The following is a 72,089-nucleotide window of genomic DNA, read 5'->3' as shown; positions in this document are numbered from 1 at the left end:
ATTGGTGAGAAGTGTATGAGGATGGGCGCGCACATTTACTATTCAGTTGCATTATTGAATCGTTGTTGAGTGCGGTGCGTGAAAATTGTTTCAATAAAAGATTCAAGCATAGAAACACCATATGATGTGTCTATGGATTAAAACTGCAACGTCACTCATTCTGATCTTTTCTCTTTGAGATCTATTTCATATCTATTGTATGTACGATTTGGTGCGTCATGCTTATCGGAATTCCACACCGAGTGTCAGTAAATTGCCGGTGTGCAAACAAGTGTGGTGTCTATGGGTCGCTTTATGAATTAGAATTTGCTAAATTACTTCCAGAAAGAAAACGGTTTGTGTAATTTCTTTTGTGCAATTGGACACATGCTGAGCCACTCCATAATAATAAACTATACGTAAGCGGCAAAACAAATGTATGCTTTGAAGCTACAAACTGTTCGTCAATTGAACCGCTTATGCCATAAGGTCAGTTTGTAGTATTATTATAGGCAATACCTTTTTGAAACATACAAAATTCAACATTATCTATAGAGGATTTTTATTTCTTGAACATGTAATTATGTTTATTAAATTGTGGTAAGAGAATCGATGTTATTATTATATGGACCAAAAATATTCCGTTATTAAAAATTCAGATTTTGACTAAGCCCGCATTGTCCACAAATGTCCTTATCTACGATTTTATTCAACCAAGTGCTCTCTTGAAAGGTGTGTCAGCACTTTAACTCAACACATAGATGACACACAAGACACAACCCACACAATTCATCAAAACAATTTAATCTCCTTGGTCAAGTATCTTATAAGAAAGATTAGATTAAAGAATTAAAATCAAATTCAACACGAATTGCTTCTTATGTTCAAAGTACAAAGTGTTTGTACAGTGTGTTTGTAACACATCAAAAACTCAAGTAAGTGATCAGATTAATAAGCAGAGTTGTTATCGTCGCCGCCACTGCCCCGGTTGTTTGACCTCGAAGAGAAGGGAAACTTTGAACGTTATCATTTATATAAATTTAGTATTATCAAATCAAGTATGTTTTGTCTGGTGATACTAGCTCATTAATATTATTCTAAAAATACTTAATCATATTCAATATCTTTATGTGATTTTTTAATAAAAAGACAAACGCGTAATTTTTGTTCATTTAACAGATATGGACAATTTAAAATTCGACAATCTCGACAGCGAACAAATCAAAAAGTTGAAACCACAACGACCTATGGGAGGGTTCGTGGTGTAAAATGGAAATCAGTTTATGGCGCGGAGTATTACAGTTTTGAAGGTATTCCATATGCAAAACCACCACTTGGAGATCTTCGTTTTCGTGCTCCTAGAGAGCCAGATCCATGGACAGATGTAAGGAAGTGCACGAGAGTACGTGCAAAACCGACTCAAATGAATTTTGTAATAGGAATGGTTCAAGGCAGTGAAGACTGTCTTTATTTAAATGTGTTTACAAAAAATGTGAGTTCGTTATTTTTGATATCTGAATTGGTGTATTGATATTATGAATCCTTAGCTTAATCCCTTAAATCCATTGCCAGTCCTTGTGTGGATTTTTGGTGGAGCTTTTCAAATAGGAGAGGCTTCACGAGATATCTACAGTCCAGATTATATTATGCAGGAAGATGTAATGCTTGTGACAATAAGCTATCGTTTAGGACCAATGGGTTGGCGCACTTATTAAGGTAATATTATCAAAATATCGTTAAACACTGTGAATTGTTCTAGGTTTTATGTCATTTTCGGATCCAGACGTTGGAATTCCTGGCAATGCAGCCTTAAAAGATCAAATCATGGCTCTGAAATGGGTTAAGAATAATTGTTGCTTCTTCGGAGGTGATCCATCAAACATAACTGTTTTTGGTGAAAGCGCTGGTGGATGTTCCACCCACTATATGATGCTCACAGAACAGACTAAAGGCCTATTCCACAAAGGAATTGTTATGTCTGGAAGTGCTGTTGCACCCTGGGCTATTATTCCACCTAATAATTGGAGCTACAGACTTGCTAAATCTGCAGGATACACAGGTGAAAATAAAGATAAAGACGTATATGAGTTTTTGACCAAACTTAAACCGAGCGTTATGTACAAACATTCTGAGAATTTGCTTACCAAAGAAGAACGACACAATAGAATATCATATTGTTTTGGGCCAGTAATTGAACCCTATGTGAGTGAAGAATCTGTCATTATCAAAAACCCTGTGGAAATGATGCGTGAATCATGGAGCAATGCAATTCCTTTGATTATTGGAGGAAATTCTTTTGAAGGACTGCTCATGTTTGCGGGTATAAACTTTAGAAAAATTCCACTTACGTTTTAATTTTCATTTATCTTTTCTTTTGAGCAGAAGCCCGCAAGTTTCCAGATTTGGTGGAAGAACTAGGTGATTGTGAAAAAGTTGTTCCTTTCGATCTCCCTCTTTCACCAGAAGAACGAAAACAGTTTGGACTGAAAATTAAGGAAACATATTTTGGCGATGCAGAATCCTGCTTAAAGAATCTTCTTCAATATAGTGATGTAAGCTTGTTTGATGTTTTCAATATAGTAGCATAGGCATGAAATTTTGATAATGTTGAGTTCATCGGTACCAAAAATTTTACACTGTTGTGTAATTTATCAAAACTTATGAAATGCAAAGAATTTTTCACTTAAAAAATGATAAAAACTATTCTCTTGCCATTTTTTAAATAAAGTCCATATGGACTATTCTATTCTAATTTCAGATATTTTCGTACAAATATTTTTGGCATGGAATTCATAGAACAATCCTTTCGCGGTCTGAATATGCTACTGCACCAACCTACGTCTACCGATTTGATTTTGACTCCAAACATTTCAATCATGTGCGGAATTTCAGTTGTGGTCGAAAAATTCGAGGTACTTGTCATGGTGATGATTTGTCTTACCTCTTTTATAATGGCATAGCAAAGAAACTTAGTCATCAAAGTAGAGAATATAAGACGATACGAACAATGGTATCCTTGTGGACACAATTTGCTGCGACTGGGGATCCCAATGTTTCAGACAAAAGTGATGTTAAATGGAAGCAGATTGAGAGAAATGGAAAACTCTTCCAATGCTTGAACATATCTGATAACTTGGAGATGATTGACTTTCCTGAAAGCAAAAAACTTGAGCTGTGGGACAGCATGTATCCTAGAGAATTATTGTATTGATTTTTTTTAATTTTTACAAAAACAAAAAGATGATCCGTCCGAAATACCTCAAATTTTCATTCATATTTTCGTGCACAGAACGAAAAAAGTCATCCTATTGACTATTTTGGTAGTCAATATGACAATTTGGTAGTCAATTTTCAGCCGATAACCGCGATAGTCAATAGAACAATTTTCGGTTGTCAATTTTGAGATCTGAAATTTTTGTACAATTTGGTAGTCAATATGACAACTACGGTAGTCAATATGACAACTTTGGTTGAAAGAAATTGAAACTACGGTTGTCGTATTGACTAACACGGTAGTCAATATGACAACTATGGTAGTCAATATGAAAACTGCGGTAGTCAATATAACAACTGCGATAGTCAATACGACAACTGCGGTAGTCAATATGACAATTGCGGTAGTCAATATGACAACTGCGATAGTCAATATGACAACTGCGGTAGTCAATACGACAACTGCGGTAGTCAATACTACAACTGCGATAGTCAATATGACAACTGCGGTAGTCAATACGACAACTGCGATAGTCAATATGACAACTGCGGTAGTCAATATGACAACTGCGGTAGTCAATACGACAACTGCGATTGTCAATATGACAACTGCGGTAGTCAATAGGACAACTGCGGTAGTCAGTATGACAACTGCGATAGTCAATATGACAACTGCGGTAGTCAATATGACAACTGCGGTAGTCAATACGACAACTGCGATAGTCAATATAACAACTGCGGTAGTCAATACGACAACTGCGGTAGTCAATATGACAACTGCGACAGTCAATATGACAACTGCGGTAGTCAATATGACAACTGCGGTAGTCAATATGACAACTGCGGTAGTCAATACGACAACTGCGGTAGTCAATACTACAACTGCGATAGTCAATATGACAACTGCGGTAGTCAATACGACAACTGCGGTAGTCAATACTACAACTGCGATAGTCAATATGACAACTGCGGTAGTCAATACTACAACTGCGATAGTCAATATGACAACTGCGGTAGTCAATACGACAACTGCGATAGTCAATATGACAACTGCGGTAGTCAATATGACAACTGCGGTAGTCAATACGACAACTGCGATTGTCAATATGACAACTGCGGTAGTCAATAGGACAACTGCGGTAGTCAGTATGACAACTGCGATAGTCAATATGACAACTGCGGTAGTCAATACGACAACTGCGGTAGTCAATACTACAACTGCGATAGTCAATATGACAACTGCGGTAGTCAATACTACAACTGCGATAGTCAATATGACAACTGCGGTAGTCAATACGACAACTGCGATAGTCAATATGACAACTGCGGTAGTCAATATGACAACTGCGGTAGTCAATACGACAACTGCGATTGTCAATATGACAACTGCGGTAGTCAATAGGACAACTGCGGTAGTCAGTATGACAACTGCGATAGTCAATATGACAACTGCGGTAGTCAATATGACAACTGCGGTAGTCAATACGACAACTGCGATAGTCAATATAACAACTGCGGTAGTCAATACGACAACTGCGGTAGTCAATATGACAACTGCGACAGTCAATATGACAACTGCGGTAGTCAATATGACAACTGCGATAGTCAATATGACAACTGCGGTAGTCAATATGACAACTGCGGTAGTCAATACGACAACTGCGATTGTCAATATGACAACTGCGGTAGTCAATATGACAACTGCGGTAGTCAATACGACAACTGCGATTGTCAATATGACAACTGCGGTAGTCAATAGGACAACTGCGGTAGTCAGTATGACAACTGCGATAGTCAATATGACAACTGCGGTAGTCAATATGACAACTGCGGTAGTCAATACGACAACTGCGATAGTCAATATAACAACTGCGGTAGTCAATACGACAACTGCGATAGTCAATATGACAACTGCGATAGTCAATATGGCAACTGGGGTAGTCAATATGACAACTGCGGTAGTCAATATGACAACTCCGGTAGTCAGTATGTCAACCATAGTTGTCATATTGACTACCGCAGTTGTCATAATGACTACCGTAGTTTTCATATTGACTACCGCAGTTGTGGCCTCAATCCGTTTGCTTACAATCTGTAAAATCTTGAAAATTTAAATTTCATTAAAAACAAAATTTGATTTTTTGTGTAAATACATTTATTTTAATAGATTATTTGGTATATTTTTATTATATTAATACTTATATACTAAATACAACTTATACAGTGATGGACAAAACTAAAACAGCTTAATTTGTTATTTTTATTTTGTGTGTGTTATTTCTTGTGTTGCAATTATGATTCTTGTTTACTTGTTTTTCTAACTTAATGTGCTAAGTTTACATATTTTGTTTAAATCATTTTATTTTGAATGTAGTTAAGAAATAAAAAATTTTCAAAAAAGTAAACCCAAGAAATAATACACCACAAATAAAAACAACAGAGTAACTTACTTCTGTTTATAATTAAATAAAATTATATACTTAACGTAGGTTGCATTGTTGACAGTTCTGGATTCATGTTTCTATAAAGTTTAAGTTGAACAAAAAAAATATTTGAAACAGACGTCCACAGCTTTTATGACATTGGTTGTCTTGATTTGGGGCCATATAACGAAATGAAGTATTAATTTGTTCCCTTAATGTAAAATGTAAGTATTAGAGGTTGAATAGTTTCACCTCTGGATTTCCGGAATGCTATGTTGTCCTCTAATACTTTGCATCGTCTCTGCTTCAAAGATGAATGCCATCAGTCACTCCTCCGGTGTCAGATTTTCTTGAAACTGCTGCTATTGAAAATAATTAGAAGTGAATACTTTTAATTATCTTTAGCACGAAATCACCTAAAAGGAATAAAAATAAAAAAGGATACCGTTAGAAATGCACAGTTTGACATTTATGTATTTATTAATTTTCATATAGAGAATTTATAAATTAAGTTGACACATCAATTTCTACTATTGTTTATACAATACAAATACAATACAAAAATACATAATTAAGATATAGGTTAAGATTTAGTTTAATTTGTATTTCAATCATTATAAAAAAAAGGAACATAATTATAAATGTACGTACCTTCTACAAAATTAGTATCTCCCAAGTCTTCAATGTTTCTGTAATCTTTTAGTCCTTAATGTTTTCCTTCATGAAGTTTTTTGATGTATTCCAATGATTTCGCCACAAGGAAGGTATTGAAATGCTGGTTGCATAGAACGTTATAAAGTCTTTATCAATCTAATAACGAAATAAGAAAAAACATACATATAAATGTGGTTATAAGATTGTAATCAATTTGTGCTCAGTTAAGAACTGTTTTAGACAAACTTCATATTATCTTCGAAATAAAAAAAACTGACCTGTTAACAATTTTAGTTAGTTTTTAGCTTCATTTTAGTAGTCAAAAAGCTTCTCATAATGTGTAGAAAAAACAAACTGAAAAAATATGAAAGTTTTTTTATATTTTTGATTTTCAAAAACTATTCATTTGAAACTAAAATCAAATGAAAATAAAGACGCAAGATTTTTTTTTTTTTAAATTTTGGACTCGTTTAGTAAATTTTTAAATATTTAACGAATTACTAACTAGTATATTGTTAAACCCTTAAAATAAGATTGTTTAAAATGTTGCGCCAATCTTTTCAACATAAATTGTATGTTATTTGATTGAAAACAGAAACTTGTAACAACTTAAACGTCTATTTTTATGTAACGTACCAGTCTGTATCTTGGGTTTTTTATAATAGGGCTCTTTTTCAAATATTTCGCTTTGTTCGATGAAGTTAATTGGCTACATGCCTCCCACAAGCTGTTGAATTATTCGACCGATAAATTGTCATACTTCAAGCTATTGAATCAAGTTTCGGTATCTGTATCTGCATCTAAAATTGTAAGTTTAATTTGTTAATAAAATGTGTTTTTAGTACTGAATCATTAAATCATAAGTATTTTGTATTATAACAGTTTTTAATCAAAAATGAAACCTATTTTTAATTTTCAAGCATTTGTTTGTACTTACGTAATTATTTCTTAGTTTTCTGTTTAATAACCTTGTTGTTGTTGAAAGCAATCATTTCCTTTGTAAAACTCCATTAAATGCTTTCCTTTGTTTTTTCCTTGAGAATTGATGTGGAAATGCTAAGAGTTGACGACATTGAGGAAGAATGTGTTTGGTCTAAGTGCATAATATGAACCTGAAAATGAAACAAATAATGGAGCACCAAAATCTTTGCGCCATTGTTAAATATAACGTTCAACATCGATTTGGTCGCTTATCATGGCATTCTTTAATACTGCTTGGATATCATACCACTTTTTAATTTTCTGAACTTCTACGTCGATGCCTGCATCTCAAAATAAATAAAATAAATTACATTTATATAAAAAACGAAGATGTTTTTAAATTAAAAATAGTCAACAGGATGATCGCGGTAGTCAATATGACAACCGGGGTTTTCAATTTAATGCACATACATTTCAATATCTATTTAAAGATCCAGTAACGACACAAGTTAAAACAAATATTTTTCGTAAAATTTAGAAGTTACGAAATTTGAAAATATTTAATATTAGCAGAGACATTTTTTTACTACTTGATGCCAAAGCTCAAGAAAAAATAATGATATTTTAAAAAAAAAAGTGAAAACTCAATAGAAAATTTTAAAGTTGTCATATTGACTACCGAGTTATCACATTAACTATCGCAATAGTCAATAGGATGACATCCAGTAGTCAATATGAAAACCGCGATGGAAAATGTGATGCACGTTGTCTTTAATTTTTTTTTGGCAAATTAGCATTTCTTTAAAGTATTGATACCTCATATAATGTTTTAATTATATGATTTGATTTATCATACAATTCTCTCAATAGATTTCTTACGTATGTATTTCAAAATGCACCAATGATACTATTGAACAATATTAGTCGGTTTAATATTTTGAATTTAATGACTTTGAAAAATATTGAAAGAGGACGCCGTAACTTTATATATCAAAATATTTTTCTTATTAATAAAATGTTTTACCTTGTAATTTTTTTCAATTGAAGTTTTTGGGTGTTTTTAATAATGCACTAACGAAACTAGATAAAACTTATAATTTCCAGTTATTTGGAATTCAAGAACTTTAAAAATTATTTTATTTTAGGAAAGAAATTCTTTTGCGACCAGACGCCAAAGCAAAAGAAAGAATAATGATTTTGGGAAAAAACTGAATAGAAAATTCAGTATAAAGTTGTCACATTAACTACCGAGTTGTCACATTGACTACCGAGTTGTCACATTGACTACCAAGTTGTCATATTGACTATCGCAATAGTCAATAGGATGACATTCAGTAGTCAATATGACAACTTTAGTTTTAACATAACTGTAAATGTTGATTTACCGTTTTAGTCTGGAAATTAAGGGAGTTTGAATTTTGCACACTGAAAAAAATTAATTTTAAATATAGCTTTATTCTGAAAAAAAAGTTATGTGTTTAATAAATATAATGCTTTTTACATACATACCTTGTTATAACTTTCTAAACATTACGCTGATATATGTACATACACTCAAAACACTTTAAATTCGAGGTTGATTACAAAAAAAACTTTCGCGACCGTACAGAAAAATTATTGAAAAACTTACTTCCATTACGAGTACACTGAACGCAATCTAAATATTTTCAGATTTGTATTTGATTTTGCCATAAAGGTGTCTGGCACAGAACACCTTGAGGGGTTTGGATTTTGTCAACAGGGAAAACGGACACAATAATACTATAATTTACCATTTTAAATTATTTTATTATTTTTGGCATATACATTTGAAAAAGTTATAAATATTAATTCTCGAATATTTTATTCAAGTTTTTAAGCTTTTTTCTCTGGACTTGTATTAAAAAAGTGCAAAAGTCAACTATGACAAATTTGCAAAAATTATACAGAAAGCTCAGAAAATACAATACAAACAGGCAGCAGAAACTAAAACCTGTTAAAACCTGTACGTTTACAGCACCATACAAATATTATTATTAAAGAAAAAGTTATTACATTCTATAAAGGTATTCGTATTTCAAACTGTTGATTTCTAAAACCGATAAAATTGAAGCGCCGTCAATATGTTTAAAAATTATTTGAAAAAGTCAAGTATATGCACTTTTTAAACACTGGAGAATCTCAGCACAGGAAAACCATGAGAATTTAAATACCATTGCTACACTTTCACTAAACGTTATTATTTGTCAAAATCTAGCGTTTATTGATAAGACAACCATTAAGTATTTACTTTGGTTGCCTAATTATTTGTTATTAACTTAGCATAGGAAGTTATTGTAATTGGTCAGTTTTTTGATAAAAATAAAAAACATGAAACAAATATTTTACGAAAAAAATGTATTTATTTTAAAAACTATGTTTTTCAACATTCAATCAAACTTTAGAAAAACTTTAATAGACGGTTTTAAGAAAAAATTAAAACATAAAATAATTACTAAAAGTTGATTTTCAACTCAAATATCTTTCCAAAAATTTAAGATATTGGCTTGAAACAATTCATTCATCTTATAGAAGATATTATTTTCGACATTTAGTTAAATTCATAAAAATTAAAATTGGTAAGCAGATATATTCGATTCACGATATCTTGTAAATATATTGATTTTATTTTGTGCTAAAATTTTGAATTTGGAAATGAAACTATTTCATCGTATTCAAAATATTGTTCCTGGTTTTAAGTAATTTTTTTCGAAAAGCTAAACTGAGAACTTTTTTAACAAAACACGAAAACATGCTAAAAACAAAAAAAATGTTTTCGACTCAAGTGTTAGGAGAACAAATAAAGATATAGACTTCAAATTATTTGTCTCACTTAAAATAAAATAAATTGACAATTAGATTTAAGGATTTCAATTAGACAACCATGGTAGTGAATATGACAACTGCGGTAGTCAATAGGACAATTGCGGTAGTCAATGTAACAATTCTCGATAGTCAATTTTGGTAGTCAATATGACAACCACGGTAGTCAATATGACAACTGCGGTAGTCAATAGGACAATTGCGGTAGTCAATGTGACAACTGTGGTAGTCAATAAGACAACTGCGGTAGTCAATATAACAATTCTCGGTAGTCAATTTTCAGCCTATAACCGCGATAGTCAACAGAACAATTTTCGGTTGTCAATTTTGAGATCTGAAGTTTTTGTACAATTTGGTAGTCAATATGACAACTGCGGTAGTCAATATGACAACTGCGGTAGTCAATGTGACAACTGCGGTAGTCAATATGAAAACTGCGGTAGTCAATAGGACAACTGCGGTAGTCAATATAACAATTCTCGATAGTCAATTTTGGTAGTCAATATGACAACCTCGCTAGTAAATATGACAACTGCGGTAGTCAATAGGACAATTGCGGTACTCAATATGACAACTGCAGGAGTCAATAAGACAACTGCGGTAGTCAATATAACAATTCTCAATAGTCAATTTTGGTAGTCAATATGACAACTACGGTAGTCAATATGACAACTGCGGTAGTCAATGTGACAACTGCAGTAGTCAATATGACAAATGCGGTAGTCAATAGGACAACTGCGGTAGTCAATATAACAATTCTCGATAGTCAATTTTGGTAGTCAATATGACAACTACGGTAGTCAATATGACAACTGCGGTAGTCAATGTGACAACTGCAGTAGTCAATATGACAATTGCGGTAGTCAATAGGACAACTGCGGTAGTCAATATAACAATTCTCGATAGTCAATTTTGGTAGTCAATATAACAACCTCGGTAGTCAATATGACAACTGCGGTAGTCAATAGGACAATTGCGGTAGTCAATATGACAACTGCGGGAGTCAATAAGACAACTGCGGTAGTCAATATAACAATTCTCGATAGTCAATTTTGGTAGTCAATATGACAACTACGGTAGTCAATATGACAACTGCGGTAGTCAATGTGACAACTGCAGTAGTCAATATGACAATTGCGGTAGTCAATAGGACAACTGCGGTAGTCAATAGGACAATTGCGGTAGTCAATATAACAATTCTCGATAGTCAATTTTGGTAGTCAATATGAAAACCTCGGTAGTCAATATGACAACTGCGGTAGTCAATAGGACAATTGCGGTAGTCAATATGACAACTGTGGGAGTCAATAAGACAACTGCGGTAGTCAATATAACAATTCTCTATAGTCAATTTTGATAGTCAATATGACAACTACGGTAGTCAATATGACAACTGCGGTAGTCAATGTGACAACTGCAGTAGTCAATATGACAAATGCGGTAGTCAATAGGACAACTGCGGTAGTCAATATAACAATTCTCGATAGTCAATTTTGGTAGTCAATATGACAACTACGGTAGTCAATATGACAACTGCTGTAGTCAATATGACAACTGCGGTAGTCAATGTGACAACTGCGGTAGTCAATATGAAAACTGCGGTAGTCAATATGACAACTGCGGTAGTCAATGTGACAACTGCGGTAGTCAATATGAAAACTGCGGTAGTCAATAGGACAACTGCGGTAGTCAATATAACAATTCTCGATAGTCAATTTTGGTAGTCAATATGACAACCTCGCTAGTAAATATGACAACTGCGGTAGTCAATAGGACAATTGCGGTACTCAATATGACAACTGCGGGAGTCAATAAGACAACTGCGGTAGTCAATATAACAATTCTCAATAGTCAATTTTGGTAGTCAATATGACAACTACGGTAGTCAATATGACAACTGCGGTAGTCAATGTGACAACTGCAGTAGTCAATATGACAAATGCGGTAGTCAATAGGACAACTGCGGTAGTCAATATAACAATTCTCGATAGTCAATTTTGGTAGTCAATATGACAACTACGGTAGTCAATATGACAACTGCGGTAGTCAATGTGACAACTGCAGTAGTCAATATGACAATTGCGGTAGTCAATAGGACAACTGCGGTAGTCAATATAACAATTCTCGATAGTCAATTTTGGTAGTCAATATAACAACCTCGGTAGTCAATATGACAACTGCGGTAGTCAATAGGACAATTGCGGTAGTCAATATGACAACTGCGGGAGTCAATAAGACAACTGCGGTAGTCAATATAACAATTCTCGATAGTCAATTTTGGTAGTCAATATGACAACTACGGTAGTCAATATGACAACTGCGGTAGTCAATGTGACAACTGCAGTAGTCAATATGACAATTGCGGTAGTCAATAGGACAACTGCGGTAGTCAATATAACAATTCTCGATAGTCAATTTTGGTAGTCAATATGACAACTACGGTAGTCAATATGACAACTGCGGTAGTCAATGTGACAACTGCAGTAGTCAATATGACAATTGCGGTAGTCAATAGGACAACTGCGGTAGTCAATATAACAATTCTCGATAGTCAATTTTGGTAGTCAATATAACAACCTCGGTAGTCAATATGACAACTGCGGTAGTCAATAGGACAATTGCGGTAGTCAATATGACAACTGCGGGAGTCAATAAGACAACTGCGGTAGTCAATATAACAATTCTCGATAGTCAATTTTGGTAGACAACTACGGTAGTCAATATGACAACTGCGGTAGTCAATGTGACAACTGCAGTAGTCAATATGACAATTGCGGTAGTCAATAGGACAACTGCGGTAGTCAATATAACAATTCTCGATGGTCAATTTTGGTAGTCAATATGAAAACCTCGGTAGTCAATATGACAACTGCGGTAGTCAATAGGACAATTGCGGTAGTCAATATGACAACTGTGGGAGTCAATAAGACAACTGCGGTAGTCAATATAACAATTCTCTATAGTCAATTTTGATAGTCAATATGACAACTACGGTAGTCAATATGACAACTGCGGTAGTCAATGTGACAACTGCAGTAGTCAATATGACAAATGCGGTAGTCAATAGGACAACTGCGGTAGTCAATATAACAATTCTCGATAGTCAATTTTGGTAGTCAATATGACAACTACGGTAGTCAATATGACAACTGCTGTAGTCAATGTGACAACTGCAGTAGTCAATATGACAATTGCGGTAATCAATAGGACAACTGCGGTAGTCAATATAACAATTCTCGATAGTCAATTTTGGTAGTCAATATAACAACCTCGGTAGTCAATATGACAACTGCGGTAGTCAATAGGACAATTGCGGTAGTCAATATGACAACTGCGGGAGTCAATAAGACAACTGCGGTAGTCAATATAACAATTCTCGATAGTCAATTTTGGTAGACAACTACGGTAGTCAATATGACAACTGCGGTAGTCAATGTGACAACTGCAGTAGTCAATATGACAATTGCGGTAGTCAATAGGACAACTGCGGTAGTCAATATAACAATTCTCGATAGTCAATTTTGGTAGTCAATATGACAACTACGGTAGTCAATATGACAACTGCGGTAGTCAATGTGACAACTGCAGTAGTCAATATGACAATTGCGGTAGTCAATAGGACAACTGCGGTAGTCAATATAACAATTCTCGATAGTCAATTTTGGTAGTCAATATAACAACCTCGGTAGTCAATATGACAACTGCGGTAGTCAATAGGACAATTGCGGTAGTCAATATGACAACTGCGGGAGTCAATAAGACAACTGCGGTAGTCAATATAACAATTCTCGATAGTCAATTTTGGTAGACAACTACGGTAGTCAATATGACAACTGCGGTAGTCAATGTGACAACTGCAGTAGTCAATATGACAATTGCGGTAGTCAATAGGACAACTGCGGTAGTCAATATAACAATTCTCGATAGTCAATTTTGGTAGTCAATATGACAACCTCGGTAGTCAATATGACAACTGCGGTAGTCAATAGGAAAATTGCGGTAGTCAATATGACAACTGCGGGAGTCAATAAGACAACTGCGGTAGTCAATATAACAATTCTCGATAGTCAATTTTGGGTAGTCAATATGACAACCAAATTGTCGTATTGACTACTGAAGTTGTTCTATTGACTGCCGCAGTTGTCATATTGACTACCCAAAATTGACAATCGAAAATTGTTCTATTGACTATCCAGTAGTCAATTTTTAAAAATAAGGTTGTCATATTGACTATTTTGGTAGTCAATGCGACAATTTGGCCAAATTTCAGGTTGACTATCGACGATTGTTAATATGACAACTTTTTTTTTTTCTGTGTGTTAACAAACATAACAATCAAATTTCAAATCAGTGTTTAGAGATTACAAAATGGATCATTTTGTACAATCACAGTCAGTGGTTACTTAAGTATTTGAAAAGTGCGTTATGAAATGAAAAAAATATTCATAAAACAAAATAACACCAATTTTAAAAGACAAATCTACTTAAAACAGCCTTAACCCAGCCTTTTTGAGTTCCCTTAAAGAAAAATCAAATATACAATCTGTCCAGAAATTACACCAGCCTTTTGATTACAAATTTTAAACAACAGAAAACTAAAACATCATTTCACGTAGAAAAATAATTTTTATTTTCATCGACAAAAAATAATTTATTATATAAAAACTTCTTTCTTGAAAAATTTGTAAAAATTTTGTAGCCGATGTTAGAAAAAGTTTTCGAAATGCTCATTAAATCTTTACTATTATCATAAAGAATCGTGTTTAAAAAAAATAAGAAAAAATACCAATACAAACCAATACAATAACATTACCTATGGTATAAATGTCTGGAATGTTAGTTTTTTTTTTCATCAAATAAATTTTAAACTTTTACTGATTTTTTCTTTATTAAAAAAAGGTTCTTCGAAAACTATCAACGACATTGGAAAATTTCAACACCAAAATGATGAGTAAAATTTTTTCCAGTGGGAATAACCGTTACTTTTTTGCAATGTTATCGCGATATATTTTTATTTTAAAAGAGCTCTTGGAATTTAAAATTTACTTTTTTTAGGAATGAAGACCGCCGAAAACAACGTTCGTTTAACGTGACACTTTAAAAGAAAGAATTCTCTAGCTTTATCAATTTAGAGAATATCTTACTACAAATCGGTATTTATTAAGGACTGAAATCGGCCTTAAAATTCATTATTTTAAATTACTTGGCTAATCCCAATCACATGATGCAAATTTTCTAATTTGTGTTTTTTTTATCGCCAAATCAATACTATTTTCGAAATGGGCACATTTTCATTTTTTTCCGAATGGCGTACGTTATTCAGTGTGCAGATAGATGTTATTTGAAGAATAAAGGTCAATATAAAGCCTTAAGCCAACACAATATATTACCATAAAAAAAACTTATACCCGTTTTCGAGGTGAGCTTAACTTTATCCACCTTTGTAATTTCTGTTAAGGTATCTTTTCTTATTCTTATGTAGATGCGTCTCTGAGAGGGGACAATTTCTGGCAACCTACGTTTCATGGAGAATAGAACAGGAACTGAATCAGTATTTAACTGAATCGGTTTCCTCGATTTCAATAGCAAACAATTACCTGAGTGTATGAAATTGTCTTTAAATAAGTTTCGATAGTATGCAGTAAATAATGAAAGAGGTTTATCTGCATAAGCAAGGTCTTTCGGGTAGCACCACACAAAAAGTCCAGCAGTGTCAAATCGCATGATCTTGGTGGCAAGTTGATATCGCCCCTACGAAAAATTACGCGGCCAGAAAATGTTTCATGCAATAAAACCATATTCTCTCGAGTTGTGTGGCATGTGGAATCATGTTCTTGAAACAGCATTTTCTCCCAGTCCAAGTATTAATTAATAGCAGGCAAAAAAAATGCTGTTATTATATGACTATAACGCTCCGAAATTGACGATGACAGACGTTACATCGTCGTTTTCGAAGAAGTAAGGTCCAATCACCCCTACGGACCAAAAAGCGCACCAAACAGTGGCATTTTGAGGATGTAATGGCCTCTCTTCAATTACTTGAGGATTCTCAGAACCAAGCACCCATAAGAACTGCAGTCAGTAAGACAGTCCTTATTCCTGAGAGGGACGAGAATTCGATACATTTGGGTCTTTATCAACGCTTTCACTTACAGCACCGATATTTTCAGTGGTACGATCGAAATGATGAGGTACAGGCCTTACAATATCTGTAACCCATGCAGCAGAACTACCATTTTTGTAATAGGATTAAACAATTTTTATGTGTTGTGCGATAGTTAAGCGATCCATTTTCAAATTCAAGCCTTACACTTTTGAAATCGCCAAATAGATAACCCGTTACTTATGTAGATATGCCTCTCAAAGGTGGAAATTTTGCCAATCATTCAGTCTCGATATCAGATCTCACGTTCTACGTTTTCGTGGAGAACAGAATCTGAATTGAATTACAATATTCCTCAATCAGATCGAAATCGGATTTCTCGAAAGTAAACAATTTAGCTGAGAGTGTAAAATTGTGTTTTAATTAGTTTTGAAAGTATGCAGTACAAAATGAAATGAAATGGGTTTGTATTTTTTTTTTTTTGATTTTTCTAAAATTTTTACCAATTATTACCAATAATGGCGCAACATTTTTAAAAATTCTCGTTTAAACAATTTAACCAACTAGTTAAAGCAGTTTTTTATTTAGAAACTAGCGAACCCGACAGACTTCGTCCTGTCATAAAGATTTGTAAAGTAGCAGTTTTGGTTCCTACGTATTTTATAGTCATGGCTTAACATTCTCCTGAACAGAACCGTCACTCTGGTGATAGGGCGTTGTGAATAAAAAATAATTAAATGAAACATATATAATGATTTAAAAGTAAGTAATCGCTTTATTATTCATCAAGTGAATCATAATTATTAACAGAAATCAGTTTTATTATCATTATAGTACTTTGTGATATACGATGTCTTTTAGTTGATTACTTGGCGCATAGACAAACAAATCTGATGGTTTTCCAACACGTGCAACAGGCAGCATACAATTGACCATGTGAGAAACATGGGTTTTCTAGGTCAATACCACAAACACTTAATGATTGTCCCTGGGACTTGTTTATGGTCATAGCAAAAGCAAGCTGCACTGGAAACTGTAGTCGTTTAAACTCAAATGGCACATCACTCGGAATCATTGGGATGCGCGGTATAAGAGCATCTTCTCCTTTATACTTTCCTTTGAAACCAACCGTGTACCGTTGCAAAGACGCTTTTGGTTGATAACTCGCAACTATTGATCCAGCCTTTAATTGAAGATTGTGAGGTGGCAATCCTAGCAAATCCAGCGAGTTTAAAAATTCCGGTGGATAATTGACTACATAATTTCGGTTAGTAGGCGAATCAACTGATTTATGTATTCGGTTCGCCTGTAATTTGTTCTTGAATTTTGAAATTCAATTTATTTAGATCAATGTTTTTTGCAGCCAATATAGCTCGTTCGTGCAACCAATCATGGTTTCTGTACATTTAAGAAACATCAAAAAAACACCTTCTGAATAAGTCCATCTTTTGATTGCGTTAACTGACAAAAACTTTTAGGAAAGTTAATACAGCCAGTCAACATGTATATAAGAAATTTGACATTACCAATGTCAATGAGTTTTTTAGAGAATATGTTCCAGGCACGCAAACATTTTTTTTTTTCACCAAACACTATAAAATAAAATAAATAAGCAATGGGGTACAAATTTATGGATTGTCAGTGTTCAAACAATATTTTATCTTAAAAATTATATATTTAGTTGTAACTAATATATATCAATAAATATATTAACTTAGGTGATAGATTACCAACAATATTTTTCATATGATGAAATAGGTTGAGTACAAAATTTTTTTTTGTTAACAAGATTTTTAGTTGAAAACCAATTTTCACCGATTTAAGTATCATTTGCGTGCTATTTTTTGTAAATTTTAATTTTTTATGAAAAAACAGTACGCTGGATTCTTATGAAAAATGAACTGAATGTCGAAATCAATATTTTCTGTGAGATAAAATAAAGTTGAAGCCAATATTTTTAAGTGTTAAAAAGGTATTTGAGTCGAAAATTAATGTTTTACAACATTTAGTAATGGAATTTTTAAGTTTTTATTTTTTGTTAAAAAAATATCAATTCAATTTTTATCAAAATTTTTGCAGAATATTCAAAACAATATTTCTTTTAAGATAAAACTAGTTTGAGCCTAATATTTTAAATTTTCGAAAAAATATTTGAGTCGAAAATCTATTTATACCAACTTTTATTAATTTGTTTAGAATTTTATTTTTTGTAAGAAAAACTGTCGGTTAAATTTTTCTTCCAATTTTACTGATTCTTAGCAACAATATATTTAAAAGACAAAATCGGTATAAGGCCAATGTCTCAAAGTTTTGAAAAGATATTTTAACCGAAAATCAATTTTTACATACATTTAAAATTTTTTTAATAAAGTGTTATGGAGATAAAAATCAAATGGGGTGGCGCGACAGTCCGTTGTGAACCATGGCCTAGTGACTTACAACTCTCAACCATTCCTGTGTGCGAGTACTGTTGTCAGGAATGGAAGGGACCTACAATTTAAGGCCGAATCCGAACTGCTAGTTTTAAGAAAGCACTTTTTCATGACAAGAATTACTCTTGAAGAATTTGTCAATTCCTCGCAAGAGGCAGTACCCGCGAAAATTAATTTTTTTTTAAATTAAGGTGGCACAGGCAGGGATTGAACCCTAGACCCCTTGCATGACAGTCCAACGCACTAACCATCATGCCACGGGTACTACGTTATGGAGATAAAATCATTTTTTATTCGTAAAATTTTCGAGGTGACAAATATTTGTCAATTTTTTTTATTTATTTATAAAAAAAACCGTTAATTGGATTTTATATTTGTTAAGTATCGAATTACAATACATCAATACATAATATAAAATTTAATTCAATTCTGTAGCATTATTGGTTAGGGTTAACATAAATGTTCACCCTTTTTTTAAATTGTTATGGTAAAAACAAAAAAACAAAAAATAAGAGTTATTTCTGCGTCTTTTTGTATTATTATCTGTATAACAAAATTTATTTGAAGTCGATATCCATACTGGTTACTGAGCTATCGACGACGAAAAAACTTAGCGAACGTACGCACGCACGCACAGGGACAGACATATCTCTAAAAAGCTTTTATTTCGACTCTAGAGACTTTGAAACGTCGAGAAATGTCAAAATTTTCAATTTGACAAATCGGACCCATTACAGTAACTTCCTATGGAACGTTAATAAACTAGTCAAAATCCTATGAATGTTCAAAAAATATATCTATCTCGTATCTTTGAGGAAAGTACGAAAGTTGTAAATAAAATACCTATCAGTTTATGTCAGAAATCTTTGTTAAGTATATTCTTATCTCATTTGCAATCATGTTCGATTACATCGGGACTATGTGCCAAGCCTACTTGTTCTTGTATATGTTATTAAAATAAAATAAACAACTATCGACAAATCAGACCCGTTACAATAACTTACTATTGGAAGTTAAAAATCCTCCTCCTAACATATTTTTTAATCTTAAGCTCTAATATTATTTTAACAATATTTGATGATACAATGGCATTATCTCATTTTTGGTTGACAAAAAACTTAAATTCAAAATTCGATATCTCAAAACCATCATTTTTTAACGAAAATTTATTGCTTAACGTACACTAATACCCACTAGAAACTGCATACCAAAAATATTTTTAAGAAGAACTGACAAATTTTATACATATACAGAAAAATTAATTTAAAAAAAGCTTTAAAGATTTTCGAAAAAAAATATTACCTAATAAATATTAAAATTGAAACAAAGATCAATATAATTTGGTACTTTTTCGTAGGAAAAAAGACCGAATTTTTTTTTAAGATTCTCTGTTTTGTCAAACAAAATTCTAGCATAACATAGGTATTAATGGAATTTTTTATGTGAAATAAAATTGTTTTTACTTCATTAATCTAATCGGCAAATTTAAAGACTAAAAAACAATAGAAGAAATCAAGTTTCAATAATTTCGTTAACAACTGTTAAATCTATTCTGATAAAAATCTCATATTTAAGTTTATTAATTCAAACACTTTGTTTGGCCAGAATCAACACAAAGTACCTAAATCTTTGTGCTTTCTCGTTTCCATATCATTGTCTTTTCAAAATAAGCTTTAAATGTCTAACCAAAACGACCGACGACCGCGACGGCGACCCTCCCTAACAAATAATTCAGAAATAAAAAATCAAAACAAAAACAACAATTATTAAATGCACACTATTCGGTGGTCTACGTCAAGGTCACATTAGTCAGTGTATGGGTTTATAATTTTTTCGCTGAACTCTTGAATCTTCTAAAGAGGGGTTTCAATACCGCTTCCATCATCACAATGATGTTGCTCTGCTTAGTGCTTGGCTTTTGGCTTCTTCCCGATATGTAGAACTTATTCATCACAATATTTCGTGAATCATGAACATGTAGAACACAAAAGCTTTCACATCTAGTAGGTATAACGAAAATAAAAAAAAAACTGGGATCGGATCGAAATTTTGTTTATTGTAATTTAAAGAAACGTTTTATTTTTTCTTTATTTCTTAAATATCATTGATCTCCTAACGCACACACCTATTGAAAATAAATTTAAGTTTTCGTTATTTTAAGTAATAAATGAAAAATTGAGTAACATGCGATGTGGGTAATTTTAAATTTTACTTATCTTAAAGTGTTGTACCTTTTGTACCTCAGAAAATGTCTGTAATTCAAAATTGTGTATTTAAATTCTATTCTCTTTCTCTTGATACTTTTAGGCCACTAGACAGGTTTACAAATGTCAACAGTTTTAGTGCATAGTTTTACACACACCAAAAGCATGGTGGTACAAAATTGTATACATAGTTTTGACTTTTTTTTAATGGTAGCTTTAATTCTTTTACAAAATCTTACACAGAAATTGAGATTAATAATCTGAGAATTTATTTGATAAATATTTAACAATTTACTTAGGAGCTTAACAATTTTAAACCATTCTTTTCGTTCTGCTAACTAGTAAATTTAATTGTATTAGAAATCGAACATCCAAACATGTCCAAAAAGTAATAGTTCGTGAAAATAAACAAAGCAAATAAACTTAAACAGACCTATTAATGGGAGTTCCAAACTGTTGACTGGAACATTCTTTCAATGCTCTTATAAGAATAACTATGCAGATGTCATATGAATTTAGCAAATAGCTAAAAGTTAACATAGCCGTTCCATGATTTTAGCTTAGCAAATTGTTAAGTAAGATGTTAAAATCGTTTAAAATTAGGTGAATCACGTTTAAGGCCCTCATAATAAGAGCGAAGTGAGCTTATAAATTTCTGAATTGGACAACTTTGTATTTTGAGTATAGCTTAAATTGAATTCGCAAAAAATGTCAAAACATTATCGATCTTGGATATCGATTAATTATCATTTGTATATTATTATAACTAAAAAAGAAAATACAAAATCATGTTTTCAAGGACAAATACAAATCAATTTGCTAGGCTGCTGCAATTGATGGAAACGAACTACGATATGGCATAGGAGTATTCGGTTCATCCAAAAGGAACCAAAAAGGTTATTGGCAGAGTTTTGCAGAAGATATGAACACTCTTGAACCGTTGCGTAAAGGAAAAAAATAGCATAAGGTTTGTTGATAAATTTTTGTAGTTTCCATTAAAGAAGATTTTATTAGCCAATAGGTTTGGTTGGACTACAAGCTAAAACTTAAACAAAAAATTGCTTAACATTGAAAAAATACCACAGGTGTCTTTGTCTCCTTTGGAGTAGTCTGAGCCAGGCAATTAATCCACAAGACAATGCTTAATATATTTGTTGAGACGAAAATAGAAAATAAACCTGGGTATATAAAATATTAATGTTATTCTAAAAATTTATAAATATTGATCACCAACAAATGTTCTGGGAGTTCTAAGGGATTAGAAATATCCCGAATACCCCTTCTTAGTCTGCCATCATTATCAATTCTACCCTGTTTCTGTTATAATTGTTATCTTCAAAAAGAAAACAAAAAATGTATGTTGTTTAACATTATTACTGTTTTTTTAATAAATAAATCAGAGGATAAAAACACAATCTAAAAAATATAATACGATTGGAGTTATTATTCAGTTTAATCTAAAAGAGCTCCCGATTACCATACACATTTTGGATAACATTTTTTAACATCTACTCCTATAAATTTAATATTAAAGTCCGAACCCTACCAAGCAAAAGCATTTCTATTCTACCAAAGCACACAGGTTTAATGAGGGTAGGTATAGGTACATAGATACAATCAAGGCAAAGCAAGGCAAGGCAAAGCAAAGGCATGTACACAATTTTCCTCGAATTCTGGCGGTAGCCGGATAATTTTATTTTATTAGAACATCGGAAGAAAAAAGCTCATTTTGCAACAGTAGGTATGCGAACATTTGGTATTCATCAGTTGTGTTGTCGTCTGTCGAGTTAAGCGCGCGTGTAAATAAGAACTCTCATATAATAAAAGCAGATAGATAAAAATTCATCTGGGTGTCTATTTTTTTTTTATTTAATTTAAATTAAAAAATTGTGCAGAATTGAACGATTGTGTGAGTGCGTGTTAAACAAGATTTTAAAAAGAAAATATTTTGTGCATTCGACACACATATTACATACCTGACAAAAAATAAAATTGTGATTGAAAAACAAAAGTGAAAAAACCTAAACCAATATTGTTGAAGATTTTCGGAATATCCTTTCATCAGAACATAACATCTTCATACAAAATCAACACCTGGCCCACCGAAAAACATGACTTCAAATCTTCCGGCATTTGATCAGCTTAAGCTAGGTCTTAAGTAAGTATACCTATATTAACTGAACTCTATAATCTTTTGTTATTAATAAAAACAAATCAAGAAAACACTGTTAAAAGAATTCTTAAATATTTTGTACCCATATTTTGCAATTCATTCAGATTTCTGCGCATTAGTTACCTAGGTACCTATGAACTATACGACAAACAGATGAAAAAGGAGCTCTCTACAATAACAGAGAAGATTCCTAGCTCCTCTTACTTTCTCACTCTACCTACCTACTTACACTTCTCGCTCACTTTGTTTATTTGAAAACGGATGTGTTAAAATAAAATTCGATTTTAATACCTAGAACCTAGGTACACAAAATTTTATAGTGAGTGGGTTTTATTTTATTCGTATTTTATTTTCCTTTTTGGATGACTTCCAATTTTGTATCTTTTGAAAATCTATAAAAAGTCCCCGCAATTGATGAGAAACATATTTTTGCATGTAGCTCTAGGTATGTATTTTGGGTAAATATGTAACGAAATTTTAAGTTTTTGGAGCTCAAAGTCCAATAAATAGTGGATGGCACATCCCTATCTTTGCTATTATTCTTTCATATTTGTAGTTTAAATATTTATAATTATAATCAATTTGATTTGTGTAATAAGATTCTATAATAAGGGCTCTTCACAAAAACTGTATGATGATCAGCTGTGGATTTCGATTTTTGCATCCTTCTCCTTGGAGACTCAATGTTTTGGTATGCATTTTAATAGGTACATAGAATGTTGATGATGTTGTGCTGCAGCTATTTCTGTCAGCTGTTTTCACATAAGATATACGAGCTTTTTTGCAATCTGTGTATCTATTGCATAGAAGACCATGAATGAATGATGTAGACAAGTACCTATTGCGCTTTAGGTATGTACCTGCTTGGTAATGCTTAAAGCTTTTCTGGTTTTCAAAAGGTAGAAAAAACATGGGGCTTTAAGATGCATTTATAATGTATTGCACGGAAACATAAATACTTATAATTTCTAAACTAAATTATGAATTTCCTCCTACAAATATCTGCGTATCGAATTAACTTTTATAAATCCGTTTTTTGAAAAGGTTAACAGGTATTGGTTTGTGATTTAGATAAGCCTCCTTATCTATCCATTTAGGGCACAACTATAATAATTAGGAACCTACCTGCTACATATTAATTACCTCAACATTATCAAAGGAAATTTCTGACGAGGCATTGCTTTAAAAAGAAAACAGAACATTTATTGAAACTATTTGAAGGTGATGTCATCTGAATCTAGTAAATGATCTGTCGTGTTAATCCGATAAATTGTTATCGTTTTAATCATGGTTATCTCATTTATAAATGTATCTCTTATTGAGGGTATAAAATTTTATGTCAATCGAAATGCATAAGCTGGTATGACAGCGAAGCATGTGATGTCTACACAAATACAATCATGGTGATGACAAAACAAACTTTATTACAAGGTACTTAGGCCAAGTTTTTCAATGCTAAATTAACTCCGAGTTAAGCCCAGAGCTAGTTAATCCTGAATTCAGATTTAACTCATGAACATGTTTTTCAGAGGGGGATAAATGTCAACCTCATAAGCGGTATTATAAACTTCCCATAGGAAATTATTGTAATGAGCCTATTTGTCAATTTGTCAATTTCAAAATTTGACTTTTTTCGACGTTTCAAGGTTATGGTTAACAGTAAATATTTTACGAACCAATGACGCTAGAGACTTGAATTAAATTTTATTTAATATACTGTAACGTGATACCAGACGAATTTATTTTTTGAAAAAAATCCAATTAACTGTTGCTTTTATAAATCCAAAAAACTGAAAAAAAAATTGTCACCTCGAAAATTTTACGAATACAAAATGATTTTATTTCCAAAACAATTTTTTGCAACGAAATATAAAGTTTTTAACATCTGGTAAAATTTTGAGAAAATTCGAATTGATAGTTTTTTTTATAAAAAATAAAAACCTAAAAAACACATTACTCAAAGTTGGTAAAAATTGAATTTCGACTCAAATATTTTTTTCAAAAATTTGAGATTATGGCTTCCAATTAAATTAAACTTATAAGAAATTTCATTTCCAACATTCGGAACAATTTTGAGAAAATTGGAATTGACACTTTTTTTACCAAAAATATAAACCTAAACAAAAAAATGAATAAAAGTTGGTAAAAATTGATTTTCGACTCACATATCTCTTCAAAACTTTGAGATATTGGCTTTAATCTACTTTCATCAATAAATTAAAAAAGATTGTTGTCAACATTCAGTTAAATTTTGAGAACAATCGAACTGACAATTTTCTTCCCAAAATAAAACCTAACAAAAAAAACAATACTGAAACTTGGTAAACATTTACTTTCGATTCAAATAGCTTTTCAAAATTAAAAATGTTGTCTTCAAACTTTTTTATTTCACAGAAAATATTGTTTTCGATATTCAGTAGTTTTTTTTTTAATCCAATAGTTAGACCGTTTTTTTCATACAAAAATAAAATCTATAAAAAATAGAACGCAGATTTCCTAAAAATTGATGATCGGTTCTTGATATCTGTTAAATTAATTTCATTCATCCAATTTGTAAAAATTTAAGAAATGCTACTTAAATTGGTAAAAATTACTAAAAATCTATTTGACAATATTAGATTTTCAAACAAAATTTTTCGTTTTTTTGAAAAATATTGTTGGTAATTTTAAATTTAATTCAATTGACAATTTTTTAACCCAACACGAAAACATACAAACTTTTAAGAAAGACAAATGGACAGATGGTATGGGAAGTTATCAAAGTTAATGTTATCACAAGCATCGAGTATTGAAGAATCGGATGGTCTTGATTGACTATAAATTTAAATTGATTTCATTTGATTCAAACTTAATTAATACACTGCGCTTCAATTGAAAACGCACAAAACATTTTTGAAAACACTTGTTACATTTTTTTCCAAATATTGATGGGTGTTGTGCCTTATCCCTTATGATGTTGAAAAAAGAATCAGGAAAGTATTATCCAAAAAAACTACTAGATTTTCTTTTGCCCAATTGCAAAGCTTTTATTTATGCCCAGAATCACAAAAATCAAACGCACACCTTAAAATTGTTTGTCTTCTAGTTGCTGTTTTTACAATTCTATTTAATCTATCCCTTACGTTTTAACAGAACTAATCTTTAGTTTTAAAGTAAGAAAAAAGTCATCAAGACTTCAGCCAATTTTATCATCTGCTGCACATCCAGCTAGGTAGGTAATGGTGTCTAATCAAGTCGATTTTAGTTTTTGAAACACTGCTAAGGTAAGTTGTCCTACCCATTGGTCTAAAACCTTTTATCAGAAGTTGAATTTAACTTAAAACACTAAAATAAACTATCCAGCACTTCAAAACGCTTATAAACAACGATTAAATTGTCCTAAAGGTGTAACATAAACCCTCAATATTTGGGAAAAATGTAAAAAGCATTTTCGAAAATGTTTGTGCGTATTCAGTTGAAGCGGAGTGTACACAAAAATGTGTATTGAACTCGTCATGCTTTCTAATGACAGATATGAAAAAGCTTTTAGAAATATAAAAAGAACTTTCATACTTCAAGATCAGTTTTTTGATTCCATCTAGTTGAACCATAAGAACAAATTTGTGGTACATATGCATTCATTTTATATTTTCTTAAACTTATTTAAACAGCTGAAGTCTTAGCTAAACAACATGTCAACATTTTTTATCGCAAAATAAACTTCATTATCTTTAAACCAATTTTATTTTCTTCCTTGATTGTGTAAAATTACTTTGAAAAAAACCGAAGTTAAAAAAAAAATTTCACATTTGTCATCAAATTACTCACTTAAATTAATATCTACCCTCGTATTACCTACATACCTAACTTCAATTATTGCTATTTAATTTTTTTTAGTAATTAGTCATACATTAAAACTTAACTTCACCTTTCGGGTACAATTATAACCCGTGAAGATAACTTTTTTCTGATTAATTTGATAATTGCATTTAGAGGTAGTAGAAATTAAAATTCCCACATTTTTTCATGGTTGCTTGCTTCAAATCAAAACAATTTATCAATTCTATTATATCAGCTAACAAAAGTGTAGCCTATACCATAAGCATTTCATTATTCACTTAATTTTAAAGTAGGTGTAAACAAATTCATCAATTAAGCATACTTAGAAATATGAATTTGTTATAAAACGTGGTATCTTCTTGTATATACCATCTTATCATTAGAACCAATCATTTAATGGGAAAGCCTTTGAAGTACAAGTAAGACAATTATTATTTTTAAAAGATAAGAGTGAAAAGCATTCATGGTAATATTTGAAATTTTGAATGCAAAAATAACAATCGAGCCGGCTTCACACACTCAATCACTCATATCAATGCTATGTATAAAATATGTGTTAAATTTGAAGAAAACAAGAATCGAAAGAATCTAAAATTACACTTTTCCAACGGGTTTTGAGGGCCTTAACTCAAATCCGACTCCAAAATTATTGTGTCACGCCAGATCTTTTAAATTTTAAAAATTTGAAAAAAAATATATAAATTGTTTCAACAGACAAAGGCAAAGCGATTTGAAAGTAAGTTTTGTTCTCGTAAACAATATGTTGTCTAAACAATTCTATTATGAAAAGTTTTTTAAATATATTAAGAAATACCTATAATTATGATTTTAAAAACAAATAGTTAATAACAGAACTAAAAATTAAGTCAAAAACGTACTTTCAAACTCAACTTTTTCTCTAAATTTTACATAGATAATAAGTACTTATAACCAATGATATTTTCAGAAACTAAATTATATACTAAAAGGCTTTAAATAATAACTGAAAAAGAAAATTTGTACTTTTCAAAATCATCATTTAAATTTTAGCTTAGGTTGTTTTTTGCATTTCTAAATTGGCATAATTTAACAACATTAAGTGATAGAAAAACAAAATTTAAAGGCGAGATTCGAATCGAGTACATCTTAATCTTTTGAAAAAGTTTGTGCAACAAAAAAAACGTAATTTTGTGGACCAGTAAAGTTGGTAGAACTGTTAAATTACTTAGAACAATAAGAATCAAAAGAATTTAAAAGAATATTGCGTTTTCTCAGGATATTTTATTTTAGTTTTTGTTGGCTCTTTTGCTAGTTTGCATTATTGCGATTTTAAGAAAACGTCTTTAACTGAACGATAACTTTTGATTTTTGGTTGTCATAAGTAAACAAAGCTCCGAGCACATTCCAAGTTTCATTGACTTAACTGTTATAAATAAAAAAACATTAGGCATTCTATAAAAAGGAGCCATTTTCATTTAAAAGAAGTAAAATTTAAAATAAATTTCAGAGTCATAATATGTTTATATTCCAATATAAGTTTTCTGGTAAAACCATACTTCAACCTACCGTTATTCGCTTTCTGTTTAAATGCATGGGCACAAAAAGCAAAAAGGGGGAGATTTTGGCGAACTGGATACTCAGGGTCAGGGTTAATGGCTACGATCCAAATCATTAGGCCCAATGTATTCGATTATTTAAATTGACACTGAATAAAAAGTTTTCTTCTTCAATGAAGCATAGATCTAGCCATCTAGCCATTTGAATTATTAACAAAGGTAGGAAACTCACATTTAGTCTCGTTTAGATATATCATATATTTTTTTGAAAATTAGTTACATGCAATTTCAATAGTATTCGAATGTAAAGTTAACTCCATTGAAGGTTCTGCAATTCTTACAGTATGATTCTGATCTGATTCTAATAGAAGTTTAAATAAATTCCGTACCGTAAAATGCAATTTTGTGTGACCGATACTATCTTTGGAAAATTCGTTGAGCTTACATTAAATTTTAATTGGATTTGTCCTGTAGTTTCACCAATGGGCTTTTCGAGTATTTTTAATTCTGAACCAATTTTTCTCTGCCATAACTAATAACATTTACGTTAATCATCAAATATCAGCTGACGATTTCAAAATAACATGAATAATTAATATTTATTTCTTTATATTATTACATTTCTGATATATTTATTTATATTTGTTTAAACAACAATACAAAAACGACGAGACATGCAAATCGCTTTCATTTTTTTTTCAAACAAGTTTTGTATAATTTTGTTTTTGTTTCTTCCTAAAATTCTTAATGTTTTATACATAAATTTGTGACAAACCCATCTAGTCTTTGTTTTTTTTTTGACTAAGCTTGAGACCAGCATAATGTATTTTGTTCATAGAGCATAATTTACATAATTTGAAAACAGTCATGAATACAAATCTACAAAGTGTATTGTACGGGTGACAAATAGATTATCACTAATAAAGCTCTATAGACTTAATAAAAACTATTGTATTAGTGTAAACGAAAAAGTCTATACATGTAGAGTATATTTAAGTCTAGTTTATTTTAAATTTGAAAACACTGTTGTTTTCAAAAAGAGTAAGCAGTTAATATCTTATCCAGAGAGTATTTCCATAGGTACAGATACCTAATATTAAGTATCTACATATATTTAGATGGTCTAGTTACCAACCATGTTCTATGGGGACATTGGCATCCCCTCTTTTTAGTCGACATTTAGGGTGTGCGATCACAATCGGGTAAGCGATCTGCTTGTAAATTGTTTTCGGTGAAATCTTCTATTTTTTCTAAGACTTTTTTTTGTACTTTTATCATTATGACTATTAGGGTTTACTTACAAAGTTATTGGCATATGCTTGCTCCTGCGTTTCATTAGAATCCTTCATGATTTTGAAGATATGTCATACAAATTAATATTAAACACTTAAAAAAATGTACAGTTAAATTAATTCTTTTCATTTTGCCCAAAATATTGTTTTTCCAGATATCTGCTTTTAAAATTCTCTTTTTCTAAACTCAGCAAAAAAAAATGAAATACGTTTTGTAAGTGTAGTACAATTTATTAGAAAACCTCTTAAATTCTAGTGGTTAAAAATATCCACGCAAAAAAACCGCTTTGTCAATTTTGTTTTCAAAATGAAACTAATGATTATATATTTTAGCTGTTTGATTTTACTTTCGATTATTAATTTCCCATAGGAAGTTATTGTAATAGGTCCGGTTTGTCAAATTCGAAATGTTGACATGTTTGGACGTTTCAATACCTATAGAATCTAAATAGATGATTTTTAGAGAGATGTATGTGTGTGAAGCTTTTTTCGCCATCCATATCTCAAGGAGCAGTAAAGACATGACTTCAAAAACAATTGATATTCAGATGATAACACAGAAAAACAGACTTGAATTACATTTTATATTATATAACGTGGTGTGGGGTGTGACCAAGACAATATAATTTAAAAAACTATTAATGTATTTTTTTATAAATTAAATAAAATAAAAAAAAATAGTCACCTCAAATATTTTACGGACAAAAAATGATTACATCTCCAAAATAATTCAATGCAACGAAAAGTTACGTTTTTGACATCTGGTTAGATTTTGTGGAAAATCGAATTGAAAAATAAAACATTACTAAAAGTTGATAACAAATCAATTTCGAATGAAATACTAGCAAAAAACAAAACTTAAAGATATGGCTTCAAACTAATTTCATATTATAAAGAATATTGTTTTCAACATTCAGTAAAATTTGTATAAAAATCCAATATTTAGTTTTTTTTTATATAAATTAAAATCAACAAAACATATTATGCAAAATTGAAATCTCGTGAATAAATTCAAAATGATTTCAATCAAACAAATCCATAATCTGTATTTGTCTGTACAAGAAATAAGAACTTTCAAAAAATGTTACTAAAATCAGTAAAAATTGGTTTTCGACGAAAAATCTCGTTCACAAAAATAGATTTTGAAATCAAACTATTTTATCATATGCAAAAATTTGTTGATTTTTAGTAATTTTTTTAGAAAAAATCAACTAACAACTTTTTTCCCAAAACACGAAAACTTATAAAAACAACAAAAATACTGATAAGAAAAGGTTTTCGACTCAATTATTTAGAGAAAATAAACAAAATATTGACTTCAAATTACTTATCTCACATAAAAAAATATTGTTATGAAAATTTTGTTACGGTTGTTCTCATTCAAAAATTCAAAGATTAAGCTTTTAGCTAAGGGTATTTTGCTTCAACTGAAAAAAAAAACCGGTTACAATTTTGTTTGCTAAGATATTTGTGCATTAAATGAACAAAAAATAACACTGATATTGTACCATAAAAATAACATTTTGACGCTTTAAATATTGAAAAAATTCATCAAAATCAAATCAGCTTGTTTCGTGCATCACAACTACAAAAAATACTTATATAAATTGTTTTTATTTGTTAACAACACAACAGTAATGTCATCAAAATACAGGGTTATCCATTTTGCGGTTTCAAAAGTAAATAAAACACATATACAAATATTTTTTTAATGGTTTTGCTTTTTTATTACCTCACGCTCAGCCATAAGTCGACGAATGGTATTTTGTAAGTGCTCAAGAGTTATTGAAATTGACTATTGAGTCCAGTTTGCATGATCTTGGTGAACAGTTGATTTCGCCAAGACGAGAAATTACGCAGCAAGGAAATGTCTTTTGCAATAAAGCCATATTCGCTCGAGTTGAGTGACATGTGGCACACTCTTGTTGGAGCCACATGTTCCCCAAGTGATATTCTTCAAAAGCATTATCGGTCCAGTCGATTACAGTGTATCTATCATCGTTTTCGAAGAAATAAGCTCCAGTCACACCTCCGGAACAAAGATCGACATTTCTTTACGTTTAAGGTCCCTAGAGTCGAAGTAAAAGATTTTTAGAAAGATGTCTGTGCGAGCGTTTGTACGTTCGTTCGTTCGCGACGTTTTTTTCGTTATCTATAGCTCAAGAACCAGAAGAGATATACACTTCAAATAAAATTTGTTTTACAGATAATAATACAGAAAGATGTAGAAAGGGCTCTCAAGAGAATTGCGTTTTTTACCATAGCAGTTTAAAAAAAGGTGATCATTTTTGTTAACACTAAATGTCTCACGAACCAATAACGCTAGAGGCTTGAATTAAATTTTATATTTTATATTGTAACGTGATACCAAACATACTCGTACATGTTTTTGGAAAAAATTCCAATTGACGGTTTTTTATAAATCAAAAAAAAAACTGGAAAATAATGTGTCACCTCGAAAATTTTACGAATACGAAATGATTATGTGCAACGAAAATTATCGTTGTTAACATCTGGTAAAATTTTGAGAAAAATCAAATTGACATTAAAAAAAAAAAAATATTACTCAAAGTTGGTAAAAACTGATTTTCGATCTTTTTCAAAGTTTGAGATTTTGGCTTCAAACTTATTGTATCTTATTTAAATATTGTTTTCAACATTCGGTAAAATTTTGAGAAAAATCTAATTAACTGCTTTTTTTACAAAATAAAAACTTAAAAGAAAATTGAAAAAAGTTGGTAAAAATTGATTTTCGACTAGAATATCTTTTCAAAAATTTGAGATTATCGCCTCAAGCAAATTTTAACTTATAAGAAATATTGTTTTCAACATTCTGAAATTTTTTACAAAAACCGAATTGACAATTTTTTTACAAAAAATAAAAACCTGTACACAAAAATTAATAGAAGTTGGTAAAAATTGATTTTTGACTCAAATACCTTTTCAAAACCTTAAGATATTTACTTTTAACTATTTTTATCTTTTGAAAAGTATTGTTGTAAACATTCGAAAAATGTTGAAAAAAATCTAATTGGCAGTTTTTTTTACAATAAATAAAAATCTTAAAAATATACAATACTAAAACTTTGTAAAAATTTACTTTCGACTAAAATAGCTTTTCAAAAATTAAAAATATTGTCTTTAAACTTTTTATCTCGCGGACAATATTGTTTTCGATATTCAGAAGTTTTTTTTATAAAAATCCAACAGTCCGTTTTTTTATAACAAAAAAATTAAATCTACAAGAAATAGTACGCAAATTTGGTAAAAATTGATTTTCGGGTCTATCTCAAAAATTAATTTCATTCATCCAATTTGAAAAATTAAGAAATGCTTCTAAAATTGGTAAAAATTTGTTTTTGACTAAAAATATATTTAACAAAACTAGATTTTCATACTAAACTCGTTCTTGATATGAAGCATATTGTTGGTAATTTAAAAATTTATTAAGAATAATTCAACTGACAACTTTTTTAACCCAACACGAAAACCTACAAACTTTTAAGCAAAATCGACAGACAGGATGGGAAGTTACCAGTGTGGGTCGCATCTCAGCCTCTGTTTGTTGATGTAATGGCCTCTCTTTGAAGATTTTCAAAACCGCAAATTTGACTATTTTGTCTCTAACCAATACTGGATTGGATCTTCAAATTTTCTTTAACAATTTGCAATTGGACGATTATGTAAAATATAATATCCTCTTAAAGTTCGATATGTGCTTGTGGCAGAATCACCATTTTAGTAGTAGGTTTTAACAATTTGATTGAGTTGTGCAAATAACTTAGTTTGGCAGATGTCGAATTCCAGGCCTATAGTTTTGAAAACGCAAAATGGATAACCCGTTACTTGTATGTCACCTTTTTAAAATCGAATGGAAAGTTATAAGTCTGGGTTGCTTCCCGTCCTAATTTTAAATATCTATGAAAACTTACTTTTGCATCAGCTGGATATTATTTTTTCCAAAATAACGTATTTAAATAATGATGTAGGTATGTATGAAAATATCTTATTCTCAAACTCGCAACTTTTCTTACTGATGCTTCAGTATAAGAAAAATTAAAAAAACAATTTCTTAAGCCAATAAGATAAAACTGTACAAAATGGTCTTTAATTTTGTTTATAAAATAAAGTGTGCTTAACATTTTGAATGCATGTGGTATTAAAGTAAAAATAGAATTTATATTAAGAGATATAATTTTTACTTATTTTGTATTTTTGTATCTTAAGCAATTTTGTTTTGTACAAAATATTCATTAAACAAACTTATATTTATATTTATAAATAAAAATATAAATATAAATATAAATTATTTAATACAGAACAAACGAATAGGAAAGTGGGATAGTGGAGCCGGGTAGAGCATTCTGCGTTAGTGTAGTGCGGTATCTCTGAACTTGACAGTACGTTCATATTTGGACCAAAGGGTAAATGATATTCATAGAACTACGGAAGCAAATTCTTATTTCACTAGAGGATTGTTTATATATATATGTAAAATAATGGCGAACTTTTTTTGAATTCGGTAAAAAAAATCAAAAGCACTTGCCCAAATAAGAGGATTGTGATTCAGTTTTGAGGGAGAAAAGGCTTCATATATTAGGACCAGATCAGATTAGGAAACACCTGTTACATCGGCGGAAAGAAACCTTAATTGTTATTTCTGTAATTATGAATAACTAGAATTGTAGTAAAAAAAAACGAATTTGGAATTTTATTTGCGATTAAGAGTAACGAGACCCGTAAATAAAAATGTTACTTATTTTAAATTAACGAGTTGCATTTGGTTTTCATTAAGAATTTGTTGTCATTCGTTAAAATTTGATTTTGTGTGGTCTTCTGTTTTTTTCGATTGAAACTAAAAAAAATAAGTCAAATGTAGTAAATAAAATCAAAATTAAATTTCATAAACACTTGCATTTTAACATTTTTGCTTAAAGTAATAAAAATACTAATAATAATAGTAATCAAATTCTTGTAACATTTTTTGAAGTCTGGGACAGACAATGGAATAAAATTTCAACGAAATTCACCAATGCATGTCGGAATTGGTGCTGCCATTTCCACGGTCAGGAATGTGTGTGCCCCCATTATAACCCCCCAACATATTTTTTACACTACGAATACGAATAAATTGCCATCTAAACTTCGAACCAAATCACAACAACATTGCCACATAAAAAGTTTTTAAATCAGCAAATGTTCGTCAAAAATATGAAAAAAAAAACAAATTTTCGTTTTATCTTTTGCTATGATTTTAATTTTTTCGTTAGTTACAAATTGATACCGTTGTCATTGCAACCGACGAAAATTTAAATGCATAGTAAGAGTTTTAGGGATGTATGGTTGTTTTGTGATATGATTCTAATTTCAATGTAGTTTGATCTTTCAAATGGCTTGATGAATCGTATTACAGATGCTAAGAAGTTGGAAGATGAAGCTGGAACACTTTTCACACCAAGTACGGCTGACACGTCTGATGACATCGAAACGTCGGCGAGTTGGCCCCTTTCAGAATGTATATTATATTATATACATACAAAATTTATTATTATTCATAAATGCCATATCATTGCAAAACCTAACGCTTTATCGTTTTCATAAAGATAATGAGAAAAAGCAATCAAAACTTAAATAAATGTTATTACCAGACGCAAATTCTTTATATAATTTTCATATCTTGTATTTTTAAAGCTTTCGCATATAAAACTCATATAAATTATTCCAACGCAACGTTTTTAATGCCGGCTGTGTTAACGAACGTCACACATAATGGTGTAGAACAATTTCGGTATCAAGTATACAGTTTCATTCCTTATCGGTTACTTTTAAAGTATAACCAACTAACATTTTGTTTTGAAAATGCTGTAAAAAAATTAAGAGTAACTTCGGCTGTGCAGCACTTAGCGCCGTCCTAATATAAACCAAATGTTGCCAATATCGTCTTCTTCAATTTTTGTGAACAAAAATTCGTTCAACATGGTCCGTTAACTCCTTGCTCATTTTCGAAGAAAAATGGCCCAATTATGTCTCTGGACCAAAATCCGCACCAAACAGTGACTCGTATTGGGTGTATTGGCTTTTCAATGTATGCGTGCGGGGTTTCTGTGCCCCAAATGCGACAATTTTGCTTGTTTACATACCCGCCAACATCAGAAACGATGATTTTTTGTTGGCAAAATCGGCATCTTCTCTAAGAGTTGTTCCCAGCGTTGTACAAGCGTATACACAACCATATTCGTTCAGCGGAAGAATACAACTAATTTATTTGTCAAATCACACATAAGCTAAATGTAACCATTTACGAAATAAGCACTAGTTGAAAAAAAATGTTACATGGAAACCGAGACGAGACCAAAACTTTTCTCGTCTTATTGTCTTTCACATTTTCGTGTGACTTGTAAGTTATCTGTAAGGCTTGACAGAATTGGGCTATTAGAGTCTATCATTGAATTCAGTCTTAATATTTGTTTGAATTGATATTTTATTGTGTATCCCTTTTATCAGAAAAGAAAATTATATGTATTATATTTATTATTGCGCAGTTATTTTTCGCTAAAGATGTATTTATCTATTTTCCGGTCTGATTTTCATTTTCCAGCTGATACTTTTATGTTCAATTATTCCAAAGACACATGTCTGTAAAAATTGTTCGTTGAATTTCAATCAGGATTTTTTTTTCATTGACGGAAATGTTTAATGATCGCTATAATCAACTTTTCAAAAAAAAATTCCAATGATAGGTTTCAATGATGAAAATCAATGATAACCCCTTAGCAGATTATGGAAACAAAAGATTGTAACTAGAGTAGGTAAAAAACAATTTCAATTTCAGCGAATTTCAACATATTTGGAGAATAATTCGCTTACGAACGGTGCATATGGTCATGTCATATCTATTTTGCAGTATTTTTTGTTGAGCCCAACATCACAACATGAACGATATAATTTTAAATGGACATGAAATATAAAACAATATAGGATCACTCATTGAACAAAAAAATGCTCTTTTTGGGTAATAGATAGACCATATTAATTTGACGATTTTCACTTACAAGTCGACGTGTTCTTGAGATATGATCGATGATAGAAGGTACTCCAATCATTCGAAAGTTTACTAAAAACTTTCCGTATTAGAAACTTTAAAGCTTCAATATTTTCTAAAATGTGCAATACGATAAATATTTGCTTCCAAGCTTGATTTTGGTTTTTCTCAAGAGAATGGTCTAGCAATCGTATTGTTTATTTTATTATTCATTGTTCATTTTTAAATATGTATGTAATTCAAAAATTCAGTGTTGTTTAAATTAAATACAGATCTCTTATTTATTCAGTATTATAAATACAAGCTCATTTTTTCAATAATTTAAAATCATTAACACATTAGCTATCAACTTATTGGACTGAGACGAAATTTAAAAATGCTAAAAAACGTATCGCAGAAAACCATATATGTATTTTTTTAACTGCTATGGATTAAGTCTTTAGCTGACATTTTTCATTGTTTTGTTTTTGCAAAAAAAAACACTTTGGTATAAGGAAAACGGAAACGGAAACACTTTAGGTTTTTGCTCATTTATAAAGTCAACTCTTATTGCATTGCTCTTATAATAATTAATAGTTTATTTTTAGCTCAAAGTGTAAAATTCAATAAAAACTCATAGTCAGAGTCGAAAAGAATTTCTTTTTGAGAGATCTAATACCATCGGGTCACTTTCAAATTAATAACAATTTTAATACAAATTTTAAATGACGACAATTTCAAGGTTTAAGCAATATATGTTTTAACTTCTTTACTCTTAATTCATAAAACATCTATTTAGCAATAACTTTGCTTCTGAGGTGTAGAAATAGAAACACATTTTTTTCATCTTAAGTGTAAAAATATTTTCTGGTGCCTAACTAAGAGTTGTCTCTGAGTTCAATATTGGATATAAATAAAATAAGTTAAAGCGTACTCAGAAAGTTGCTGATATTGCGGATGGTCAAAAATTCTAGTTTGTATACATGCAGATTGTTTTTTTTCTAGATTTAAGATATTTTAATTGTTAATGAGATTTCAATCAGGAAATCATTACAATATGATAAAGAATAAAATGCACGATTGGGTCGCTCGAACTTGTTCATGTGTCCAAAAAGTTTGTTTAAAAACATTTCCCGTATTTTAATAAATAGAAATATATCTGCAAACAAAACTAGCTTACAGAAGTTTAAATACCATTTGATTTTTAGAAAACACTTAATTTTTTAGATGTTGTATGTGACAATGGTTAGATAGGTTTTTTTTAAATTAATTTATTATGTATATAATTTTGTAATTTGACTTTTAATGTACTTTTAGTATGCAGTCATTTAGAGCTTAGTAATATAGGTTTTATATTTTACTTTCGTTACAAAAATTATGACGTATTTTCGAAACACCGAATTTCGAAAAAGTGTCCAAAGTTTTTTTTTTTAATCAAAAACAAATACAATGTTTTTTTGATAATCAAAATCGGTTGATTAGTTCTTGAGAAAACTTAAAACAAAATAACTGCTCTACGGTTCAATACAATATGAAAATATATATATTTTTTTAGAAATAAGTCAAATTAATAACAATTTTTTTTAGAGAAAATAAAAAAAAAATCTATTGGTTCGTTTTTGGGAAAACTCTAAGCTTCGATTTTTGAACAAAAGAGTTGAAAAAACGCTTAACTCCAATCTAATCGGCTCAAAACCCTTATTTATAAATTTGAAGTTGATCGACCCAATGCGTTTGGGCTGTAGAGGCCAGCAAAGTCAGACGGGCGGAATTGAAAGAGATATGCAATCAAAAATTTAAGTTTAATTTTTTTTATGTGAAGTAATATAGGTGCGTGAAGTTATGTCGATATGTTTAAAAGAAAAACATTGTCTTCAAATATGAACAACAATGTCGCAAGGTTTTAAACCACTTCTTAAAATGTTAGAGCAGTTTTAAGCAATTTACTAAGTTTAAGAGATCATCTACCTAATTTTAACGATTTTAACACTTTACTGTCTCTTGACAATTTGCTAAAGTTAAAATCGTGGAATGGCTATTTGCTAAATCCATATGACATTTGTATATTATTGCTATAAGAGCTCCAGTCAACAGTTAGTAATTCAATTAACAGGCCCGTTTAAGCGTATTTGGTTTTTTTTCACTTTTAAGACATGTTTGGATGCTCGGTTTTTGTTTAAATAAAAGGCAATTAGTTACTAGTTAGCAAAACGAAAAGAAAGATTTAAAAATTTGGAGTCCTTTAGTCAATTGCGTTACTTGACTTCAGTAATTTTTGTTTTGTTATAAGGATGCCTGAGGCGAAAATCTATTTTTAGTATTAATATATTACCTTCATATAGGAAGTTATTGTAATGGGTCCAATTTGTCGTATTGAAAATTTTGACATTTATCGACTTTTCAAGGTTCCCTTTGAGATATTGGCTTCAAACTCATTTTATCTTTTAAAAAATATTGTTGTCAACATTGAGTAAAACTTTGAAAAAAAATGTAATTAATTCAACACGAAAACCTTCAAACTTTCAAGCAAGACAAATCAACAGACGGGATTGATAATTATCAATGTAGGATGCATCCCAAACCCTTTTTTAGGTTTTTGTTTAAAAAAAAAAAACTATAAATTCTTTTTTTTTATTTACTAGATGTTTAAACCATTATTATTTGTGATGTAAAATTATTTTGGAAATAATATAATTTCGTAAGTTTTTTAGATTCATAAAAAACCTTTAACTAATTCTTTTCTCAAAATTATACTTATTTAGGCCCATCATATAATACAAAATTTAATTGAAGGCGCAAGTGTTTTGTCTCTTGAGATATTCAGGGTCAACCAAAATGTTGACACTGATTCTTTAAATTGCTTTAGAGTAAAAAACTACCTGATCAATACTTTCTGCATCTTTCGACCACTACAAAAAATAGTTTCCCTAACGTACGAACGTACAAAAGTACAAGCACACACAGAGATCTCTATAAATCTTTGCCTTAAATTCTAGAGACCTTAAAATGTCAGTTTCACAACTTCACATACAAAAACAAAATGTTGCTACTTCAGAAAGATTTTAACTTAAAATTTTCTTTAATAAATACATATTTTTCTACACACTTTAAAATAAAACACACTTTATTAATGATTCATGTGCTTCTTGGTCCAGTAACTTAAGAAAGTCGTTTGCTTTCGGTAAAGTAAAAACAAAATAATAAAAACTATTTTCAAAAAAGGACAACCAAAAGCATTTCAATAAACAAGACTATTTACTTAAATCATAGTTATAACTGACATTACTAACAAACCCTTGAGATGAATGCTTGTACACCTTATTTTAAGTTATTAAGGAGGTAACACTACATCCGTTCACTTTATTTAAAATATTTGGGTGATCTTATGATAATTTGTGTGAGTTTTTAATTTATAAATATTATTTACGCAAAGAAATTTTATATTATAAAAGCGCCTGCTTTAAAAATTCAGAAAACTGTTTGAAGGCTCTAAAAACCAAATAATAAGTTTATTTTTAAATCAATAAAAAACTCAAACAAAACTCAGTACTTAACATTTTTTTCTGAGAAAAAGATCTTTCATATGAAAACCATAAACGAGTATGTATCTAAGTATACATATGTACTTTTAAATCAATAAGTAACTACATACTAGGAAGGTGGGTTTTTTATGAAAACATTCAACAAGTTTAGGTAGAAATGTGTTGTTACTTTCTGCAAATTACTTTTTCATTCGCATTCATCATGATGATTACTCTTTTAATTATTGTTAAATTATTATTCTCTGTATTTCAACTTTAAGATAGATAAACAGAAACACATATACAAAACTACCTACATAGAAGACTATGTACATTGTACATACTTACATTTATTCATTTTCGCACAATGTTCACATTTTTGGTTCTGAATCTGGCCATGATATCTCATTCTCACATTATTTGCTTTGCATATAATAAACAAATGTACATACCGTATGCTTTCATTTATTTATTTAAAATGTTGATATACATGTGTATATTCTGATATAATATATATGAACCTACTTTAAGATTATTCTTACCAAGATATTATTATTAATATTATTAAATGCCACGAATCACGATGGCAAATAGAATTATTCAGTATAATGCTAGGTAGTATGTAGCTTGTACACTTTCTATAAGAATCGCAAGGTTTGTATAACAAGATCGCCCAAGATCAAATTAAAGCTTGCGTCATTTACACTCTGAAAAAGGCAATGCATTAGTAACAAGCTATACAAATATACCGCAAAACATAAACGAACCCACAATCGAAACAAGTATTTGTATAAAAGATACGCAACGCGCACGAGAAATGTTCTTTTATAAAATCAATATAATAAAATGGCATTTATATGTCAACGAACAATTAAGTTAGTTAAGCTTTAAATTGTTTAAATTGTTCGTTCGTGAAATTTAAGTTTACTTTATAAATAAAAGATATACACATAAAGCTAGACATGTCTTGAATTTATGTACACTATATACATAATAAAAAACTTGTATAATGCTTAGGTGTGTTTCATTTAACAATAGTTTATTGATCTTCATTAATTTAGCTTAACAGAAAAAGACTGGAATTGGGTACTTAAGTACGGTAAAATCAAGTTTAGAAATTGAAAATATTTATAGAGATTTAAAGTGGGTTTTCATTATTGTTCTTCTATACATTATCGATCACCGATACAAATAACATTAAAATTTAATTAATTTATAATTCGTGGCCTTAGTTCGTATGTTTATAAGTTATAAACATACTAAGTTTATAAGATCATCAGTTTAGAATTGTTTTACTAAATGAAGAAGCAAATTAAGTGCGATTAGTAAAAAAGAGGCTGAGGTCTGCGTGTGACCCACACTGATAACTTCCCATCCCGTCTGTCATTTTGTCTTGCTTAAAACTTTAACATCTTACATATTTGTTCTCCTACTTCTTAAGTCGGAAACCATTTCTTATCAGTACGTAAAAAAATTAACCAAAACAATATTTGGGAACAAAATTTTCTAACACAAAACCTTCGAAGTGAAATTTATTTTTGTATAAACTAAGGAAAATGTATTATTCTAAATATAACTCCCTCTGTGAAAGCTTCCAGTAGTACCTTAAATGATCTACGCAATATCTCGTAAATTGCTGCTTGGTTATTGGGTTACCTTCGAACAATTAATAACTCAAGCTCCGAAATCCATACTAACCAAAAATATGCAATTGAACGCGCTTGGTGATAAGAAACCTCAGCTAGTTCTAATTCGAATTTAACTTTTCAGTTCCCGATTTATCTTGCCTAAGCCATTCCGATTAAACAAAGACAAATAATCCTTTTTATTTGTTCTTGTGCCAGATTTAAGAACAATAACTTCCGTTTATAATAAGGTGCCTGAAAACACTCATTCATCAACTGTTTTGTGGTACGAAGTTAGACGGATCAGCTAGTGTAGTGAAGGGTGTTTTTTAAGAAGTATAAAAGAACGAAAAAAAGAAAATATTTTTTAAATAGACACACAATTCACTTTCTTCTTCTTTGTAATGGCATTATAATTTTGAATATGATTTTTGTCATATGACTTCCACGGCCGCGGCCGGTTCGGGCTTAGCTCAATGTTAGATGATTTTTCCAACATTTGTGGTTAAGTAGTCAGTTGGAGGAGAATATTCGCACAGCTTAATAAAATTGACTAGAAGCCCTTTCAGGTTTAAAACTGGAATGTTTCAATTATTTAATTTTTACTTTTTTTAATCGTTGTTTGTTTACTTTTTCTATTTATTCACTGAATCCTTCATATTTTATTTTATAAGCAATTTAGTCTTGAAATTATATTTGTTGCGCTGCTAAATATAGTTTGATGAAGTCATTTTTACGATGACACATGTGGATTTGTATGTCTTTAGATGGTGTCATCGTACGTACATAGGTAATTTATGTAGAAAGAAGTAATACTTTTAGTAAATTAAAAAACTAAGTTCGTTTGTATAGTTCATTTTGGCAACAATAACTATGAAGGCCTAGGAATATCAACTTAAATATCTTGGAGAAACGCACAGCATAATGTAATGTTTTACAGAGCTATTAAAAATCTTATGTTCCTTTAACTTTGCATTTCCTTACTGAGTTTGTGTCTATATATGTACATATATTCAAATTTATATTTAAAAGCTTTTAAGAAAAGTACTGTACTTGTACATAAAGCATCTTAAAGAAGCATGCGTAGATCAAAAATATTTTGTTTTCAAATTATTACAAACAAAAAACAATCAGGTACTCTATGATAACCTGCAAAATAAATGTATTCTTAAGCCGATCTTTCAATTAGGTATTCGATATTATAGTGGAGTAAAAAATATGTATGTACATACATACATATATCTTGTTGCACGTAAGTCCCATTGAGATCTTTCTAAACATACATATGATTTTCAAAAATGTCGAACTAAATGCACTGAAGTGCCAAAAATTGATAACAGTCTATCTTGTACCGCTTATGAGGCTGGAGCAATTAAAAAAAAATTATTTCGTTATTAGAACCACACTTCCAAAAAAAACTGTTTTTAGCCTTAAATTTTGACTAAATTATTTTTTATACAGCGACCACTTCTAATGCGTTAAGTTTTGAGAAAACTCATTTATTTTGAGCCATATCTACAAATTAATGACATTTTTTTCCTCCTTAAAGATAATTTTAATAATAATTGTTGGCAAGAAAAACAGTTTATCCTGAAAAAATAAGATAGTAGAAAAGAAATTGTTGCAAAGAAGTGCAACACATTAAAGAATGTTGACAATTTATTACAGGTACAAGTACAATGACTAAAATTATAGCAGACATTTTATTTTTATCACTAAAGCTTTCGTTTTGTATTATGTATTTTAAAGGGATTGGCTTACAAAGTTATGGGCGTAAACTAACCGTTCTAGCAAGCTAATTGAGTTTACAACAATATTTGATTATATATTAAATTTTCTAAGGAAATTGTCTTCATTACCCTAACATTTATTATCTTTGTAACATTTTAAAGAACAACAAAATATAAATTATTCACACATAAAAGCTTCTAATATTTGATTTTTTTTAAGAAATCTATAAATCAGATTTTTGTTTTAGAAATTGAAAAATTATGCTCAGACAAAAAAAAAAATTAAGCTATGAAATTAAGCGATAAATTAGCCTAAATTGCTTAAAACCTTATCAATTTTTAACCGAACAATGAAGACATGTAGTTTTTTGCATTATAATTTATCAGACCAATAAAAATTACTTACACTACTTTTTTGTTCATTTTTTAAAGTTAATGCAGTACTTGTTCTAATGGGATATAAACAATAAAGTTGAAACAGTAGCAGCTTGCAACTGCTTTCTAAGCCTTATTTTACCCACCGAAAACCTTGACGGATTGAAAATAAAAAATAGCCAGTACATAGGTGATGCAGAACAAAAGTTATTCAAAACATTATTTCTTGAGAAAATTTAAAAGCAAAATAACGGTTCTATTGGGGTACCCTCTCGAGCAACACAGACATATTTTTTGTTTTCATATTGAAAGAAGCCACATTAAGAAAAAGAAATAAGGGAAAATTTAAAAAATCTATCGGTTTGTTTTTGAAATTTTCGATTTTTGGCCAACAAATTTGTAAGAGGAGTGTTATTTTTAGCCTTTCAGAAAAAAATAAAAGAAAGCCTAACGCGAATCGGCTCAAAACCTTAATTTCCAAATTTGAATCATCGTAATGTTTGACTAACGTCAAGAGTTTTGAATTTTTTTCGAATGCCAAACTTCCCACTTAGTTCCTATAGGTTGCAAGTTACCAAGTTACCAGTTTGTAAACCATTATATTAATGTAAAAATAGTGGTTTTATTAACTTCCATTGGAAGTTATCGTAATGGGTCTGATTCGTCAAATTAAAAATTTTGACATTTCTCGACGTTTCAAAATCCCCAGCGCCGAAAAAAAAGATTTTTAGAAATATGTCTGTGCGTGCGTGTGTACGTTCGTACGTCCGTGCGTTCGCGATAATTTTTTCGTCGTCCATAGCTCAAGAACCAGTAGAGGTATCGACTTCAAATAAATTTGTTATACAGATAATAAGGCAGAAAGATGCAGAAAGGGTTCTCAAGAAAATTGCGTGGGTGTTTTTTTTTATCATAGCACTTTTATATATTGTAACGTGATACCAGACAAGTATATTTTTGGAAAAAAATCCATGTAACGGTTTTTTTTATACATCAAAAAAACTGAAAACAAAATTTGTGACATGGAAAATTTTGCGACTAAAATATGATTTTATCTCCAAAAAAAAATTTTGTGCAACACAGAATAATGTTTTTGACAAAAATGAAAAAAAATGTAAATGACAGTTTTTTATAAAAAATAAAAACCTAAAAAAAACATTACTCAAAATTTTTAAAAACTGAATTTCGACTCAAATATCTTTTCAAAAACTTAAGATTTAGGCTTCAAACTTATTGTGTCTTATAAGAAATATTGTTTTCAACATTCTGAAAAAAGTTTAGAAAAATAAAATTGCAGTTTTTTAATTTACAAAAAAAAAATTAATAAAAGTTTGTAAAAATTGATTTTGAGATATTGGCTTAGAACTAATTTTTACTTGTAAAAAATATTGTTTTCAACATTCGTATACAATTTTAGACAAATCTAATGGACAGTTTTTTTTACCAATAATAAAAACCTAAACAAAAAAATGTATGTAAGTTGGTAAAAATTTATTTTCGGCTCAAATATCTTTAAAAATCTTTGAGATTGTGGCTTCAAACTAATTTGTATTTATAAAAAATATTGTTTTCAACATTGGTACACAATTTGAGAAAAATAATAAAAACCCAAACAAAAATAGATAAAAGTTGGTAAAAATTGATTTTCGACTCAAATATCTTTTCAAAACATTGAGATATTGGCTTTAAACCACTTTTATATTTTAAAAAAATATTGTTGACAACACAGTACAATTTTGAGAAAAATCTATTTGACAGTTTTCTTACAAAAAAAATAATACCCTAATAAAAAAACAATACTAAAATCTGGGAAAAAATTATTTTCGTTCCAAATAGCTTTTCGAAAATTAAAAATATTGTCTTAAAACTTGTTTTATTTTATAGAAAATATTAAAAATATTGTCTTAAAACTTGTTTTATTTTATAGAAAATATTGTTTTCGATGTTCAGTAGTTTTTTTTTTATAAAAGTCCAACAGTCGGTTTTTTCATAAAAAAAATAAAATTTACAAGAAATAGTACGCGAATTTGGTAAAAATTGATGTTCGGTTTTTGATATCTCTCAGGTTAATTTCATTCATCCAATTTTTAAAAATTCAAGAAATGCTACTTAAATTTGTAAAAATTTGTTTTCGACTAAAAATCTATGTAACAAAACTAGATTTTCAGACTTACTATTTCCTTATAAGAAAAATATTGTTGGTAATTTTAAAATTTTTATAAATAATAATAAAATTTGAGTAATTTTATAAAAACTAAAAAATGATTCTACAGAATCTGTAAGGACGTATCAAATAGTACCTATATGAGAACAAACTTAAATGCCTATGATGCCTTTTTATCGATAAGATAATTTAATCTTTTTAACACAAAATTTGAAAATAATCAGGTTAAAGCCTTATAATCTGCATATAATATTTATATCTTGCTATCACTTTCAACTACAAATATATAGCTTATATTTACATAGTAATTTATTCGTTTTGTTTATTTTTCCAAAATAAAATGTGTTAACACGGAAACAACAAATAACTGTCTTGTTTAATCAGTACTATCTTTAACTTAAGCCATTATTGCAGACAAAATATTATCTACGTAAGCGGACGCAGGTGGTGTTATTGTTTATTGAAAATACACACAAATGCTTGCTTGTGGTTCTTTTTCAAGGCTCTAAATATTTTGTTTTTTAATTCAGTGCATGAAAATAATAATTTTAATCTAATTTCGCACTAATGTGATAACCATTAAATAAGTATTTTAAGATAAACCGTGGAAATCTGATCTGAACTTTTATAGGAAAAGATAAAATTTCCTTTTAAATATTAACGGTTGTATTTTAAATGTCGTGTGTAAATGATAAAACTTAGTCAAGAATTTTTAACGAATCATTTTATTTCATTTTGAAATCTAAGTACTGTAGAATACGTTTATAATACTCATTATAAGGTTTTCGTAAGATCTCCGACTCAAGGCATTCTCATTTACTGTTGTACATTGATTTGGTTTTATGATACTGAACCAAATCACTTAGGTAGTATTGACTAAAATATTTGCCTTAATTTTATTCCTTGAAGGGTGCTTTAATCAGATTGATAATATTAAGAACAACCTGGAATATGATCCACGCCAAATTATAACTTTAAAGAATATGTACCCATAATACAAATTTGAGCTGTTTTTTTAGCGAGATTTGAGACGATGAAGACTGAATAGCTTGTCCAAGGGCCACCAAAATCCCTCATTAGAATTTTATACACAACCATTTTTAAAAAACGGTCTTACTAAGGAGATTTTTAAAGTGTAAACCTATTAGAACATGTAAACAATAACTTTAACTTAATTTTCCAATTTTCGTCTAAGAAATTGTCTAAATCAACAGGATAGACAAATTCTAAGAATAGTTTTTGTTTTCTTTTTAGAGGACAGCAAGTAAAATTCTATCAATACATTCTTGTATAAGATATTAATCAAGAGTCTTCAAAAATAGCTGACACCGTTTATAAAATAATATGTTTATGAACGTTTAATACTCCAGGTATATTCCAATACGATCATACTTGCACAACCTCTTACTCTCACTCTATGGCGGTGCTACAGTCCGGGGAGACCTGGGCCTCAACCAACATGCGTCTCAAGCGTGTAATTAAAATAAAAAAATTGGACACGCTTCTCAGTGTTACCTTTTTAGAATATTCTAACATTACAACGCTCCCATTCACACTACCAGATTTGTTGAAAGTTGTATTCCTTCGGAACTAGTGGAACTATTGCAATATGCATCCGCATCACTGTTCCCCGGACTTAAATATAATTAAAAAATAATTATTCGTAGTGGTTCTCTCGTAAGCCTTTTGAAGAAGGATACGTTATATTCCAATTTAGTAAATGCTTCTGCGTATAAAATATCCTACACGTATTAAGAAAAGGATTGCAAATTGTATGATTTAATCCTATAGCGATTGACAGAAGAGCGTTGAAGGACTTAGATAATAGGAGGTGTTGGCCGTATATTGGTCAGCCTATCCGCTTTTTCTTTGATATCATTACCACATTTGTTTCAGGTTTTTAATCAATTCGGCTTGCGCAAGGCTTTATGCCTGCAATATTTTAATTCATTCATTCAAACTCTCCTTTTTTGCATAGCTTAATTTCAAAAATTTGTGTTTCTCTTTTAGGATGGTGGACTTTAAAGTTCAACAACGACGGTATCGAACAAATGAAAAGACAATTGTTAATACAGTTTATGGGCCTGTCAAGGGTGTCAAACGAAAATCAATTTATGGTGATTCGTATTTTAGTTTTGAAAAAATTCCATTTGCAAAACCACCTTTGGGTGAACTTCGATACAAAGCACCACAGCCGCCAGAACCCTGGACAGAAGTTAAGAGTTGTACATCAATGGGTCCAAAACCACTACAGAGGCATTTTGTATTTCAAATGACAGAAGGCTCAGAAGATTGTCTTTACCTGAATGTATACACAAAAAATGTAAGTCTACAAATTTTGTACGTTTAAAAACTCAATTCTGATCAAAAAATATAACCAATATTTTTTGTTTATTTTTCAAATTTCTAGCTAACTCCAAATAAACCATTGCCTGTTATGGTTTGGATCTATGGAGGAGGTTTTCAGTTCGGTGAAGCTTCTCGTGATCTTTACAGCCCTGATTATTTACTAAGAGAAGATGTAGTTGTGATTTCGATAACATATCGTCTGGGACCATTTGGTTGGTTGATAATAATAATTTGGTTTTTAATAATATAATATTTTAATATTGTTAAATCACAATTAGGTTTCCTTTGTATGGAGGACTCTAGTTTCGGTATTCCTGGGAATGCTGGTCTAAAGGACCAAGTTATGGCCCTTAAATGGGTTAAAGAAAATTGTGCACGTTTTGGAGGTGACAGTGAGAATATTACTCTATTCGGTGATAGTGCTGGTGGTGCATCTGTTCATTATATGATGATAACAGATCAGACCAAAGGCTTATTCCATAAGGGAATCTGTATGTCGGGTAATGCTCTTTCGCCATGGGCAGTGACACCACAGCGAAATTGGCCCTATAGATTGGCTGTGACGGCTGGTTATACTGGAGAGGACAACGATCGTGATGTATTTCAATTCCTAATGACAGCCAAAGGAGCTGACATTGTCAAGGCCAACGAAGACCTTTGTACAGATGTTGAGAAAAGAGAAAGAATAGGGTTCTCATTTGGTCCTGTTATTGAACCTTACATAACAGAAGGTTGTATAGTTCCAAAGAAACCAATTGAAATGATGCGAACAACTTGGAGCAATAGCATACCTATGATCGTTGGAGGTGTAACAAATGAAGGATTATTACTTTATTCAGGTAAGATTATTTACAAAAAATATTGCTGGTGTATACCAAAACTATCTTATTTTTGCTTAAACATTTTGTATACAAAATTATACTATTTGGGTTGACCTTATTCGGTTCGAAATAAATACAATAAAAATATTCTCTTAACTTCAAGGACTTTTAATATAAGCCAGCAATACAATATTTTTAAATATTGTTCCTATATACATTCTGTTTTTATAACAGAGTAAAGAATTTAAAAAATATGTGACAAAATCTTAAAGAAAATTGTTGAAATTGAAATACTTTGAAAGTAAAACTAACCTGCTAGGTTGCAAAAAATGTTTAATGGATAAAACTTAAAACAAATAAGAAAAAACTTTCTCACAATTGCTCCAAATTAATTTTGATATGTATTTCCTAGTAATTTAAAATTATCCAACATAACAAGATAAGTTTCCTCAGAATTATAACAATTTGATAAACAAAATTATTGGATTCTTTGACGCTTTAAATATAAAATGAATAATGTGTCAAGCTCAATAATCAAAAAAGCTTTTTATCTTTATCATTGTTAGTACAACCCCAATTTAAGCTATTTACTTTATTTAACATGAATTTTTATAGTTTTTATATTCTTGTTTTCACATTTAAATTTTTTTTTTCTAAATTGTTAAATAATTAAATAAAATCCTTTGCATTGCAGATACAAAGCGAGACCCAAAACTTTTAAATGAGCTAGGAAACTGTCGATATGTAGTGCCAATCGAATTAGAAATGAATCGTGATAGTGAACTTTGCATAGAGTATGGCATGCGATTGAAAAACGCTTACTACGGTGACAAAAACCCCAGCTTAGAAACTTTGAATGAATATCTTAACGTAAGGAATACAATTTATTTTTCCTAATACTTTTTTAACTCTATTTTTTTTAAATGAAAGTCTAATGAAATTTCTCTCTTCTTCCACAGATGGTGTCCCATGAGTATTTTTGGTTTCCGATTTATCGAACAGTATTATCTCGACTAAAATACGCTTCGGCACCCACCTATTTGTATCGTTTCGATTTTGATTCGAAACACTTTAATCATTTGAGAATAATTAGTTGTGGCAAAAAAGTGCGTGGCACATGTCATGGCGATGATTTGTCGTATTTATTTTACAACTCTGTCGCAAAAAAGCTTAAAAATCATACAATTGAATATAAGACTATTGAAAGACTGGTTGGCCTATGGACTCATTTTGCTGCAGATGGTAATCCTAATTTTGATCCAACAGCCACAGAGCAATGGATGCCTGTGAGTTCGGAAGATAAAACTCTAAAGTGCCTTAATATAGCTGATAATTTGCAAGTTATTGATATACCTGAGTTACATAAATTAAAGGTTTGGGAAAGTTTCTTTAAGGAGAATGAACTGCTTTGAAATGACGAGCGTGATAAAAGCATATTTTGTGATGAAAACAATATCATCATGTGAACAGTACATTATGATGTACGGTCTTTTACTTTGTGAGAGTTATTAGATATCTAGATATATATATATTTTTAATGATGATGATGATGCAATCAAATTGCTTAAATTACTCTTTTTACTATCCAAATTGAAGGACTTTTACTTTAACTATTCAATTAACTCCAATTATTCTTTTTAAAATGTGATTTTTATTTTACAATGTTCTTCAATTCGGATAGCTTGAAAATTGTTTTGATTTTCGCATGCACTGAAAGACGCTGAGAAAGCACATAAAAATGTTCATTATATTTATTTTTATAAAATTTAAGTAAGACCCTAGCAGAGCTTTACACAAAAATAAATAATAAAAAAACAAAGAACAGGGAGGTGGCCTTGCCGCACTTAACTGATCCATTAATATAGGTACCTATAACTATACTTTTTTGTAGCCTGTGTTATAGTAGTTTTGTTAAAAAAAATAAATTTATCAGAAATTTGAAAGAGATTTTTATATATTTACCTTCCCGATAAAATAAATATTATACATATGAGAGTGTTAAATATTTATAAATATATAGTATATTTAAAAAAGCAAAAATCATACATATTACTTTATACCTAATATTTACTATATACTTTGCAAATAAGTTTATAAAAGAGTTGTTTTTTTAATAGATATTTATTTATGTAAAAATATATATTTATATATATTTTATGATATAAGAATATTTTTGCCATAACTGTGTATATAACTATATGTATATACATACCTAATATTAATAAAAAAAAATATTTTATTGACTTTTGTGTATGTGTAATTTGAAAGTTATACGCTGACGCTGATGCATATTCCATTATATGCAATTCCTCGTTGCGTACATAGAATGATATAAATTTTGTATGAAAACATGTATATTTATTTTTGTGAACTAGTCCTAGTCTTTTGAAATATTACCTTCTTTTTATTTTATTTTATGAACAATATAAATAAATATACTGTTTTTTTTTTTTAAAAAAAAAAAAGGACATTCAAATTTATTTTCAAAATAAAAAATTTGTTTTAACTTGTATTTTCTGATTATGGAAGTTATTCCGTGCTAGTCACGTAAACGACCGAAAAGTAAGTATAAATGGTACTAATTTGTAGTTATGTAGAGATATCTACCTCAAATTGAACCTATTCATAGTCCACCACTACAAGAGAACTTGTTTAGGCTAAAAGCTATGAGACTTCAATGTCATTTAATATTATCTATACAATACCTATGTTGAATAAATAAATTTAAAAAAAACTAAAAGATCACTTAATTTTGATAATTATTAATGAAGATATTCATATTTTGCTGGATATTGATATGAGTCAATCCAAAAGAAAACGAAAGCTTTATCTGAACATCATCGATATCATTGATATGGCCGACGACGACTACTGTGAGAGAAGGAATCAACCAAGTTTATCAATGATTGGAAAAATATTGAAAATCAAACATCAAATAGAGGCTTGCCAATATCGGGAAACGCGCAAATTAAAAGCGCAAATAATTGTTTCTAAAACAATTCATCAGAGTGATGTAGGTAATGCGATAGCAGATCCAGGAAAAGGTCGAAGGGGGTGTAATGACCCCTTCTTGGAAATTTATTTTGTTTAATGTTCGTATTAATTTAATTGAATTCAAAACTTATCGTATTGCGTTTATGAATGGGACCGCTCTTATATTTTAAATTATTTATATTTTGTTTCTGAAAATAAAATTTGTATTTTACTGCTATAAGCTTTGTTGCTAAAAATACTACTTTTAACTGAGAACCGGAATAAGAAAATAATATGAATGGGAAATCCAGCACAATTCTAATCACTCAGCACAAAATCCTCAACTTGAAACTGGTCAATTAACGATCCAGACTGGGTCATATTATGAGCCATAATGCTTAAGCATCTCTCTAAAATTTTTAAGTTTGTGGACTCTTTAAAGATCTAAATATTTTCAAAACATTCTTATTTTGTGGGTTATTGCATCTATACTTTTGAAACGTTCTTTGCATTTATAGAAATGCCAGCTAGAACAGATAATATTGTTTTAACACAATTCGTACCATGTCTGCGTGAAATTCACCAAACTATTGGAATCTTCAAATGTTTTCATATGTAGATAGTCGTTCAAATACATTTTTTAGACAATAACTTGCTGGACAACAGTGTTCTAAAATAATCTGATACTTACAATTGTAACTTGACATATGAAATGTAAGGTTAGGGTACACATTATGTTATTTAAATTTTGTTAAGCCCCTTTAGCGAACATTAAAGAACATTTTTAAGGGCCGCCCAAAAACGTATTTTTATGTAGTGTCTGAAATATACAGAGTCAATTCTTAGTGAGTGAGAGTTGGCCTTGTTAATAATGTAATTAAAATTGAACTGAGGGTCGCAAATGGCTCCTAGGTCGCGAATAGAAAAGAGAGAGAATGAATGGTAACATTGTGCAGATTGTAAATTGGGAAGAGAAGATGTGATCGCTGAATGTGAATGTTATCAGCTTGTATTTAGTTACATGGAGTTCAGAAATGAGTTAAGATCATTTTGGAGTAAGACAGAATCAGATGTGATACAAATAACTTTCGTTATTTTCATTTCATCAGCGTAAATTAAGACATTTGAATTATCAATGACTTTAATAACTCCGTTGATAGTTTAGTCAAATACCAAAGTACCGAGGTGGATTCCCTGAAGGACTCTTGAGTTTGCATAAATGGGAACGTAATACCTAGATTGAAAACCTTAAAGCAACCCTAGATCAGCGGTTCTCCAGGTACTTTCCAAACATATATCGGTTATAGAAGAACATTGGAGACTGATACAATGAAAAAATTGTACATTACAACTAATAATTATTTAATATTTAATTTATCCTCTTGCTTAAAATAGCTCCTACGCTCGATTCAAATTTGCACGTTTAAATTATTATGTTAACATTTCCTCCTTTATGTCCTTCTATAAGCAACCATTAACTATTAATTTATAGCTATTTAACTTTAATTCAAAACAATAAATTAAGTTTTTCATTCTTCCATTTAAAATTATACTTTTTTAATCATCAAGCACCACCTAAGCAGTTTAATTGATATAATTTTGCAAGTTTGACAGCAGGTTTTTAAAGCCAGACAAAGGATTTATGGTTTTTAAAAAAACTTTTCTGAACGACCATTTCATGCTACTGGAGAAATAAAGTGCTTTGGTTTTATTTGTTTCGGCTTCAATCTTAACCCAACCTTCGTTTCCATAATTGTATGCATTAATTTAAACCACTGCAAGCCTTAAGTAATTAAGTTCTTAGGATTTATGAAGGAATTTTTATTGATCAAAGCCTAAGTAATGTTTTTAGTAAGATCTTATTCATTGAAACTGACCTAACCCTTATCAATCTAAATTAAATATTACAGAATCAAAACAATATTTGACCTATGGAAAAAAGAATTCTTCAACATGGCTGTTCTTATCACTTAGCTAAAAACATTTTTTGGAATAGAAGTTATGCAGTCAATTTAAAAAAAATGTGGCACTTTCAAAATCAATCAATCAATCATTCTCTCCAAAATTCATAGTTGTCCATACACAAGTTGAGAAATTGAAAACAAAAAAACACATATCGAGGTAGAACGAATAACAATATTATTGTTTTCAAAACTACACAAGCAATTTTGTATAATAATACAAACAAAAATAATGCCATTGCAAAAACTTAATCGCAAACTGATACGAACAATTAATATTATATTCAATTAAACCGTCTGCGAATAAAATAAGGCCAAATGTTTTCGTCTGAGGTTTGTCTATCAATAAAATAAAAAAAAAACTGTACTGATAAGAAATAAAAAACGAAAAAGATTATGTTCGGTCAAAGATGAAAAACCCAATTAAATCGAATAAAATAGTATGACGTTCAATCTTCTCTATTTTTAATGTAAATTTTATTTAAATCGGTGATCTGTAATTTGCACATCCTTTTGAATCAATATCAAACATATTTTCGTTTTGATTTCTTTTGAGATATATTCCAAAAAACCGTATATTATTTATTATTTTGTTATCATTAAATTTCCATAAAATTATGATTTTTATTTTATTTTGTTATAATTCAGACGGCAAACATTTATGTACATACTATTTAATTTCTGCTGTAGTACTTGAACATTTTCGTAGGAGGTATTTTAATCTTAATTTGATCTTAAGAGTTTTTAGGTGTTTGAAAATCTTTCTCATTTTTTAGGAGATTGATTAAAAACACCTTCTTTTGAAGTGCTCAATATACTTGACAATAATATATACGTTGACATGTTTAATTGTATTCTTTATTCTTGTAAAATTAAAGAATCTGTGTTTAACGAAACTTTTACTTTATCCTGGTTTTAAATAATTTCAACACCTTTTTTTAAACATACATTTACGTCGCTCAAATAACTTTTATAGTTTTTGGACATGAAAATGTTAAATTTAGTGCTTAATAAACTGAAATGTTTAATTAAAGGGTACAAAATTATGTTCCTAATACATTTTTGTTTGAATGTTATTTTTTTTCAAAAACTTCCAATATAAAACTTTAAAAAAAGAACAATCCTAATCAACCATTAAACAATTATTTTGTATGTATATTAATTTTAATTTGTTTACTCTTCTATGCATGTAAAACATTTGGGATTTCTTTCCCATTTTTAACAAATAAAATATTCAGTAAGACCTGAACTCAACGACAACTTCGACCTTCTCATGTCCTATTCAAATGACGGTACTAACGATCATTATAAAGCTTTTGGTCTTCGAATTATTTCTTGAGCTGATAATAGATCAGCCAGTGCGTGGTCCTATAGCCTTGAAAAGAAGTGACGTAAGTTGATAATCATAATCAAACATCATAGCTTAATTTAATGATCTCTGCCATCGTTGAACTAACAAACAATTTACGAAGAGGAAAAAATTCAAATCTTTCTTATAATTTTTGTACCGTTTAGATTTCATGGGATATAGAATTAAAAATACCCTAAAATAATGTTTCATATGCTTTTACTCTACCCAGAGTATGATCAACTTCAACCTTCTTTCACCCAATTCCTGTTTAAATACACCTAGACGAAATCCAACAAACAGTCTTTTGAAATACGCTTGATGGGGTTCACCTTTGCACCTATCCTAATTATAAACTTCATGAATAAGTTATTTGGACCTTAGACACTATGTTTTTCAGCGTATTTATTATGTGTGTTTTATTTTTAAACATAATGAGCAATAAGAATAAAGACTGTTTATAGTGGAACGCCTGGGGGTTTTCACCTCGGATTACAGTTACAGTGAATGAATTAATATGATCGATTTTGGATATTGTTTTCTAAACAATAAATTACAATGTGTACCCAACATTTTTTTGTGCACTCCATTTTTTCATTGTTTTAACAAATTATTAACAAAATATATGTTTCACCATTTACTTTTTATTTATTTATTGAATATTACCTGAATAGACATGAAGGAACATTTCTCAATTATACCTGATGTGTATAAAATTAGCAGTAATGATCTCGACAAGGTAGAAAAGAGTGGAGGGGAGCGCTGAACGTAATAACTCCATGTTTGCTTCACAATTTAAACATACATGTTCTTCCTCTTTCTTATCTTCAGATAATTAACTTTCCATCCTGGTCCTTCAAAAATGAAATTAAAATAAAGCTATACAAAGGAAAAAGCTTTGAACGAACTACTTGAACACAAACAATTGTTTTCGTTAAGTATGCTTTCAAGTATTTTTTATTTCCGGGATGAGTTATCTTAGGATGAGTTGTGTCTTGGGATGAATCACAGGTTTTTTGACCAATCAAATTGCATTTATATCTTTGAAGACAAACTTATTTTATGGGTATATTTTTAAACCTTATATAGGTACTTTTTTAAACAGATTCTTTGCATACAGGAGCAAGTTCGTGCGACCCAGTTGTGCATTTTATTTTCATTGCATACTTACATCTGTTCTAAATTTAACAGTTCAAATCACTTCGAACTCATTGTAGATTTTTTTTTGATGCATATGTTTCGACAGCATATTACAGTACCTTCTATTATTAAAGTCCAGAATTTAAGAAGTATGTTCTCAAATTTGTATTTAAAACTTAAGTAATTTTCTTTTAAACAAAATTGTAAAGTTTTTCTTTTATTATTTTGTTTCTGGAAAAATATTGTTGATTATTAAACCAGGTTTCTCTTTCTGAAATGTACTGCGTAGAAAACACCGCCATCTGAATATGAATATTTTGTTTAGTAGCTCTCAAGAAGTTTGTATTTAACAAAATTTCAGTTCCGACTGGAGACAATACATATATAACAAAAAGTCCTGTTAGTTACACTATTTATACATAACTCAAGAACGGCTGTTTCAATGTGGCGTAAATTGGTGGGTAGGCAGCTTAGAGCTAGGAGACGCACATAACATAGTGTTCATCCCGTTCGACAGCGTTCCTGTGTGACTTGATATAAAACGTGGTATAACAAAAAAAGAATCAGACTTGGAATAACAAAACGCACATATCGAACAGCTAACTAATTTTGTCTATGAATGAATGGTTGAAAATTTTAGTTGTTAAATCAATTTTTAAGTGAATTGATTAATTAACAATACTGCGACCAAGATGATCGAATCTTTCTCGACAAAGCCGCAATGCAAGAAGGATACGAAATGAAAGGACTGGAGAAGAACAAGAAAACGCACGTGAAGAGGGCTGCGTTAGTATGGCTCAACTTCGTGCTTCTCAATCACAAGAACAAATTGCAACGCGTGACCCGACGACTCGGTTGGCAATATAAATCGTCTAGCGAACAACAGAGGTCAACAGAGGATAATTTGCGACGAAGAACAAGAGATTTATAAAGTGCTGATTTGAATCGTGCAGCGTTTCGATACGATTGCAGCAATGATTACAGGTTGCATCACAGCGTTTGTATTGGGCAAATGGACGTTGTTTGCCAATATTGTGGTGCGTCAAAGTTTTGCGGAAAAAGGTCCGGATTAAGCTGCCTTAGTGGCTTATAGTATTATATTGATACACCTACTGAAGATTTCTCTGAGCTATTGCTGACTATCGGTAATGGTCAAGCGGATTGATACCATTTCCAAACAATTTCTGTAATTTTGTCTCATCAAAAGACGAACCGAACTTATCAACAATATATTTCCAAACATTATTTCTAACAAAAAAAATAATGAATAGTTGAGTGAGGGAGCAATTTTAGCGGCTAAGAATAAAGATGTAGATGTCCTGTACTACATGATTCAAAATAAGATTATGGAACAATGCATTCATTCAAATCTATTGATTGCGTTATAAATGAAGATGAAGATGAAGCCACCAACTTTCCAATTTAATTTTTAACACCTTGGATGTTCCTGGTTTATCACCGCACAATTTACGCCTAAAGGTTGGCTCCGAAGTTATAATGTTTCGAAATATAGACCAACCAAAACTGTGCAACGGTACGCGTTAAGTTGTTAGAATATTGATGAACGTTAAGTGGTTAGAAAATTGTTGAACAGTTTAATTTACGCGACGTTACTAAAAAGAAAATTAAAAGGTGAGGAAGTTCTCATTCCGAAGATCCCCGACATGCCGTTTGAATTTAATAGCCTTCAATTATTCTCGAATGACTTTTGCAGAAGCTGTATGGACGAGGAAGAGGAAGAAACGGTTCTTCATCTTCTCTGCACATACCTTGCTCTGGCTCAAAAACGCAAGCATTCTTCTTTAACGATCTAAACGATCTAAATCATATCAGTATAATCAGCCTCTCACGTTTCGTAAGGGACTTAAACTGGTTCCTTTGAGCTTAGGAGGAAGCCTCAAGATTCATGTGGTATCACAATGGGCCATTAAACTAACCTAACCTAAGACCTAATGAACTTATTTCAATGTTTTTTTTCTGCACAAGGGTTTATACTGTCTTAATAATATTTTATGATCAAAAATGATTTTTTTTTTAAATTCAATATCTAGAAAACAGGTCATAATTTTTTTTAAAGAAAATCAAATATAAAAATAATAAGTTCTAAATGACTGTGTACTAAAAATATTTGGAACCGACATTTTTAAAATTACTTCACATCCCGTCTGTCGATTTGTCTTGCTTAAAAGGCTTGAAGGTTTCCGTGTTTTATTAAAAAAGTTGTTTGTTTAATTATTCTAAAAAATTAACTAAAAATTGTCAACAATATTTTGCATATGATGAAATAGTTTGATTTAAAAATCTTTTTTTGTCAACAAGATTTTTAGCCGAAAACCAATTTTCACTATACCTAGCTTTTTTTAAAGTTATTATTTCTTTTATAAAAAAATACATAGTTTTCTAGGAAAATGTATCACGGAATGAAATCATTTTGAAGTCAATACATTCATTTACTCACGAGATATCGAGATCCGAACAGCAATTTTTATCAATTTTGTTTACTATTTTTTGTAGATTTTAATTTTTATGAAAAAACTAAAAGTAGGATTTTTATACAAATTGTATTAAGTGTCAAAAACAATATTTTCTATTAGATGAAATAAGGTGGACGCCAATAGAATAAAATTAGAAATAGATATTTGAGTAGAAAATAAACTTTTACCAAATTTTAGTATTGTTCTTTTTAGGTTTTCATTTTTTGTAAAAAAAACTGTCAATTACATTTTTTTTTAATATTACCGAATGTTGACAACAATATTTTGTATATGATAAAATTTGCTTGAAGCCAATATCTCAAGTTTTCAAAAAGATATTGTAGTCGAAACCATTTTTTAATAAATTTTAGTATTGTGTTTTTTTTTATTCGATTTTTTTTTTTTATTTTATCGAATATTGACAACAATATTTTTTATAAGATAAAATTTGTTTGAAGCCAATATCTCTAGTTTTCGAACAGATATTGGAGTCGAAAATCATGTTTTACAACATTTTAGCAATTTTTTTTGTATGTTTATATTTTTTTATGAAAAAAAAACTGTCAATTCGATTGAGTGCGGCATCTCTCCATCAATTAACCTTAATATTTGTTTGTTTCGTGAAATAAAATTGAATATTACGCTGATACTAGTATGTAAGTCAAATACAATGTGGAAATAAAGTCGATATATGTTATTAGTCTTTCAATTTCAAATTTTTGGAATTAATGTCAAAGTTGAAAAAAAATTCACTGTACAGCCCAAACACATTCCATCTATGCAGACGGAGCCAAAAATTACCCGAAGAATTTTTCTCTCGAAGCATCCTAAGACGCTTTCTTCTTACTTTGACAGGATCGAGGGCTCAGAGAGAGGACTTAACTACTGCGGAGTTATTTTTCGTTTGATTTCAGCGTTAGTATCGTTGTTTGATATTTTATCGTTGCCTAAGTAGAGAAAGTACATAACTACCTTAAAGTTATAGTTTTCCATGGGGACGTTTTGTCCAATGAAGACAGCATATTCCTTGTCTTGCCCTGATTGACCACTAAACTCATCTTGTCCGCTTCCGTCACAATGTTCAAAAACGCTCCACTGACTTCACGCTTTTATCTTCCAACTATGTCAATATCATCGGCGTATCCGATTAATTGGATGAACATTCGGAAGATTTTGAGACGAAGAGAGTAGCAGTTGGTTCTCTAGATGTATCTTACCAATGTTTCAAACCCGTTGCGTATAACGGGTGCTAAAGACCAAAACCGGTTCGATGTCACTGCTGCTTTAACGTTACTCTTCTATTAATTTAGTTTAAGTGTTATATTATAAAACTAATTTTAATCTTACTGATAATAAAAAACACTTTTTAAAATCTTTTATATTTCTTATTTTTCCCCTACAAATGTTTATATAAAAATACAAATTTACATATTTTGCAAAATAAACATACACCAGTAGCTTTTAGGTATAAAAATGAATCTGCTTTCACTCTTTGAACAAAAATTGTTATTGCATCTATATTCTTACAGTGTAGGACTCTGGACCTTTAATGGACCATATCCTTTTTAGGTATTTTAAAATTATATATTTAAGTTCTAGTTGGAGGTTGTACTGAAATACAAATTAATTTATGCAAGGAACAACCCACCATCACAATTATAGACACGAAGTTAATTTATATCTTTTACAACTAAATTCCGAGGTAGATGAACACCACATAACATCCTGATGATTCAGAGGTAGATGAACCTCTTACTATCGAATGTAGCATTTTGTTTACCTTATGTTTTTCCATACAATCGAGATTTTTCATACATACTATCCCAAATTTTCAACTTTTCATTTTCAGGCAAATCAATAATTTTCACTTCATTTGATATATTGAAACACTTTAGATTTGTTTCATTTTTATCCAAAGGTTGAATGTTAACATCACTTATGACATCACAGTTGGGACTACCATTTTGGGCAAAACTTGTCCAAATGCCAATCATCCTTTCAATGGTCCTGTACTCTGGGGTATCCTTTGACAATCTACACGAAAATGTATTGTAAAAGAGATAGCAAATATCATCGCCATGACATGCACCATTATGTCCCTTGCCGCATATTAAGTTACGAATCTGGTTGAAAAATGGTGAGTCGAATTCAAAACGATATAGATATGTGGGTGCTTTGCTGAACTCCAAACGAGACATAACTGTGCGTGATATCCCATGCCAGAACATTTTATATGAGAGTAACTGTATAGAAAAATTGCAAATAGTTTAAGTAATTTATACAAATTAATTACAAATACAATGTTTTGATTACATCAAGGTATTGCATGGATGTTTTTGAGCTGCATTCTTCATCGCCAAAGTGTGTCTTTTTAATTTGAAGGCCAAACTGCTTGCATTTTTCACTACTCCTGTCCAGACCAAGATCATTCGGGACTAGATATTCACAATTTTCGACTTCATCGAGCGTAATTGGTCTCCTGCGAATCTCTGAACAGCGTCCAATGAATTAAAATAGTTGTACAAAGCAAAATGGAATTTTAAACAAACCTGGAAGAAAAAGAAGTCCTTCATGAGAGTTTCCACCAATCATCAGTGGAATATTGTTGCTCCAAGTAGTCTTCATTAACTCCAAAGGTTCTTTAGGAATAACGCAGTCATCTGTTTCATATGGCTCAATGGTAGGAGCAAAAGCAAACAACACGCGGTTCCGTTTTTCATCCTTGTTGGTTATCCTTACGGCAGCTGATACAATATCAGTACCTTTTGCCTTTGACAAGAACTCATACACAGCTTTATCATCACCAGCATCAGCTCCTGTAAGACCCATTGCAACCGCTAATCGATATGGCCAGTTATTGGCCGGTGGCATAGCCCAATGACACAGCGCACTGCCAGACTGAACGATGGCTTTATGAAAGAGTCCTTCGGTTTGAGGAGAAATCATTAGAAGATGAGTTGATGTTCCTCCAGCGCTTTCTCCAAAAAGGGTTACATTCTCGGGATCTCCACCAAATCGTGAAATATTTTCTTTCACCCAGCGTAATCCCAAAATTTGGTCTTTCAATCCAGCGTTGCCAGGAATATTTAGTTTTGGATCGTTAAGACTAAGAAAACCTATGAAATTTTGGGCATAAAATAAATTTTCTTTAAGTGGATATGAAATTTCAAACCAAGTGGCCCTAATCTATAGGTAATGGATACATAAACAACATCTTTGTCCATCAAATAGTCTGGTCCATATAAATCCCGGGAAGCTTCACCAATTTGAAAACCACCACCATAGATCCACACCATAACAGGTGATAGCTTGTCCGGGCTTAACTTAAAAAGACAAAGATAATTATTTAAATTCTTAATTTCCTTTTTGTTCCTTAATAAAGAAAAAAGTCAATTATCTTACATTTTTCGAAAACACATTGAGGTATAAGCAATCCTCTGAGCCTTTGTATTTTGTGAAAACAAAATTCTCTTGTAGTGGTTTTTCACAAGGTTGTGTGCAGTCTTTTACTTCAACCCATGGGTCTGGGGGTATCGGAGCCTTAAATCGAAGATCATCCAACGGTGGTTTAGCGAATGGGATATTTTCAAAGCTATAATATGGAACTCCATAAACGGAGACCCGTTTAACTCCCTTGATTGGCCCTTTCGTTGTAAGAACTTGAATTGTTTCACGTGTTGTTAGCGAACTTTGTTGTATTTTGTATCCTATGACCCTGCAAAAAAAGTAAATTATGTATCTTTTGAATAAAGACCAACTTAACTTTCTCCCTCCTTTAGCTTCCAAAATTTAATATTTAATTAAAATAAGATAAATATCTACTGCACAAATTGACTCGATATAAATTTCACAACATTTTGTTTGGTCTTCTAATTATGACAATCTGATGGGTCACAAATCCAGAATGATTTTATATTACAATAATAAATGAGCATGAATAGTAAACCAAAAATTCTTTCTAGACATTGGAGGTCGGAATTCTAAAGATCTTATCTAAAGCTGCAATTTGATTAGTTTAAAAATGTATACTTAAGGACTTCTTGAAGTTTGCGTCTTCTTTTTTTTTGAATGGGGGTTTAATGTGAGCACTTTTCCAAATTAAGATAGAAGTTTTTTTTCTAGACTAAAGTACTAATCTCTGAAAAATATTACTTTAGCTCTTAACCTTCTGAATTATTTCCTTGTAAATGGGCAATAAAAGTGCTCGTTAAGAAAATTACACTATAAACTTTATAAATATTCATCAGCACATAAGTATATTAATAGGAAACAAACCTTTAAACCCCCTTTTATGTATAATTGGAAGACTATAAGAAATGGTTTTTTTTTTTTGGTTAATGTAAGATGTTGATATACATATGTTAGGAGATAATTAATTAAAAGGTTCGTTAACGTCTTGAATATGTTGATAAATTATCAATATGATGCGGGCTTTAACTATTTAAAAGAGCAACTAAGTGCGATGTATCTTAATACGTAACTTCTATAAACTATTTTTTTTGTTGCAAAAAATTGATATAAAAAATGACATGCTTTTGATGTACAAATCACGTACATATAATCGTTATTTACATATTATGTATGAAAGTAATATAAAATTGTTTCAAATTAATATTGCGTTTAACTTGTCCCCTTTCACAATGGAAATTTAATTTGCGTATTGTTATTGGACGTTCTCTTCGTCAATATTCCTGATGCATCCTGGCCCAGGACTTATTGCGATCAAGCCAAAACGAAAAAAATCGTTTGAAATAATCGTTTCATCAGTTTCGTGTTTTATATTGAATATTAAGTTTTGCTTTTTAATTTAACTTAAAAATGAGAAAAATTTCATGACTAACATGGTTTTGCGAGTATAAGTTTGTAGTGAAATCAAAATATTCTCCAGGGCTAGAAATGCATAAATCTGCAATGTAGATATAATTTCCAAATCCACAATTTAACTCTTTTTAATAAATGTTGGTTCAATATGCGGACTGATGAGATAAGATAGTAGTGTTTCTATTGAAACACTTTATTTTCAAAAGATTTTTGTATCGATGTGTACCAACACTGGAAAATGGTTTGAGTAAAGTTATTTCTAGTATTATTATTCACACATATTTAACATATTAAGTTTACTCGCACCATGTTTATTGTTCATGTCCTTAGTCCGTTTAAGAGGCAAACAAAATTTGACCGTAATTTGCGAGTCAACCCATTCCTGACCCACAAAAGTATTTTGGAAATATTTTGTTTAAATGCTGAGTAGAAACAAATATATTTAAGGCTGCGTTAGCACCAGTAAGATGAATATCATTTTTTCTGAATTAGAGTCTCATACTTGGCGATAGAGAATGCTCGCTGCCATCAAGGCTTTGTATAGGAAAACTAGTTTTCATATACAAAGATCAAGGTAGGAAAAGATCTGTAAAGAAATGTTTTAGGCAAAGCGATACACTGTCATGCGACTTCTTCAACATCGTTCTGGAAATAATAGTGAAAAGTCAACTGTGAACACTAGAGAAAAGACACAGTCTTCCAATTCCAAAGCTTCATCCAATTGCTCAGATACACCAATGATATTGACATAAATGGATCAAAGCGTTATGTCAGTGGAGTGTTTTTGAGCATTGCCTGGGAAGCGGAGACGATGGGGGCAGGAACAAGTATATGCCGTCATCAAAATAAAATGCACGACTGGGTCGCACGAACTTATTCCTGTATGCAAAGAGTCTGTTTAAAAAATTACCTACATATATAAGATTTTAAAATATACCTGTAAAATAAGTTTGTCTTCAAAGATGTAAATGCCATTTGACACAAATAATCCTAGGACAACTCATCCTGGAAATAAAAAATACTTGTAAGCATACTTAACGAAAACAATTGTTTGTGTATTCAACTATTTCGTTCAAAGCTTTTTCCTTTGGATAGCTTTATTTTAATTTCATATTAGAAGATGGAAAGTAAATTATCTGAAGATAAGAAAGAGGAAGAACATGTATGTTTAAATTGTAAAACGATCGCCTATCGGTTGTGTAGTTAGGTAGGTGTCTAAAACGAACATAGAATAGTTCATTGGCGTGCTCAGCTTTATGCAGATAGATGGATAATGACATGTTTATGATGATAGTGAAGAAATTTTGTTGCTAGATAGAATGAACCTACTACAATTCAATCACATTCCTTCTTTCTTACAAGTTTTCAGCGCTAACAAGGAGTTTTTACGTTGAGTTTATTTTTTCCGTTAAGAGCTTTTTCAAAAAAAAAATTATTGAAATCAGTTCATTTGTTGCTGAGAAAATTAAAAAAAAAACAAAATAACGGTTCTATGAGCGGTACTTTTCCTGAGAAATACAAAAATATGTTTTTTTATTAAAAGAAGCCAAATTAAAAAATAAAATTTTAGAGAAAATTAAAAAAAATATATCGGTTTGGTTTTGAGGAAATTCGAAATTTTGTTTTTTGACTAAAAAAAATTATATGGGGGCCACTGTTAGTTTTGATCTTAAAAAAAATTAAACAAAACGCTTCACGCGAATCTGCTCAAAACCTTAACTTCCAAGGAAACTAAATCGCTGTTTAGGCTGTAGGAGCGTAGACAGACAGACGAAACCGACCGTACGGAATCGCGGGACCCACTTTTTTCCACTTCCTTACCATCGTAATATAATGTTTGATTAAAATCTCGAGTCCGAAATTTTGAACAAATGCAAAACTTGCCATAAAGTTCCTATATGTCGCAATTAAAAAAGACATTGAAGCTTTAACTTTGAGGTAGTTAAGGGCTTTGTATACCTAAAGGCATATATAGAGAGTGGAAAGAAGATACAACGACAAACTGTACGTGCTGTACAGCTACACTAACCTAATTAAAAGAATAAAAGTCCAAATACTCAGATGGCTGAGTCATGTAGAGCTAATGAACACGAACGCTTCAGCGCGGATGGTATTCGAATCCAATCCCTATAGACATCGTAGCAGAGGAAGACCGCAACTCAGGTGGTGCTCGCAGGTGGGAGACAACCTCAACTAACTTGGCGTTCGAAACTGGAGACAGCCAACTAGGACCGATCTGGCTGGAGACACATATTGGTTGAGGCCCAGATCCGTTCCGAACAGTAGCGCCTCCTTAATTAAATAAGTAAATAAGACACAAAAAAAGTCTAGTGTAGTAATGTTTTATCGAATAATTATATTAAGGTTCTTAGAAACCAGAAAAAGATATATGTTCTTGAGAAAGGGAACATGCTATGTTAAAAGACTAGTGCAAGTTTGAATGCATTTAATATAACTTAAAGTATTGTATATGATTAATGTAAGAAAAATCTAACTAAATATTGTATCTTATGTAACTTTCAGAAAATTGCATTATTTAATAAAGAAAAAAGATAACAATTTTAATTTGTGTTAATAACTTTACAACTAAACGTTTGAAGTTCAAAAGCACTTCTAGACTCTGAGCACTTGAATTAAATCTTTTTATAAGGAAAAGATAATTGGTATCTGGTTCAAATATTTACAATTTAAAACCAATAAAAAGAATGCATGCAAGTGTAAAGCTTCAAAAATATTTATGTAACATCTTCCTATGGTTATAATATTAATCGCTTATTTGAAAATCACATTTTATCTTATAGTTTAATTTTCTTGTGTTTTAATCAACCTTTTTTAGGATAACTATACCACGATTTACCTGAAGCGGAAACGATTTAAATTTTGTTTCAGTTTTATATATAATGGCTGTTTTTTATACATAAACATCTCACAGTGATTTAAACTTGTTTTTCTGTAGATTTTGATTTGAATATTAATAATTATGTGTTTTCATTTGAACTGATTAGCGAGCAATTTTGTTAAAAAATGATTGATAATAAAAAAAATACGCATTTAACATTACTGAAAAATGGATATTCTAGAACATTTTCATGCAAGAATAAAGAAACTTAGTACTAGCAAGTAGATATGGGCTGATCTAATAGTTGATAATCAATTTACCAACAATATTTACCAATTATGAATAAAAGAAATTAAATCAAATCTCAACAAAGATTTGTTACACTGGCGACAAATTCTAAAGAATTTTTTAAAACTTTAAAGCCATTTTTCGCAATCTACTAAGCTTACAATGTGATTTACTATTTTAAACGATTTAAACATCTCGCTATGTCTTAGAAATTTGGTCGATCTAAAATCACGGAATCCGTACTTTTACTTTAGAAATTTTCTAAGTACATATAACATCCGTGGATGGATGGGTCCAGTCAACTCCTTGGAATTCCAATTAATTACGAACTGTCATTTTATAGACATATTCGGATGCCCGTTTTTTTTTTGTTTAAAAAGGGAAATTAGCAATTTAAACGTTAATAAAATAAATAAGTTAGGTTGCGCAACAGTCCATGAAGAACCAGGGCCTAGTGACTTACAATTCTAAACCATTCCTGTGTGCGAGTAATGTTGTCAGAGATGGGATCCAAATGGCTAATTTGAGAAAGCACTATTTCATGATAAGAATTACTCTTGGAGGATTTGTCAATTTCTCGCAAGAGGCAGTACCCGTGAAAAAGTTAGATGGCACAGACAGGAATTGAAAAGACCCTTGCATGACAGGCCAACGCACTAACCATCAAGCTACGGGTACTACTAATTTAATAGTTAGCAAAATTTAAAAATGTTGGATGTTAGTACATTCGTTCACTTTTTGTTAATAAAACATGTTCTTTATAATAAAAGTGATCGTTTAATTTAAAAAAAGAAACCATTGGAAAATGTACAAAAGTTCGCCAAAATAAATATAAAATAAAAAACAAATACTTCTTCTAAAGTATAAACTTAATTTTCAGTTCATATGTTTTTTTTTTAATGAACACTTATACGCGTATTTGTTTGTTATTAATTTCTTAATTCAATACAAATAAAAACGCATTTCTAATTAATAATAATAAATGTTATCAAATTCCTCTAACAGATCTACCTTTTCTTTATATTATATGCCTTTTAGTTTTACACGAAATACTCGTACCAATGCAACACTTAACAAATTATTCATTTACACACTTTCGTTTTTTATAACCTTTATTATAAGACGTGCGCTCGCATAAATTTAATTTACCAACCTAAAGACATCATTGAATAAATAATATGCAAAGTACCTATCAAATCAAAAAAAAAAAAACAGAATCAAAACAAAGAAAAGAAACAAAACACACATAATGAAAAATTTCCATCAGTTGCATCAATGTTATTTAGAAAAGAAGAAAAAAGTAAAAATCCAAAAAGCTAAAATTGCGGAACACTGCCTCGAAGCAGGTTTGTTTTCATTTTTTAAATCGAATATAATATAGAGAAAGACACTTCTCTTTCCTCACCGCAAAGTTTTCAGGGGCCAAGACTGGTCGCAAGTACTTAACCTCTTCAAAATTTAATTTAGATACCAGTCAATTGAAAATGGTGTTTGAAGTATTTGAATACCAAATAATAAAGGGTGACTTTTCGAACAAAATTCTCTAGCAATAAAGTACATTTCTCACTCGTTAGGTATGTATGATGGAATAACGACTGTCACCGTCACATTCATTTCGGAACTATATGGTCACATGATAACCGACGGTGCCACATGCCACACGCCGCAGAACTCGAACGAATATAGCTTTATTGCAAGAGACATTTTTTCAAGTGAGTACATGTGTACATCTATCAAAAAAGAATAACAATAGTACCTAAACGAAATACAATAAAATAAAAAAACACAATATTTATTACGAATATACTGAGAATATCGAAACTAAATCCTAAATCTAACAAAAACTGAAAGATCTTTTTAACTTTGTTCGTAAAATGTCAGAATGTTGAGTTAGAATGAGCTACGGGCTGCTACAAAAATAGCAAAAAAACACATAAGAACTCATTTCTATTCAACCGAGATCTAAAATTCCTGAACTCAAAAATGATTTTTAACCGAGTCATACAGATATGATTAGATGCAAAGAAATTACCGAATTCTTTTTATTTTAAAAATTAAGTTTCGAAGATAATACGAGAACTACTTGATCTAGTTTGTATGTTATTTTGGAACTTCGTCAAGAAATTGTCATTAGTTAGTTGGTCATTCCAAATCTATTGGAAAATAAATTTGTTTAACGTATAATTATAATATTCACCGGATTTTAACCAAAGAAAATAATTTAAAACTTATTTTTGTTTTCTTTAGAGTTAACCACACAAGTTGATTGTACTGTTCTGTCAAATACCATAAACCCAACATTTTTGGACACCTTTGGAATCCTTTTTTAACATTACAGCTATTTTGACCTGATGTTCTTTTACACCTAAAAAACTAACAAAGGAGGTATCCATATACCTGCCTGAGGTTGAACGCTGCCATTCTCATTCAAACTTCACCTCATATTGACACTAAAATTAAACTCACTTTTTTAACTTCTTCAGCATTCAACAGTGTTTGCAATGAATAAAACATGAAATTTTAGTTACGAAACCAACACGTATGCTTTAGTTTTATTAGCCAAGCAAAACACATAGCGGCACAGTCCAACAAACAATTTTCGAATGCAAAAAGATACTTTTTTTTTAACTTCTTCATACATATTTGTAATAAATACTAAGCTAAATCTGGATTATGTTTTCCCATAAAAATAAGCACACTATACAGTTTAAAACACAAACTTTTAATAACACCCTTTAGGATGATTCAAGTGGCATAATATTGCCTGCATTCATATAATGAAACTAGTTTTAAATGAACTCTGCACTACATCATTAACTCATAAGCGTAAATTGTTTACTTACTTGAAGGTCAGTTTGACCATATCTAGGAAACTAAGTGCTGACATTGAAATGTATTACTTTAATGAAATTTACAAACAATACACTTGATGAACATAGAAATAAAATATACAAATAAAAATTCAATACTAAATATAAAATTGTAATATCACTGTCTTCATACAACAGAAACCGTTATCTGTTTATTCATCGAAATCTCGACGCGAACTAAAGCGTAAGTTAGAAAAGAAAGTCGACCAACCTGTATCATTAGTGAAGAAAAATGTTCCGCATCATTCGGTAGCTAGTGAATTACAAATACGAAAGATAGTGAGTAGTGTGAGATCGTATATCGAACATTATACACATGGTGAGAGAGTAATAGTGGGCGCCCTCTGGTGACCTATCCCCTTACCATTATTTTAAACGCAAGAAAAATATAAGAGTACAGAGAGCAAAAAACTTTAGGTACAACAATCGTTAATCAGATTTTAGAGAGAGATATTTTTGTTAACTTACTGAACTAGTCTTTGAAAACTAAAATTTTTAAAATATACTTTGGGGCTGAAGCAAGGCACATAATAAAAATAATAAAATGTGTTAAGCTTTAGCCAGAGAAAAAAGATTGAATAAACCTTAAGTTGTAATATAACGGGTGTTCTTTTTAATAGTGAGGTTTTCAATCAGACTATTATTTTTTTTAAATAGCTCATTTTGACAGCTGACTTATTTTACTGACAACTACCCATCCTATCTGTCGATTTGTGTTGCTTAAAAGTTTGTAGGTTTACGCATTTTGTTAAAAAAGTTCTCTGTTGAATTATTCTTAAAACTTTAAAAATTACCAATGATATTTTGCATATAATGAAATAGTTTAATTTTGAAATTATTTTTTGTTAACGAAATTCTTAAGCGAAAACCAATTTTTACCAATTTTAGTAGCATTTCTTAAAAAACAAATATTTCTTCTATAAACAAATACAAATTGAATTAATGAAATAAATTTGAAGTCAATATATTCTATTGTTCACGAGATATCGAAAACCGAACATCAATTTTTTCCAAATTTGTGAACTATTTTTTGTAGATTTTAATTTTTTATGAAAAAAAATATTTTGTGTGAGAAATAACTTTGAAGCCATTATTAATAATTTTTGAAAAGATATTTGAGTCGAAAATAAATCTTTACTAAGTCTTAGTATTGTTTTGTTTTATTTTTGTAAAAAACATAGTCAATTCGATTTTTCTCAAAATTTTAACGAATATTAAAATCAATATTGCTTATAACAAAAGATCAGTTTAAAGGCAATATCTTTAAGTCTTGAAAAGATATTTGAGTCCAAAATCAATTTTGTACTTTTATTAATTTTTGTTTAGTTTTCATTTTTTTGAAAAAAAAATGTCTATCCGATTTTTTTTTAAATTTCACTGTTTGTTGACAACAATATTTTTTAAAATAAAAAAAATTATTTAAGGCCAATATCTCAAAATTTTGAAAAGATATTTGAGTTGAAAGTCAATTTTTAATAACTTTTAGTAATGTTTTCTTGCGAGGATTGACAAATCCTCCAAGAGTAATTCTTGTTATGAGAAAGTGCTTTCTCAAATTAGACGTTCAGATTCAGCATATAAACTGTAGGTCCCTTCCATTTCTGAAAACATTACCTTCACACAGGAATGGTTGAGAGTTGTAAGTCAATAGGCCCTGGTTCTTCATGGACTGTTTCGCCAACTAATTTAATGTTTTCTTAGGTTTTTTTTGGGTAAAAAACTGTTAATTTGATTTTTCTCAAAATTTTACTGAATGTTTACAACAATATTTTTTAAAACATGATTAAAGTTTAAGGCTAATATCTCAAAGTTTGGATGTTTGAGTCGAAAATAAATTTTTACTACCTTTGATTAATATTTTTTTAGGTTTTTATTAAAACAGTGTTTCTTATAAGATAAAATTAGTTAGAAACCATAATCTAAAATTGTTTAAAAGATATTTAACTCGAAAATCAATTTTTACTTACTCTTTACTTTTTATAAAAAAGAACTTCGAGTTTTCTCAAAATTTTAACAGATGTTGAAAACCTTATTCTTCGTTGCACAAAATTGTTTTATAGAGAAAATCGTTTTTTGTTCGTAAATTTTTAGAGGTAAATAATATTTTTTTCAGTTTTTTTGTATTTATACAAAAGAAAGGAAAATTGGAAGTTTTCCCATAAATATATTTTTATATATCA

General features: G+C 30.3%; 3 protein-coding genes across 5 annotated transcripts in view; 2 read left to right on the top strand and 1 right to left on the bottom strand.

Moving 5' to 3' along the window:
* Positions 1 to 3,234, top strand: part of LOC129938558 (esterase B1-like) — a 13,729-nt gene extending 10,495 nt beyond the window's left edge. The window contains exons 2-6 of the mRNA XM_056046191.1: positions 1,159 to 1,471; positions 1,527 to 1,677; positions 1,739 to 2,299; positions 2,362 to 2,531; positions 2,738 to 3,234. Of these exons, the coding sequence (XP_055902166.1) occupies positions 1,159 to 1,471; positions 1,527 to 1,677; positions 1,739 to 2,299; positions 2,362 to 2,531; positions 2,738 to 3,190 (1,648 nt within the window). The 3' untranslated portion in view covers positions 3,191 to 3,234. The remainder of the gene's footprint in view (positions 1 to 1,158; positions 1,472 to 1,526; positions 1,678 to 1,738; positions 2,300 to 2,361; positions 2,532 to 2,737) is intronic.
* Positions 3,235 to 22,431: 19,197 nt separating this feature from the next.
* LOC129939363 (esterase B1-like) lies at positions 22,432 to 51,643 on the top strand. The gene is made up of 6 exons (XM_056047348.1): positions 22,432 to 22,928; positions 48,036 to 48,348; positions 48,436 to 48,586; positions 48,653 to 49,213; positions 49,890 to 50,065; positions 50,155 to 51,643. Exons 1-6 carry the CDS (start codon positions 22,882 to 22,884, stop codon positions 50,605 to 50,607), a joined length of 1,701 nt encoding a protein of 566 aa, XP_055903323.1. The 5' UTR covers positions 22,432 to 22,881; the 3' UTR covers positions 50,608 to 51,643.
* An 8,811-nt stretch (positions 51,644 to 60,454) lies between these two features.
* Positions 60,455 to 70,091, bottom strand: LOC129939128 (esterase B1-like). 3 transcript variants are annotated; one of them, XM_056047005.1, is made up of 6 exons: positions 69,883 to 70,091; positions 62,494 to 62,806; positions 62,264 to 62,414; positions 61,641 to 62,207; positions 61,405 to 61,580; positions 60,455 to 61,334 (listed from the first exon to the last, which is right to left on the bottom strand). In XM_056047005.1, exons 1-6 carry the CDS (start codon positions 69,924 to 69,926, stop codon positions 60,873 to 60,875), a joined length of 1,713 nt encoding a protein of 570 aa, XP_055902980.1. In that variant the 5' UTR covers positions 69,927 to 70,091; the 3' UTR covers positions 60,455 to 60,872. The 3 variants fall into 3 exon arrangements, with proteins under 3 accessions (XP_055902980.1, XP_055902982.1, XP_055902981.1); XM_056047007.1 differs by lacking the exon at positions 69,883 to 70,091 and adding an exon at positions 69,506 to 69,646; XM_056047006.1 differs by lacking the exon at positions 69,883 to 70,091 and adding an exon at positions 64,850 to 64,902.
* Positions 70,092 to 72,089: the final 1,998 nt, after the last annotated feature.

The sequence above is a fragment of the Eupeodes corollae genome, chromosome 1, assembly GCF_945859685.1.
Source record: "Eupeodes corollae chromosome 1, idEupCoro1.1, whole genome shotgun sequence".
In the NCBI taxonomy this organism is placed as follows: Eukaryota; Metazoa; Arthropoda; class Insecta; order Diptera; family Syrphidae; genus Eupeodes; species Eupeodes corollae.
The sequence above is the reverse complement of the archived record's forward strand: the minus strand, read 5'-3'. Positions and strand labels throughout refer to the sequence as shown.

Coding starts and splice junctions, on each gene's coding strand:
- LOC129939128 (XM_056047005.1), bottom strand. CDS start 69,926: ATGTCAGCACTTAGTTTCCTAGATATGGTCAAACTGACCTTCAA. Junction 62,807..69,882: donor ATGGTCAAACTGACCTTCAA/GTAAGTAAACAA, acceptor CTTTTTTTGCAG/GGTCATAGGATACAAAATAC. Junction 61,581..61,640: donor AGGACTTCTTTTTCTTCCAG/GTTTGTTTAAAA, acceptor GACGCTGTTCAG/AGATTCGCAGGAGACCAATT.
- LOC129939363 (XM_056047348.1), top strand. CDS start 22,882: ATGACTTCAAATCTTCCGGCATTTGATCAGCTTAAGCTAGGTCTTAA. Junction 22,929..48,035: donor CAGCTTAAGCTAGGTCTTAA/GTAAGTATACCT, acceptor TTTCTCTTTTAG/GATGGTGGACTTTAAAGTTC. Junction 48,349..48,435: donor TGAATGTATACACAAAAAAT/GTAAGTCTACAA, acceptor TCAAATTTCTAG/CTAACTCCAAATAAACCATT.